Raw genomic sequence first — 72,089 nt, 5'->3', positions numbered from 1 at the left:
CTGAGTTTGAAAATAACAGTTTTGAGAAATTTTGCAATGATCAGGGAATATCACATGAATATTCTACGTCCAAAGCACCACAGCAAAATGGTGTAGTGGAAAGTAGTAAAGCGGCTTATGAAATGTGGTTTGATAAGAAGCCTACTGTCAAATACTTTCGAATTTTTGGCAGTAAGTGCTACATCTTGTGTGATCGAGAAAATTTGAGTAAATTCGACACCAAAAGTGATGAAGGGATATTTTTAGGATATGCGCTGAATAGTCGAGCATATCGGGTTCTCAACAAGAGGACTGGTTGAAATGGCCTAGCTATATGTCCTAGAGAGGGGGGGGGGGGGCGTAAATAGGACCATGCCAAATAAAAATTTTAATAGCAGAATTTTAATAAAAGAATGATAACACTTTAAATAAATCACAATATGGAAATGTAAAGCAAACTCAAATAACGAGATTGATACCAATGTTGTTCTAAGGACAACCTTGCACCATAAAAACCAAGGGTTTATGACAGGACAACCTTACTATAACAAATTGAATATCAAAAACTCAAACTGAAAGGAAATAAAGGAAATAGTAAGAAATAAATTCTAAACTATTACAACATTCCCATAATGCTTGAAATATTAAATATTACAACATTCACATCCACACATACATCCCACAAATTTGAATGATAAAAGATATAGAAATTAAATGAACATTTAAACCATAAGACACAAAGAATTATAGTGGTTCGCCTATGTGTACACCAACTGTTCAACAATAGCCACACAACTACTCCACTTATAATATCCTCACACAGGGGATATCAGCGTTCACTATCAAAATAGGTTTCACAGGTTCACCTAAAACCTTCACAATTATGTCTTTTTAACTTGGGCTTACACAATCCAAAAACCCACTTTCTGAGTTTTTTGGCTCTCCTTAGATAACCAACACAATGAGATTTTTCTAGCGAATCTCAAAAGAAAACCAAAAAGAATAGAAGATTTATACAAATGTAAAATACCTAGATTTCTCCTTTTATAGCAGCCCTGTAGAACCAATCGGAGTAGAAGTTCGAATATAGAAGTTCAATATCCAATACTCACTTTAAAATGGTTATAGGTTCTAGTTGATTTTAAATTAAACCAAATTGGGCGTAGCTCTATTTGATTTTGATTCCAAGAAGACAGAATACAACAATTCCTCTTTTCAAATAAGATTAGAATATAGGAACAAAATCAAATAAGAAAAGCTAACAAAAGAGAATATTAAATATGCACAATGTAGCTTAAAATTAGCACAAACTTATCTCAGAGTGGAGCCTTGAATTTTTTTGAATTGAGTTATGAAACTCTAAAATTCATGTTCAATTTATAGATGCAAAAATCTCGTTTACGACTGGTCTTGAGAACCCTTCGACTGGTCGTAGAACCAACGACATTTTAAAATTTTGAGCGTGATCTTAAAAAACTGTTCTACGACTAGTCTTAGGATTTCTACGACTGGTCTTAGACCACTACAATCGATCGTATCTGACCCAGGACTAGTCGTAGGAAACCAGGATTGATTGCTGTAGTTCGAGTTGTAGATCTAGGACTGGTCGAAGGACGAGTCGTGACCATTCCTACGATTGATCGAATAGTCTCTAGGACTGGTCATAGAATAATAAAAAAATTCTGAAAAATTACAACAACTTAGGACTGGTCGTGGAATTTCTTAGACTGGTCGAACCAATGTTAGGACTAGTCTTAGAATAGACCAAATTCATATAAAAAGATTCAGTTTGAATTATGTATATAAAATGACCTACCCTAAGGTCAATCTAAGGTCATTCATACCTGGGACATGAAGTATGAACATTGAAACTTCATTCTTTCAGATGAAGGTTGACCTTTGAACCTTATGAAGCTTGAGATCTCTACTTGATGTAGCTTGATCTTGAGATCTTCTACAGCTTGAAATTAAACTTCATCTTGAGTTACACTTGAGTCTTGAAATGCACTTGAGTCATGAACAAACACTCTTCTTATCGATGTAGCTCTGAACAATGATGCTTACAGAAGAGGACAAAATACATAACCTTGCATTTCTTGAAGTCGATCACCATACTTGACTTGAAGCATTGTGATGTCGTGTCTTGAACATATATATATATATATATATATATATTAACATACAAACACAAGACATAGATAGAGGTTTTGGCACAACAAAATTTAACAACCAAAGGAGCATGAGACCATAGCACTTATACTGGTGTAATTCAAGAATCCATTAATGTGATTATAGATGATCACTTGAATACACCTGTCTCAAGTTCAGAAAATGATGAAGTTCTTTTATTTGATAAACTAGACTCTTCATCTAGTCAAAATAACACTGAACTATGAATAGTTAAAGACCATCCATCTAATCAAATCCTTGGAAACCCTCTCACTGGTGTGCACACTCATAAAAACAACTAGAAGATATTTATAACTACGTGTGCTTTACATCTCAGATAGAACCGACTAACGTATAAGAAGCCCTTACTGACGAAAAATGGATTGTAGTAATGCAAGAAGAGCTCAATCAGTTTATTAGAAATGATGTTTAGTACTTAGTTTTAAGGCCAAAAGATAAACACATTATTGGAATAAAATGGATTTTCAAAAATAAGTCTGATGAACTTGGTAATATTATTAGAAACAAGGCTAGGCTGGTTGTACAAGGGTACACTCAAATTGAAGGCATTGATTATGATAAAACCTTTGCCCCAGTAGCTCATCTTGAATCAATCAGACTATTTATATCCATTGCATGCTTTAAAAAATTTAAAATATATTAAATGGATGTAAAGAATGCATTCTTAAACGGCGATTTACATGAAAAAGTGTATGTTGAACAACTTAAGGGTTTTGAAGATCCTAAACATGCTAATCATGTCTATCGCTTGAAAAAGGCACTCTATGGGTTGAAAGGAGCTCCTAGGGCATGGTACAAAAAGTTGACTAAGTTTCTACTAAGTTATAACTTTGTAATGGGAAGTGTTGATAAAAACACCTTTTTTAAAGAAACATAATGATCACATACTAATAGTTCAAATCTATGTTGATGACATTATCTATGGATCTACTTATACTAACATGATTGTTGAATTTGCAGATCTTATGAAATCTAAATTTGAAATGAGCATGGTTGGAGAACTAAACTAAACTATTTCCTAGGGGTTACAAGTTAAACAGCTCCCTGATGGTTTCTTTATCTCTCAAACTAAATATGCTATGAACTTAGTTGAAAAGTTCGGATTTGAGAGTGGAAAAAATTTTGATACTCTAATGAGTACTACTCTAAAAGTCTTTAAGGATTCAACAGGTAAGAGTGTGGATCCTAAGTTGCATCGCAGTATGATAGGTAGTTTACTTTATTTAACTGCGAGCTAACCTGATATTGCTTTTAGCATAGGAATTTGTGCTAGATATCAGTCAGACCCTGAAGAGTCACATCTAATTACTGTTAAGCGCATTTTGTGAAATGTCACTAGTTCAACTAATCTTGGTCTTTGGTATCCACATGATACTAGTGTGCAATTAGCTGGTTACTCGGATGTTGATTGGGTTGGTAACATTGATGATTGTAAATCAACCAGTGGTGGTTGTTTCTATGTCGAGAACTGTTTAGTTTCTTGGCTAAGTAAGAAATAAAGTTCCTTATCGCTCTCCACAGTTGAGGCTGAATATATTGTTGCGGGTAATGCATGTACTCAGCTTGTGTAGTTGAAGAGAATGCTAAGCAATTATGGATTTGTACAAGAATCTATGGTTTTATATTGTGACAATTCAAGTGTAATTTATATTTCTAAAAATCTAATTCAACATTCATGAACCAAGCATATTGACATTAGATATCACTATATTCACGAATTGGTGGAAGATAAGATAATTTCATTGGAATATATTTAGACTGAGAATCAACTTGCTGGCATATTCATAAAACCGCTCGATAAAAATAGGTTTGCGAAATTGAAATTTGATTTTGGTATGTGCAATATGAACTGATGATTTGTGCCTATTTGTATCATAATGTATATATTTATTATTTTAAAATTTTTAAAATTCAAATATAATCAAAATTGCATATTTTTTGTGGTGCACGACCAGTCGAGCACATACTTGACCAGTCGTGGCTCGACCGGTCGAGTATGTACTCGACTAGTCGTGAATCTTAGATTTGACCATTTATTTGGAGAAAAATACCTTTTTCTTCATTTGGTTCTTCTTCTCCAATAAGCCCTACCATGACCGGTCGAAGCCATCTTTGATTCCTCCATGGTTAGTGCATTATTTTCAATTTCCTTCTAGATTTGGGTTCTTTGCACTTCCATTTTCTTATTTGTGTTGTTTGTTTCAAGGTTTATGATTGTTTTGTGGGTTTTCTAGCTAAAAATATGATTTGCTATAAACCCTTCTTGCCCCTTTTGCAATCTTTATATTCCTTGATTTCTTTATTGCAATGGAGAGTAGAAACAAGAAGAAAGGATCTTGTGGTCCCTCTTCTTTTTGTTTCGCTCCTATCACGGTGCGCCATCTTCGGTCACTTGAAGAAGATCCTAAGTATGTGCGGGATATTCACTTACGCAACGTGATAGTGGAATAAACAGTTAATCCTGATCATTTGACACCATTTGGTATTATTCACCTCCTTCAATCTGTAAGATGGGATAACATTTTACATTGGGGCGGATCGACATACTGCTCCATTACGCAGGCTATTTTTGCTTGCATTAGTGACTTCTCTATTGAAAATCTAACGTTTATAATTACAACCAAAGAAGTTCCAATTGAAGTGGACTGTCACTTAATTTCTGGGTTAATGGATATACCAGTCAATGATGACGGTATTCCCATTCATATACTTGTATGAATCTGAAAATAGAATGCTCACTAGAGTTTTATGTAATATGGATGCGGAATGGAGTACTGGGAATGCGTTCGCTTCCAAGTTTATGTTACCCAGATATAGGGTTCTTCATTGAATTTTCATTTTAAATGTTTACCCTCGATTTGGTAACAAAACTGAGCTTACTACATTCATGGCTCATATTCTTCATTTTATTATTATAGGAGTCTTTATGTGTAATGTCTCGGAAAAATTTATACAAAGACCCGAGTACCACCTCAGACAGAAATCCCTAAAGACCGTATACTGTGAAAATTAGACGAAAATTAGTTAAGTACTAAACTAAATTAATTGGTGGATTAGCTTAAACCATTATCTATACAAACCGCAAGACCCAAAACCATAAAAATTGCTAACTCAACATTACTTGAAAACCTCGGGGAAATTCCAAAACCTAGTTGCTCTTGAGAGCATATTGAAACTTCGTATCAGACTTGGACCGCGCGTCGAAAGTCCGATAATAGTGAAACTATAGGGTTATGAACATCTTATTGGGCTTGACAATCATCGCGGGAATCGAACCCAAATAGTATCTAGAAATGCACAACTTGAGCCTTGAGCGAAGTGTGTGAGAAACGTGAATATCTTTAGAAAATGAACCCAAACTTAAGTGAATTGGACCATTTGTTTGTGAGTGAAATTAAAGACTTCAGACTGTCAGTTTCTGACCTAACTGCACCCATGGATTAGGGAAATTTCCCTGCATATATCTGCATACTTGTGGCCCTAATCGAGTGACAACAACCGTTGATCTGATATAGGTCCGTCACGGTTGATTGACATATCCAAATGCATTAAAATCATAACCTAGCCTAGATCTATTGTCAGGGGACTTACTCTATAGCATAGACAAGTAATGGACCTCCAGATAAGTCCCATTTGCCCGAAACAGACACCCTTTGGCTATAACCTAAGTATACCATGGCCATGGGGCCATTTAAACCAGTTATAAGCCTGTTTAAAGACCTTAAATCACCCCATTCCCATTCCATACGAATTTGCTCTAAACTCTAGGAGAGAGAAGATAGAAAAGAAGAGAAGAGTGAGGAGAAGGGAGAAAGCTTGGGAGATCGTGGCGGTGTTTCTCTCCCATGACTACACGCACTAGATCGCCTCCCTATTACGCTACACGACTCATTCCGATGATGATTTGGGCAAGAAATCTAAACCCTAACGCCGTAGTTAAGGTATAGAATAGTTGTTTATCAACCTAGCTAACGGATTGTCCTAATTTAGGTAACCATTCTTCTGTATACGGGAACGTAGGATTCGAACTGAGTTCAAAACGAGTAATCCAACGAAAGGTGCGGACTATAAACATTTAGGTTATGGTTTTCAAGGCTTTCAATGCTGGCAATGATTTATGTCTGACTTGATTACTGCCATATGATCTTAGTTACGATGTTTTCCATATATTATAATGTATGAACTATGTTGGACAAATATGCATTCCATATGTTTGTTGAAATATTTGAATGAACTTGAAATTATGATTTTGTGCTTGTCATGATATCTAATCTAAGATCCGTGTTTGTTATATGCGTTATAGCCTATGTTGCATAGGAAATTGCTATAGTTCATATCATAACTAATCTATTCTATGTATTTGGTAATGTATAGGCTAAGTGTCTAATAAAATGTCTGAATGAGAAATTGTTTGATGAATTGTATTTAATAATGGTGTTGAGATAGGATTCTCAATTACCTTAATTATATATATGATTTCCTTTATGTGACCTTAATTTCAACTACGCAAGTTATGGATGAATGGTACTGTTCGATAACATGTTTAATATGTTTGATAAAATGCTCAAATGAGTGTTGTACTTGGATCATTGTTAAATGCTTATATGATTGTCACATGTATCTACATGCTGCATTTGAGTATGATTGGGACTACAATGTAGTCTAGGTAATCAGTAACGGTTCTCGATTGAGTGGCCGAATTAGTCTCACCACAGTGGATACGTTCGATGAATCCAATCTGTACGACGATTGTTGACAGTGGTTAGGCCATTAATGGACCAACATAGAATGCAACACCAGTTTTGGGACAGAACCCTGCGTTTACATCGACGCCACACGTACCTCAGTCGGCTCCTCCTCTTGATAGGTTGGAGCAGATGATGTTTTTAATGCAGCAACACCAACAATTTTTTGCCACTATTGCGGGGGCCAATGCACAGAAAATGAATATGGTCCTGCCTGTACCACCTGTGTAGCCTACTAGAAATATGAATACCAGTGGCCTTTTTGAGCGCTTTCAGCGTTTTCGACCTCCCACCTTTATAGGCACTTACAAGCCCGAGGAAGCCAAATACTGGCTAGATCGAATCTCTAAGATGTTGAAGCCGCTGCACTGCACTGAGGCAGAGCAAGTTGAGCTGGTCACCTATATGTTCGAGAAGGAGGCTAGTCTATGGTGGGACAGCATCCTACGAATAGTTTCCTCAGGACACGTGTGGACGTGGGACGCATTTGAGACTCGCTTCCATGGAAAGTATTTCCCCCTCACTTACCGTAATGAAAAGGAGGGTGAATTTCTTTGCCTCTGTCAGGGAGGAATGACCGTGTCAGAATACGAGAATAGATTCACGGAGCTGCCTAGATATGCTCCACTGATCCTATCAGACGAGCCGATGAGAATGCGACGATTTTCAGAGGGTCTGAGGCCCGATATCCGTACGAAGATGTGTTGCGCTAGCATTCCCAATTATACTAAGCTAGTGAATATGTGCCTGCGAGCTGAGCAAGATAGAGACAGATTGTCTCGGACACGTATGCCCATGGGCCTGAGGCCTCGACCTGATTTGTTAAACTGACCGTTCCTCGATAAGAGGCCACATGCAGATTCGCTTCCTAGGCTTATGGCTCCACCGACCCAGCAGAGGCGATCAGATCTGTGGTGCACCTACTGTAAGAAGATGGGCCATACAGACACCTATTGTTTGACTACGATGAGGGGCAATAGTTTTACGCCGCCTCAGAAGATCAACCATCAGCTACCGCAAGCTATATCGCTCCACCTCTACGATCGACATCGCCAGCACAATAATTTTACCGACCACCTGTACCCCAAAATAGGTCGCCTCAACGACCTCTGACAGTGTAACGAAATCATCCACTTATAGCTAAAGCATCTGAGGCAGTAACTGTAGTGCCTTTAGCCTTTGAAGTCATGACCCACATTCAAGGTACACCTGTATTTCTATTAGTAGACATCGGGTCTACTAATGTTCTACAGTCAAGTGATTAGGGTTGAGTATTGCCCCTATGGTTGGGGTGAGAGTCCTTACCACGACAGGGACTTTCTCCGATGCTACTAAGTTTTGTAAAGATTGCCCGATAGACTTACAGAGCAGAACGGTGCTATTGACCTGATTGTCACCTCGCTGCATCATTACGACATCATCCTTGGCATGGATTAACTTATCGAAATGAAGGCAGAGATTGACTGTGATACCAGATTGGTGACAGCCCGTGGACCTGAGGGCACGACCTTTACTTTCCCAGTTCAGGTCAGTTGGCCTTACCGTATAAGTTGTTATACTTCTTTATTAGAGAATGTTGATGGTCCGACACTTGAGGAAACGACTGTAGTCTAAGATTTCATAGACGTGTTTAGAACAATACCTGGACTACCTCGTCAGCATGAGATCGACTTTACTATTGACCTTGTGCCTGGTGGGACACCCATTTCCTTACCAACATACCGCATGCCTCTGTGTGAAATGGAGGAATTGAGGAAATAGATAGATGATCTACTAGAATCAGGTTTCATTTGACCAAACATATCTCCTTGAGAGCAAGTGTATTGTTTGTAAAGAAGAAGGATAGATCATTGCAGTTGTGTATTGACTATCACAGACTGAATCACGTCACGGTCAAGAACAAGTATCCTCTACCCAGGATAGATGACCTGTTTGACCAGTTGAAAGGGGCACAATATTTCTCAAAAATTGACCTGCAGTCCGGGTATCATCAGTTGCACGTCAGGGATGAAGATGTGCAGAAAACAACATTAAGAACCAGTTTTGGACACTATGAATTCCTTGTGATGTCGTTTGGACTTACAAATGCACCGGCTGTGTTCATGGACCTCATGAACCGAGTGTTTTGGCCATATCTGTGCCGGTTCGTCATCGTATTTATAGCTGACATTTTGATATACTTCAAGAGCTAAAAGGATCACGAAGAGCACCTGCGAGCAATCTTTGATACTCTCACGAAGAATTAGTTGTTTGCTCAATACTGGAAATGCGACTTTTGGAAGGAAGAGGTCAATTTTCTGGGACACGTAGTGTCCAAGGAAGGTATCGCCGTAGACCTTGCCAAGGTGACTGTGGTACAGGACTGGGAACAGCCTGGTTCGGTTACAGAAGTAAGGAGTTTCCTCAACCTTGCAGGTTACTATCGCTGATTCATTAAAGACTTTTTCAAGATAGCCGGACCATTATCTCAACTCACTCAAAAGGATCTTAAGTTTTCTTAGAACGAGAAAGCAGAAGCAGCCTTTCAGGAATTAAAGGACAAGCTGATATCACACCCGTGCTAGTATTGCTAGAGCAAGGGGTCAGATATACTATATACACCGACGCATATCGTGTTGGTTTGAGTTGTGTTCTTATGCAAAAGGGCAGTTGAGGAAACACGAAGTAAACTACCCCATGCATGACTTGGAATTAGCGGCAGTCATCTTCGCATTAAAGCTCTGGAGACATTATCTCTACAGAGAAGAGTTCGAGCTCTTTTGCAATCACAAAGCCTCAAGTACATCTATACTTAGAGAGACTTGAATATGAGGCAACGATGTTTGATGGAAACCTTGAAAGACTTCAAGTTTGAGGTCTCTTACCATCTTGGTAAGGCTAACCTTGTGGCCGATGCGTTGAGCCGCAAGAAGATAATAGAATTTGTAGCTTCGCTAATGATAGAAGAGTGGAATATGGTAGAGTTTATGCGAGACTTCGAACAGAAGCTTACATTAGAGGAGCCGTTTGAGAGCGTCTCACACATCCACGTACAACCACTTATTGATGACCGAATCATCGTGGCTCAAAAAGAAGATGAATTGTTGGTGAAGATGAGAAAATAAGCAAGTGACAGTAAAGACTCCGAATGGAGGGTTGGCTTAGATGGAGGTTTGAGATATCGCAGCCGCCTGTGCATCCTGAATCTCCATGACTTGAGAAAGGAGGTCCTGGACGCCGCTCACAATTCAAGGATGGCAATGCATCCAAGCAGTATGAAGATGTATAGAGACATGAAGCATTCGTACTGGTGGGACAACATGAAGGCCCACATAGTAGATTATGTATCCCGTTGTCTCATGTGCCAGCAGGTTAAGGTCGAGCATTGCCGACCTCCTGGTTTACCTCAACCCATGCCCATAACTAAATGGAAATGAGACTTCATATCTATGGATTTCATTTCTGGGTTACCAAAGACAAAGAAGGGACATAACTCCATTTGCGTAATTGTGAACCGATTGACGAAATTGTCTCATTTCCTCCCAATTAGAGTTTCGAACTCAGCAGATGATTTAGCCAAGCTATAAATCAAGGAGATTGTACGACTACATGGAGTGCCTATGGAGATTGTGTCTGATCGAGACACACGATTCACGTCCATTTTCTAGACTCGAATCTAGGAAGTATTGGGAGATGAAACTGAAGTTCAGTACCACGTTCCACCCACAGACTGATGGACAGATGGAACAGATAAACTAGATATTAGAAGATATGTTGAGGGTGTGTGTGCTCGATTTTAACGACAGTTGAGATGACTATCTTTCCTATGCTAAGTTTGCTTATAACAACAGCTTCCAAGCAAGCATTGGCATGGCTGTTTATGAAGCCTTGTTTGGACGCCCATGTCGAACACCTTATTGTTGGGTAGAAGTTAGTGACAAGAGTTTGATTGACCCAGATTTAGTACAAGTGACCTCAGAGAAGATTGATATTATTAGACGCCAACTCCTTGCAGCACAAAGTAGACAGAAGAGCTACGCCGATACCAGACGGCGACAACTGGAATTCGAAGTTGGGGCCCATGTATTTCTTAAGGTTTCTCCCCATGAAGGGAGTCCTTCGATTTGGCAAGAAAGGAAAACTCACACTGCGATTTATTGGTCCATTCCAGATTCTAGACCGAATGGGTGTGGTGGCATATCACCTTACTTTACCCACGCCACTCGTAGGCGTGCACAACGTATTTCATGTGTCCATGCTGAAGAAATGCATTCCTAATCTTACTCACATTATCAAGTGGGAGCAGGTGCAGCTAAGTGAAGATGCTACCTATGTACTTTGACCAACACGTATTCTGGATACGAAGGAACAGGTGCTACGCAGCAAAGTTATTCCACTTGTGAAAGTATTGTGGATGCATCACACTGAGGAAGAGGTTACTTGGAAAACAGATGCCAAAGTCCATAAGAATTACCCTCAGATCCTCGAGGAGTACGAAAAGGTACTAATTTTGGGACAAAATTTTTCTTTAAGAGGGCACATTGAAACTTCGTATCGGACCTGGACCGCGCGTCGAAAGTTTGATGATCACGAAACTAAAGGGTTATGATCGTCTTATTGGGCATGACAACCATCATGGGAATCGAGCCCAAATAGTATCCAGAAACATACATCTTGAGCCATGAGCGAAGTGTGTGAGAAACACGAATATCTTTAGAAAATGAACCCAAACTTAAGTGAATTTGACCATTCGCTTACAGGCAAAATTAAAGACTTCAGACCATCAGTTTCTTACCCAACTACACCCATGGATTAGGGAAATTTCCCTGCACATATCTGTATACTTGTGGCCCTGATCGAGTGATAATGACCGTTGATCTGATACAGGTCCGTCACGGTTGATCGGCCTATCCAAACGTGTTAAAATCGTAACCTGGCCTAGATCTATTGTCAGGGGACTTACTCTATAGCATAGACAGGCAATGGACCTCCAAATGAGTCCTATTTGCCCGAAACAGACACCCTTTGGCTATAACCTAAGTATACCATGGCCATGGGGCCATTTAAACCAGTTATAAGCCTGTTTAAAGACCTTAAACCACCCCATTCCCATTCCATACGAATTTTTTCCAAACCCTAGGAGAGAGAAGAGAGAAAAGAAGAGAAAAGAGTGAGGAGAATAGAGAAAGCTTGGGAGATCGTGGCAGTGTTTCTCTCCCATGACTACACGCATTAGATCGCCTCTCTATTACGCTAAACGACTCGTTCCGATGATGATTTGGGTAAGAAATCCAAACCCTAACGCCATAGTTAAGGTATAGAATAGTTGTTTGTCAACTGAGTTAATGGATTTTCCTGATTTAGGAAACCGTTGTTCTGTATACGGGAACGTAAGATTCGAATCGTGTTTGAAACGAGTAATCCGACGAAAGGTGTGGACTATAAACATTTAGGTTATGGTTTTCAAGGCTTTCATTGTTGGCAATGATTTATGTCTGACTTGATTGCTGCCATATGATCTTAGTTACGATGTTTTCCATATATTATACATGTATGAACTATGTTGGACAAGTATACATTCCCTGTTTTTGTTAGAATGTTTGAATGAACTTGAAATTATGATTTTGTGCTTGTCATGATATCTAATCTAAGATCCGTGTTTGTTATATGTGTTATAACCTATGTTGCGTAGGAAATTGCTATAGTTCATGTCATAACTAATCTATTCTATGTATGTGGTAATGTGTAGGCTAAGTGTTTGATAAAATGTCTGAATGAGAAATTGTTTGATGAATTGTATTTAATAAGGGTGTTGAGATAGCATTCTCAATTACCTTAATTATATATATGATTTCCTTTATGTGACCTTAATTTCAACTATGTAACTTATGGATGAATTGTAATGTTCGGTAACATTTTCAATATGTTTGATAAAATGCTCAAATGAGTATTGTAGTTGGGTTGTTGTTAAATGCTTATATGATTGTCACATGTATCTACATCTACATTTGAGTATGATTGGGACTACAATGTAGTCCAGGTAATTAGTAATAGTTTTCGATTGGTGGCCGAATTAGTCTCGCCACATTGGATAGGTTCGATGAATCTGAACCGTACGACGATTGTCGATAGTGGTTACGCCACGTGGAGTGCTTATGCGCTCCATGTCGATTAATTCACCATGCGCTCGTACTAATCGAACTTGTCAAATAACCTGATTGACCTATTGTGTGTTTACTATGTATGGACACTACTGCTTGAATCTAAGGTACCACTTACCAATGTAAAACCCATTTCAACCATGGTACCACGATCCACTAAGACTCATGAGCTGGGCATGGTAGTATGAGACACAATGGTTGAGCTGTCGGTCTATGCTGGGCTGACGAGCCTCCCCGTAGTGTCTAGTGAGTAACGCAAACTTGTGAGTCGAATATGGTGGTATAAGACATTATATTCAAGTTGTCGGTCTATGCTGGGGTGATGAGCCTCCTCGTAGTGTCTAGTGAGTAAGGCAAACTTGTGAGTCGAATATGGTGGTATAGGACATTATATTCAAGTTGTCAGCCTACATTTAGGTGACGAGCTTCCCGTAGTGACCTCAAGTATAAACATTTGAATTTACCTATCCACTGCTTTCATTAGGTGTGATACCCTACAACTTGTCTATCGTATGTGATTAACTACGATTGACGACCCTAGATGGATCCCCACTTGGGTTAACGATATAAAGGGAGGTACCTTAGCTTTCTAAACCTGCTGTATGAATAAGCCTAATGAAGTATTTGGTTAACACGACCATGCACCGCATTGCATGTGCTTTAGCGAGGAAGAGCACATTTAGGGAGTTTGCCATGCTCGAATGGTTATTGAAGTCGCTGAGGGAGTGTTGGCAAGGGTATGTATCATTACTGCATATCATCCTTGCATTAACCAGAGTAGTTAGGAAATGCTTATTGTATTGCTTTATCATTATTACTTGATTGAATTGATAACATGTTAACCTTTGCCTGATAGTACCACTGAGTTAATCACTCACTCTCACTCTGGGATGGTGTTTTAAAACACCAAACAGATTCTGTTTTAGTTACAGATGACGATGAGGCTTACGCGACAGAGCCGAATTTCTTAGACGAGGAGGAGTTCTCCTACGTGCAGCTCTCGGGCGGGTCTATGTAGACCTAAAGCTGCATTGCCAGGATTACAGGGTTATGGAATAGTTGGACACTTTATGTTTTGCCATTTAGTAGATTTTAGAAATAATACATGTAAACATTCAGCCCAGTTACACACTTATATTCTGGAGGTTGTAAATCATTTACTTGTTCAAATATGTATGTTACAGTCTCCCGCTTGCTTAATTAAATTACCTTTGGAGTATGATATGTTATTTTGGTGTAATCCCACTTATGTTTAATGCACTAATATGGACAACATTTAAACATCATTACTATGTTGCATAAGTGATGCGTTGGATCTTGGGAATTGAGCTTTGCTCGACCCTCGAAATCCAGGGCGTTATAAGTTGGTATTAGAGCAAGATTTAGATTAAACTAGACCTAAGTTATGGTAACACGACGCATTCTGACGCATGTTGACTTAGGTGGGGGCAATAAAATGTAGAAATGATCGTATGATCTGAAGGTTTTGCTAACGGGTGAAATTGACTGTTGAAATGTGACCCGTACGCATCCGAGATCATGTGAAATGATCTCGATTCCTTTTTAGGACATCAATCGATGGGTTTAAGCTATAAATAGGTGAATTCCAAACTTGAAACATGCCAAAAGGCGTGAATATGCACGAGTTGGATCAAGAAAATACATCATGCGGGCGTAGGGGCCCAAAGCATAAATTCTAGTGGGACCTAGGGGGTCCCCCGCACATCTACAGCACCTCGAGATGGGTGGCCACCACCTCAGGGTGGAGCCACCAGCGGCACCTCTAGAGAGGCGCGATGGCACTTTCCAGACGGCAGCGCGCCGCCCTCACCTCTAGCAGGTCGCGGCGGGCCCGCAGTTTCGGCAGCCCACTGCCCTTCACACATACATGTGGGCCCTGTCCATGTGTGGGGCCACTCTATTTCTTCCCCTTTGCCTCATTTTTTCCCATTCAAACTTCCAAACCCTCCAAACCCCTCCAAAATCTAATTTTCTCTGTCAAATCTCCCTTCTATACACATCAAGCTTCTTCTTCTTCTACATTTCACTCTCACCTCCACCATTTTCCTCAAACCCACCTCTCACAACTCCCTACCTTCCCTATTCCTACCTATTTGAGCACAAAGCCTACATCTTTGTGTCTCATAACTCTCAAACTTCCTAAATCCACCCTATTCTCAAGCTTTTCCAACTCCAAGGCTCTTTTTAAGCTTATCACCGCCACGTTTTCCATTTCAACGCTCCTTTCCCTTATAGGAAAGAGAAGGGAGGCCCCGGATGAGGCCAAGCCTAGCCGCCCTACCCGTTCAAGGAAGAAGACGAGCGCTGAGGCTAGCGCAAACATCGATTGAGAGAGAAGGTCAAAACAAGATCTTGACTTGCGGATCCCCATCGAAAGATCTCTACCACCGACCATCGAACTTGGTAAGTTTTGTAACTGTAAAGTGATATTCGAGGCTCATGTGGATGAAAGGGTTTTTGGGTTGTACCCAGTGATGGACATGCTCCTGGAAAATGGATGGGGTCCCATATTTGAGGAAAATACTCATGTGAGTGAAGACTCCATGCGGGCCCTCTATGCTTATATACAGAACCCACTATTGGAGCCCCTTCAGTTTATTATCCCTTTGGCGAGAGGAGACCATAGTCAATGTAGATGTGGTGGCTCGTATCATGGGAATGGAGCGTGGAGTTGTATACGCCAGTGAGAAGAACCTCGCTATTGAACAAGAAAGAAATCACTGCACACATTTTCTTTGTAGCCAGCTTGAGCGGTGCAGGCGAGGAAATAGCCTTGCATAGACCAAAATGACAAATGATTTCCGCCTACTCTACCACATATTTATGTATAACGTATATTCTAGGTGGAGTAACCGCACGGAATGTACTCAGCTCATGGTGGATTTCTTATACAGAGCTGGTTAGGGAGACAAGATATGCCTGCCTACATTCATCTTATCTCAGATTGTGGGTACTGCACGATCTACACAGGGAGATGCCTCACTTCCCTTCGATTGACTTATTTGTAAGATCGCCCAAAATTTCAGCTTCTAACTCCATTTGGAGAATTATGCCCCGATCCATATCATCAGTGACACTATGCTCAACAATATGGGCATAGGCCCCAGGCAACAACAAGCAAGGCTTGATGAGTCTGGGGATGAAATTGAAGAAGAGAGTGAAGAGAAGAAGGCAGTGAAGAGGAAAGCCCTGAGGAAGCAAAGGATGAGGAAAGCAGTGAGGATGAGGAGGAGGCCCAAGGTTCAGATGGGGGACCTCCTACTGCTACTCGTGAGGACCGCTGTAATCAGGCTGCCTTAGAAGCCCGCATGGCTAGGATTGAGGAGAATCATGCCTATCTAAAATAGAAATTCAAGAAAATGTCTCGCACCTTGAAGGCCCTCCTGTGCTGTATGCAGGATAGGGGTGCGCCTCCACCTTCACCAGAGTCAGCAGACTAGTCCTGTGTTGTAGTTGTCATATGGTTTTCCTTGTTTCTTATTTTTCTTTGTGATAGCCTTGGTAGGCTCAGTTGGATGTTGGTGTGCTTAGTGTTTTAAGCTTTTGTTAGGTTAGCTTACATGCATTCTCTGTCATGATACATGTAATACTACATCTCATGTATTGTGACAATTTTGGCTAAATAAAATGCATGAAACTTCCTTTGTTATAACATGCGTGGAATGTTTAGAAAATTGAGTAAATTTGTTCTAAAATCTCACACATGTTGCACCCTATGTTGTATATAGGGAATGCCTCCTAAAAACACTCAGAACATTGCACGTCTCGCACTTGACGGTTCGATTGATGGGGCACCTCCCCTAAGTGATAGCCATACGGACCCTAGTTTGGGCCCAGATAGTGATACAATGCCGGAGTCACAGCCGGCCACTGGCCCCACCAATGGGCCAATACAGAATGCACCACCAGTTCTAGGACAGAACCCTGCGTCGTCATCGACACCACATGTACCTCAATCGGCTCCTCCTCCTGATAGGTTGGAGCAGATGATGTTTTTAATGCAGCAAAAATAATAGTTTTTGGCCATTGTTGCGGGGGCCATTGCCCAGAACATAAATATGGTCCCGCCCGCACTACCTATGTAGCCTGCTAGAAATATGAATACCAGTGACCTTTTTGAGTGCTTTCAGCATTTTCGACCTCCCACCTTTGCAGGCACTCACAGGCTCGAGGAAGCCAAATACAAGCAAGATCGCATCTTTAAGATGTTGAAGCTGCTGCACTGCACCAAGGCAGAGCAAGTTGAGCTGATCACCTATATGTTCGGGAAGGAGGCTAGTCTATGGTAGGACAGTGACCTACGAATAGTTCCCTCAGGACACGTGTGGACATGGGACACATTCGAGACTCGCTTCCATGGAAAGTATTTCTCCCTCACTTATTGTAATGAAAAGGAGGGTAAATTTCTTCACCTCCATCAAGGAGGAATGACCATGTCAGAATACGAGAACAGATTCACAGAGCTAGCCAGATATGCTCCATTGATCCTAACAGACGAGCCGATGAGAATGCGACGATTTTCAGAGGGTCTGAGGCTCGATATCCGCACGAAGATGTGTTACACTAGCCTTCCCAATTGTGCTGAGCAAGTGAACATGTCCCTACGAGCTGAGCAAGATGGAGACAAACTATCTTAGACACGTATGCTCATGGGCCCGAGGCCTCGACCTGATTTGCCGAACCAACCATTCCTCGGCAAGAGGCCACGTGCAGATTCACCTCCCAAGCTTATGGCTCCACCGACCCAGTAAAGGCGATCAGATCTATGGTGCACCTACTGTAAGAAGATGGGCCATATAGACACCTATTGTTTTACTAAGATGAGGGACAATGGTTTTACATCACCTCAAAAGATCAACCATTAGCTACCACAAGCTATATCAGCTTCACCTTTATGATCGGCACCGCCAGCACAACCATTTTACCGACCACCTGTACCTTGAAATAGGCTGCCTTAGCAACTTATGGCAGCGCAACCAAATCTTCCACAACAAGCGCATATACATGCACTTTCAACTGAAGCATCTGAGGCAACAACTGTAGTGCCTTTGGCCTTTGAAGTCATGACCCACATTCAAGGTACACCTGCATTTCTATTGGTGGACACCAGGTCTACTATTTCAATATTATCATGTTCTACAGTTAAGTGAATAGGGTTGAGTACTACCCCTATGGTTGGGGTGAGAGTCCTTACCACAACAGAGACTTTCTCCGATGCTACTAAGTTTTGTAAAGATTACCCGATAGACTTAAGGAGTAGAACGGTGTGCATTGACCTGATTGTCACCTTTCTGCATCATTATGACATCACCTCGACATGGATTGGCTCACTGAAATGAAGGTAGAGAGCCGCTGTGATACCAGATTGGTTACAGCCAGTGGACCTGAGGGCACGACCTTTACTTTTCCAGTTCAGGTCAGTTGGCCGTATCGTATAAGTTGTTACGCTTCCTTATTAGAGAATGTTGATGGTCCGACACTTGGGGACACGCCTGTAGTCCAAGATTTCATGGACGTGTTCAGAACAATACCTGGATTACCTCCTCCGCATGAGATCAATTTTACTATTGACCTTGTGCTTGGTGCGACACCTATTTCCTTACCAACATACCATATGCCTCCATGTGAAGTGGAGGAATGGAGGAGACAGATAAATGATCTGCTAGAATCAAGTTTCATTTGACCAAGCGTATCTCCTTGGGGAGCACCTGTATTGTTTGTAAAGAAGAAGGACGGATTGCTGTAGTTGTGTATTGACTATCGCAGACTGAATCACGTCACGGTCAAGAACAAGTATCCTCTGCCCATGATAGATAACCTGTTTGACCAGTTGAAAGGGGCACAGTATTTCTAAAAAATTGACCTGCAGTCCGGGTATCATCAGATGTGCGTAAGGGATGAAGACGTGTAAAAAACAGCATTCAGAACAAGTTTTGGGCACTATGAATTCCCTGTGATGTCATTTAGACTTACAAATGCACTAGCTGTGTTCATGGACCTCATGAACCGGGTGTTTCGGGCGTATCTATACTGGTTCATCAACGTATTTATAGATGACATTTTAATATACTCGAAGAGTTAAAAGGATCACGAAGAGCACCTGCGAGTAGTCTTCGATACTCTCAGAAAGAATTAGTTGTTTTCTCAGTACCAGAAATGCGACTTCTGGAAGGAAGATGTCAAGTTTCTGGGACATGTAGTGTCTAAGGAAGGTATCGCAGTAGACCTTGCCAAGGTGACCATGGTATAGGACTGGGAACAGCCCGATTTGGTTACAGAAGTAAGGAGTTTCCTCAGCCTTGCAGGCTACTATCGTCGATTCATTAAAGACTTTTCCAAGATAGCCAGACCATTGTCTCAACTCACTCGAAAGGATCTTAAGTTTTCCTCGAACGAGATAGCAGAAGCAACCTTTCAAGAATTAAAGGACAAGCTGACATCCGCACCCGTGCTGGTATTTTCAGAGCAAGGGGTCAGATATACTATATACACTGACGTATCTCGTGTTGGTTTGGGTTGTGTTCTTATGCAAAAGGGCAGTGTGATCGCCTATGCATCGCTGCAGTTGAGAAAACACGAAGTAAACTACCCCACACATGACCTGGAATTAGTGGTAGTCATCTTCGCCTTAAAGCTCTGGAACATTACCTCTACGGAGAGGAGTTCAAGCTCTTTTCCAATCACAAAAGCCTCAAGTACATCTTTACTTAGAGAGACTTGAATATGGGGCAACAACGTTGGATGGAAACCTTGAAAGACTTTAAGTTTGAGGTCTCCTACCATCTTGGCAAGGCTAACCTTATGGCCGATGTGTTGAGCTGCAAGAAGACAATAGAATTTGTAGCATCATTGATGATAGAAGAGTAGAATATGGTAGAGTTTGTGTGAGACTTTGAACAGAAGCTTACAGTAGAGGAGCTATTCGAGAGCATCGCACACATCCACGTACAACCACTTATTGATGACCAAATCATTATGGCTAAAAAAGAACATGAACTATTGGTGAAGATGAGAAAACGAGCAAGTGACAGTGAAGACTCCGAATGGAGAGTTGGCTTAGATGGAGGTTTGAGATATCATAGCCGCCTGTGCGTCCCAAATCTCCATGACTTGATAAAGGAGGCCCTGGACACCGCTCACATTTCAAGCATGACAATGCATCTGAGCAGTATGAAGATGTATAGAGACATGAAGCGTTCATACTGGTGGAACAACATGATGGCCCATATAGCAGATTATGTATCTCGTTGTCTCATATGCCAGCAGGTCAAGGCCGAGCATCGCCGACCTCCTGGTTTACTTCAGCCCATGCCCATAGCTGAATGGAAATGGGACTTTATATTTACGGATTTCATTTTTGGGTTACCGAAGACAAAGAAGGGACATGACTCCATTTGGGTGATTGTGGACCGATTGACGAAATTGACTCATTTCCTCCCAATTAGAGTTTCGAACTCAACAGATGATTTAGCCAAGCTGTACATCAAGGAGATTGTACGGCTACATGGAGTGCCTATGGAGATTGTGTCGGATTGAGACACACGATTCACGTCCATTTTCTAGACTCGAATCCAGGAAGCAATGAGAGTGAAACTGAAGTTCAGTACTGCGTTTCACCCACAGACTGATGGGCAAACGGAACAGATAAACCGGATATTAAAAAATATTTTGAGAGCGTGTGTGCTTGATTTTAATGACAGTTGGGATGACTGTCTTCCCTATGCTGAGTTCGCTTATAACGACAGCTTCCAAGCGAGCATTGGCATAACTCCTTATGAAGCCTTATATGGAAGCGCATGTCGAGTACCTTATTGTTGGGCAAAAGTCAGCGAGAAGAGATTGATTGACCCAAATTTAGTACAAGCGACCTCAGAGAAGATAGATATTATTAAACACTGTCTCCTTACAGCACAAAGTAGATTGAAGAGCTATGCCGATACTAAACGGTGACAGCTGAAATTCGAAGTTGGGGACCATGTATTTCTTAAGGTTTCCCTCATGAAGGGAGTCCTTCGATTTAGCAAGAAAGGAAAACTCACACCGCGATTTATTGGTCCATTCCAGATTCTAGACCGAGTTGGTGTGGCAGCATACCACCTTGCTTTGTCCACGCCACTCGCCAGCGTGCACAACGTATTTCACGTGTCCATGTTGAAGAAATACATTCCTAATCCCACTCACATTACCAAGTGGGAGAAGGTGTAGCTAAGTAAAGATTCTACCTATGTACTGCGACCAACACGTATTCTGGATAGGAAGGAACAGGTGCTATGTAGCAAAGTTATTCCACTTGTGAAAGTATTGTGGACACACCACACTGAGGAAGCGGCTACTTGGAAAAAAGAAGCCAAAGTCCATAAGAACTACCCTTATATCCTCAAGAAGTACGAAAAGGTACTAATTTCGGGGATAAAATTTTTCATTAAGGGGGGTAGATTATAACGTCACAGAAAAATCCGTACAAACATCCAAGTACCACCTCATGAAGAAATCCCTAAAGACTGTATACTGTGAAAATTAGATGAAAATTAATTAAGTACTAAATTAAATTAATCGGTAGATTAGCTTGAACCACTATCTATAAAAATTGTAAGACCAAAAACTATTAAAATTACTAACTCAACATTACTTGAAAACCTTGGGGAAATCCCAAAACCTAGTTGCTCTCGGGAGCACATTGAAACTCCATATCGGACCTGGACCGCGTGTCGAAAGTCCGATGACCGTGAAACTATAGGGTTATGACCGTCTTATTGGGCTTGACAACCATCGTGGGAATCGAGCCCAAATAGTATCCATAAGCACACAACTTGAGCCTTGAGCAAAGTGTGTGAGAAACGCGAATATCTTTAGAAAATGAACCCAAACTTAAGTGAATTGGACCATTCTCTTGCGGTCAAAATTAAACATTTCATACTATCAGTTTCTGACCCAACTGCACCCATGGATCAGGAAAATTTCCCTGCACATATATGTATACTTGTGGCCCTGATCTAGTGACAATTCTAGGAGAGAGAAGAGAGAAAAGAAGAGAAGAGTGAGGAGAAGGGAGAAAGCTTGGGAGATTGTGGTGGTGTTTCTCTCCCACGACTACACACATTAGATCGTCTCTCTATTACGCTAAACTACTCGTTCTGATGATGATTTGGGTAAGAAATCCAAACCCTAACGCCGTAGTTAAGGTATAGAATAGTTGTTTGTTAACCTAGTTAATGGATTTTCCTGATTTAGGTAACTGTTGTTCTGTATACGGGAATGTAGGATTCGAATCGAGTTTGAAATGAGTAATCCGACGAAAGGTGCGGACTATAAACATTTAGGTTATGGTTTTCAAGGCTTTCAATGTCGGCAATGATTTATGTCTGACTTGATTGCTGCCATATGATCTTAGTTACGACATTTTTCATATTATACATGTATGAACTATGTTGGACAAATATGCATTCCATGTGTTTGTTGAAATGTTTGAATGAACTTGAAATTATGATTTTGTGCTTGTCATGATATCTAATCTAAGATCCGTGTTTGTTATATGCGTTATAGCCTATGTTGCGTAGGAAATTGCTATAGTTCATGTCATAACTAATCTAGTCTATGTATTTAGTAATGTGTATGCTAAGTGTTTGATAAAATGTTTGAATGAGAAATTGTTTGATGAATTGTATTTAATAAGGGTGTTGAGATAGCATTCTCAATTACCTTAATTATATGTATAATTTCCTTTATATTACCTTAATTTCAACTATGTAAGTTATGGATGAATTGTAATGTTTGGTAACATGTTTAATATGTTTGATAAAATGCTCAAACGAGTATTGTACTTGTATCATTGTTAAATGTTAATATGATTGTCACATGTATCTACATGCTGCATTTGAGTATGATTGGGACTACAATGTAGTCCAGGTAATTGGTAATAGTTTTCGATTGGTGGCCGAATTAGTCTTGCCACATTGGATACGTATGATGAATCTGAGCCGTACGACGATTGTCGACAGTGGTTAGGCCATGTGGAGTGCTTATGCGCTCCATGTCGATTAATTCACCATGCGCTCGTACTAATCGAACTTGTCAAATAACCTGATTGACCTATTGTGTGTTTACTATGTATGAACACTACTGCTTGAATCTAAGGTACCACTTACCAATGTAAAATCCATTTCAACCATGGTACCATGATCCGCTAAGACTCATGAGCAAGGCATAGTGGTATGGGACACCGTGGTCGAGCTGTCGGCCTACGATGGGGTGACGAGCCTCCCGTAGTGTCCAGTGAGCAACCCAAACTCGTGAGTCAAATATGGTGGTATGAGACATTGTATTCGAGCTGTCAGCCTACGTTTAGGTGACGAGCCTCCCGTAGTGACCTCAAGTATAAACACTTGAATTTACTTATCCACTGCTTTCATTAGGGGTGATGCCTTACAACTTTCCTATCATATGTGATTAACTAGGATTGACGACCCTAGATGGATCCCTGCTTGGGTTAACAATATAAAGGGAGGTACCTTAACTTTCCAAACCTGCTGTATGAATAAGCCTAATTAAGTACTTGGTTAACACGACCATGCACCGCATTGCATGTACTTTGGCAAGGAAGCGCATGTTTAGGGAGTTTGTCATACATGAATGGTTGATGAAGTCACTGAGGGAGTGTTGGCAAGGGCATACATCATTACTGCATATCATCCCTGCATTAACTAGAGTAGTTAGAAAATGCTTGTTATATTGCTTTTACATCACTGCTTGATTGAATTGGTAACATGTTAACCTTTACCTTATACTACCATTGAGTTGATCACTCACTCCCACTCTGGGATGGTGTTTTAAAATACCAACTGGACTTTGTTTTAGTTGTAGATGATGATGAGGCTTACGCGACCGAGCTGAATTTCTTAGACGGGGAGTTCTCCTACATGCCGCTCTTAGGCGGGTCTGTGTAGACCTAGAGCCGCGTTGCCAGGATTACAGGGTTATGGAATAGTTAGACACTTTATGTTTTGTCATTTCGTAGATTTTAAAAATAATACATGTAAACATTTAGCCCAGTTACACACTTATACTCTGGAGGTTGTAATTCGCTTACTTGTTCAAATATGCATGTTATAGTCTTCCGCTTGCTTAATCAAATTACCTTTGGAGTATGATATGCCATTTTAGTGTAATCCCACTCATGTTTAATACACTAATATGGACAACATTTAAACTTCATTATCTATGTTGCATAAGTGATGTGCTGAATTTTGGGAGTTGAGCTTTGCTCGACCCTCGAAATCCGGGGCGTTACATTGTGTGTCTTCCATCGCTTATCTGTTATATCATGATTCAGTTTCGTCTCCATCTAGGTTACAATGACATACCCTTTGCTTATCTTATGACTGTATTATCCACCCATAGTCTTGTGGCAATGCCTGTTGGAGAAGCTTCCATTAACCATCTACCATTCAACAATTCAAACATAAATAAGATAAATTAGAGGTTGGCTCCAGGCCAAGTTGATGTAGGTGCTGGAGGAGCAGCAGAAGCAACTGAAGAAGAAGATGCTTTGCCTCTAGATGATGTCAATATGGATGACATTTTTTATGAGATTGAATCTGACTCTACGGCTGATCCTGATTATCAGCCTTGTGATTTTAATTTACGTTTACGATCTCTTGAGGAGAAGGTTGAAGGTATGCATGTGTCCCAAGAAATGCAATTTAAATATATGTGCAAATATCTTAGGTGCATTAACAAGGGACTTCATCAAATTGATCCTTCCATACCTGCTCCTTCTGGTTTGAATTAGTTTTTAATATCTGATATGTAATAACTTTCATACTTAGATTTCTCTTATCTTTATTTGCTTGGACATGTTTTCTTGTTATTGTGGACATGTTTGAATGGTTATCTTGCCCATATTTATGTTATTCTGAACTTCCTTCTTCTCTCATTACTCATTACTCTTATTTCTTTCATCTTCATTTATAAGTTCTTTCCTTTGTCATATTGTGACAAAAGGGGGCGGGGGAGAATTTGTGTTGATATGCCTATTTCATAATGATATTGGATTCTATAAAATGTGGAGTGGAGAAGAGAAGTGTTGCAAAAAAAAATTTCCTCTTGGGGCGAGTATTGGTTTGCTATTTTGACTGGTGCATGATTCTTTATTGTGCATATTATACATATTTTAATGTATTTTGTTTTGTCACAAATTTGACAAAGGGGGAGATTGTGAATGCTATCTTATCTAGCCCTTAGATTTGTCAAATTCTGTAGTGCCAAAACCTCTTAGAATCTGTATATTGTGTAGCTCAACTGTATATCATCCTTACCTATATTCAAGTACAAGAACAAAAGACTCTACATCAAGAACTTCAAGTACAAGAATAAGAGATTCAAGTACAACATCAAGTGTTAGATCAAGTTTTCAAGTTTTAACTATATCAAGACAATGTGCTTTACTTAAAGAATTCAAACTTAAGTAATCATCTCAAGTTGAAACTCAAAGTTACAAGGTCACTACTTCAAGCTCATCTTCGAATATATAATGACAAGCTGCAAGTACTTCAAGATAAACTATCAACCAAAGCGAACGATGTTTCAATATTCAATTTTCACCTATAAGGTATGAATGACCCTAGATTGACCATAGGTTAGGTCATATTGATTACATTCTTATTTTCGGTCGTGATATAATTTTATAGACTTTTTCTCGACTAGTCCTAGCTTATCTTTGACTAGTCCAAGTACTGGCTTAACCAGTCTATTAATACTCTTGACCGGTCCAAGGTTTGTTGTGAATTTCAGAATTTTTGTTGGACCCTCGACCAGTCCTGGAGACTGCTCGACTAGTCGAGTGAACAGTGCTCGACCAATCGAGTAGGCTCGACTCAAAGTCTAGCAACCTTTCTGGGTCCCACTTGACCAGTCGAGCTAGCCACTCGACCAGTTGAGGATCTATCTTATCTTATCATGCCCAAAATTTTGAATTCTTGTTAGTCCTTCGACCAGTTGCCTCTGGGTCAGTCGAGTGAACAGTTTTTTCACCTATAAATAGAGCACGAATTTCAGAGTTTAGTAAGTCATTTAAGCAAAATCAAGACACCACTCTGAGAGATAAGTTTGTGATATTCTTAAGCTTTATTGTGCTCATTTAATAATATCTTTTAATTAGCTTTTCGCATTTGATTTTGAATTCTCTATTCCAATCTTAATTGAAGAAGGGATTTAAGTTTTCCCCTTTCTTAAGATCAAAATCAAATCAAGCTAGCCCAGGTTGTTTTAATCTAAAAATCATTTAGAACTTAGAACCCTTTCATAAGTGAGTTTGGACATTGAACATCTACTTTGAATTGGTTCTACTGAGCTTCATCAAAGGAGAATATCCAGATAAGTATATTTACATATTCGTAAATCTCTTTTTGGTTTTTGAGGTTGTGCCAAGAAAAATCTTTTTTTTTTGTTTGTCTAAGGTGATCCAGAAAATCTCAAACTGTGGAGTTTTTGAATTGTATAAGCCCACTTAGAAGACACAATTGTGAAGGTTTTAGGTGAACCTTGAAAAACCTGTTTCATAGTGAAAGCCAATATCCCGAGGGAGAGGATATTGGGAGTGGAGTACTTGTACGACTGTTTTTAATAGTTGGTGTACACACAAGCGAACCACTATAATTTCTGGTGTTGTGGTGGTTGGTTGATTGTGGCTTTGTGGTGAATGTTGTAATTTCTCTTTAAGCCTTTGCGGAGAATGTTATAATTTATTGTATGCAATTGTAAGAATGCTGTAATAGCTTAGTTTGTTTTTTTTGCTATTTTTATTTTCCTTTGTATTGGTTTGGGATTTTGATACATAGACCGTTTTAAAAATTAGGTTGTCCTACCATAAGCCATTGGTTTTTGGTGTAAGGTTGTCCTTAGAACAACATCTGTATCAACCTCTCAATACTTATGCATTTGAGGTTACTATTTATTTATGCTTTGTGGGATTGATAAGTGCTATCTTTATTTATTTCTTTCTAATTCTGCATTTAAATTTTAATTTGACATAGTCGTATTCACCGCCTCCCCCTCCCCCTCCCCCCCCCCCCTCTAGGACTCTTAGCTCGACCTTTTCAAAAGGAGTTCATCATTGATGGACTATGAGTAGCTAACATAGAAAAGAGAGCATTAGGTGGGGCCCACTCGGGAAAATGTGCCTATGGGTCTAGGTGGGTCCCACATGCATGATCAATGAATAAGAATGGTGTGGCCAATATCTTATGATCCAGACATCGGATGGACGTACAAGATGCGGCGATGAAACCACGACATTGATGCGGTCGCAATGGCATATAATCGATCTGGGTCGGGTCTACATGATGAGATATAAGGATGACCGCAAATGAAGTCTACAGGTTACGGGTCACCAAGATTCGACCAGTAAGACCGAGGGACCTATAGGAACGAAATGGATACTTAGGTAGGATCTTACATAAGTGGCAAGCATTCCCATAGACAAGTCTAAAGGGAGACATTCCAATAGGGGTTTTAAATGCAGTACGGTAAGCCCATAAAGCATCGGTCAATCGGATTGACCAATCCTTTCGATCAGGGTTAACCATTTTTTTAAAAATGTGTTTGATCTCCCTATTGGAAGTCTTAACTTGCCCACTCATTTGTGGGTAGTATGGAGTGCTCACCTTGTGAGAGATACCACATTTCTTCATTAGGTTCGCAAATGGCCTATTACAAAAATGTGAGCCCCCATCACTAATAACGGCTCGAGGTGTTTCGAACTGGGAAATGATGTTCTCTTTTAAAAACTTAATGACCATTTGATGCTCATTGTTCCAGCATGGAATCGCTTCGACCCATTTAGTGACATAGTCTACGACGAACAAAATATATAAATTTTCAAAAGATTCGGGGAATGGTCCCATGAAATCAATGCCCTAGCAATCAAATGCTTTAGTGATCAAAATGGGGTTTAGAGGCATCATATTTCGACAAGACAATGCTCCCAAATATTGACAACGCTCATAAGCTTTGTAAAACTCATGAGTGTCTTTGAACATAATGGGCCAGTAAAAGCCACACCGCAGAATCTTGGCTGTGGTCTTTTTTGCAAAAAAAATGACCACCACATGCCTGAGAGTGATAGAAACAGATGACACTTTGATGTTCGTTGTCTGACACACATCTCCTTAAGATTTGGTCTGGGTAATATTTAAATAAATATGAATAATCCCAAAAAAACTTATAACCTTAGCGAAGAATTTCTTCTTATCTTGCACAGTCCAATGTGTTAGCGTGAAACATGTAGCAAGATAATTAGCAATATCAGCAAACTAAGGTGAATGGGAGACTTTGAACAATTGTTCGTCAGAGAAGATATCATTTATATGTATCGTCTCAAGGGAATCAGAGAGATCAAGGTGGGAAAGATGGTCAGCTACTACGTTCTCTACTCCCTTTTTATCTTTTATTTCCAATTTAAATTCATGGAGTAGGAGGATCCATCTTATCAAGTGGGGCTTAGCATTATTCTTAGAAAGAAGATACTTGAGCGTCGCATGATCTGTGTAAATGACGATCTTGGATCCGATCAAGTATGACCTAAATTTGTACAAATGAACACTACGACTAAGAGTTCCTTCTCTGTAGTTAAATAATTCACTTGGATGGGATTTAGGGTTTTACTTGCATAGTGTATAACATAGGGCTTCTTGTCTTTTCTCTATCCTAGGACCGCCCCAAGATCATAGTTAGACATGTCACACATAAGTTCAAAAGGAAGGCTCCAATCAGGTGGCTATATGATATGTGCAGTGGTTAACATGCCCTTGAGCTTAGTAAAAGCTTCCTAGCATTGCTCAATCCACTTGAATGGTGCATCCTTTTGAAGTAGATTATATAAACGACGACAGAGGTGACTAAAGTCCTTTATGAAGCTCCTGTAAAAACTCACGTGTCCTAAGAAGGATCGCACGCATCGTATGTTCTTAGGTGAAGGTAGGTTAGAGATAAGATTAATTTTACCCTTATCTACCTCAATTCCCTTGGACGAGATGATATGTCCAAGGACAATTCCCTTACGAACCATGAAATGACACTTCTCCCAATTAAGTACTAAATTCTTTTCTTCACATCTTTTCAACTTACATTTAAGATTCTTTAAGCAATCACTGAAAGATGGACCAAAGACAGAGAAGTCATCCATGAAGACCTTTAGATATTGTCTCATCATGTTAGAAAAATACTCATTATACATCGTTGAAAAGTGGGGAGGGCATTACACAGTTCGAATGACATCCTTCAGTAAGAAAATATGCCAAAGGGACATGTGAATGTGGCGTTTTCCTGATCTTCAGGGGCTATCTTATCTGGTTGTAGCCCGAATACCTGTTAAGGAAATAATAGTACGAGTGACCAGCTAGCCTTTTCAAGATTTGATTAATGAAGGGCAAAGGGAAGTCCTCCCTCCTCGTGATGGTATTCAATTTCGGGTAGTCAATGCACATTTTTCAACCAGTAGTAACTCTAGTTGGCATGAGTTCAATATTGACATTAGCTATGATGGTGATTCCGAGCTTCTTAGGAAACACCTGAGTTGGACTCACCCATTGGATATTGGATATTGGGTATATGATACCTACATCCAATAGTTTAAGAACCTCAGCCTTAACCACTTCCTTCATGTTTGAATTTCGTCTACGTTGTGATTGCCGAGAGGTCTTCGAATTATCCTCAAGATAAATGCGGAGAGTACAAATCGAAGGGTCAATTCCCTTGAGGTCCCCAATCAACCATCCAAGGGCTCCTTTATGCTCAATGATAGTAGAGATGTGCATACTCTCTTGTTCTTGCTCAAGGTGGGAAGAAATCACCACTGGATATGTCTTATCTTAACCTAAATAGACATATTTCAAATTAGAGGGTAAAGGTTTTAGGTCAAGCTTCAGTGCCTTGAGGTTAGACGGTAGAGGCACTACATTGGTTTGAGGCAACTCTTTAAATTGTGCCCTCAATCAGTTAACTTCAAGTACTTGTACATTATCAAGCATGACACTCGTCTCCTTAATCATATCGTCATCTAAATCATGAGAGTGGGCCAAGCACGTCTCTAGAGGGTCAGAGGATAAGGTCAGAAGTTTTCTATCTTCCACGAAAGAATCAATGAGGTTAATATCATGGAAATCGTCTTCATCCTCTAACTGTTTGCCTGTTTTGAAAAAAATATTCAACTCTAATGTCATATTCCTAAAAGACATACTCATGACTCCATTCCTGCAATTAGTGATTCCATTTGATATTGTAAGGAATGGGCGACCAAGAATGATAGGAATTTGGGTGCTTATGTCCACGATGGGTTGAGTATTTTCGACGATAAAATCTACTAGGTAATAGAATCTGTCAACCTAGATCAACACATCCTTGATTAACCCTCTCGGTACACAAACTGAGTGGTCGGCAAGTTGTAATGTAGTTCGGGTGAGTTTCAATTCACCCAAACCTAGTTGTTCGTAGACCGAATAAGGAATCAGATTTACACTCGCTCCTAAGTCAAGAAGTGCATGCTTAATCCGGTAGTTACCAATTACAAAAGCGACGGTTGGGATACCGGGATCTTTGTATTTCTATGGCACATCTTGCTTTAGGATGACACTCACTTTTTCAGTTAATATGATTTTCTTTTGAATATTTTATCGTCTTTTGGTTGTACATAAGTCTTTTAGGAATTTAGCATATGAAGGTATTTGTTTAACTGCCTCCAGTAGAGGGATGTTGACCTTCACTTGTTTCAACACCTCTAGAATGTCCTGAGAGTTAGAGGTTTTGGTGCAACCAACTGTTAGAGAAATGAGGCAATCGGCTTGCCTTGAAGTTCCGGTTCTAATTCTTGTGGAGCAATGCTAGGTCTATCATTGTTGTCTTCTTCCGGGTCCTTAGGCTTTTCAACCCAAACCGGAATAGTTTTGTCAATGGTCTTCCCACTCTTAAAAGTAGTGATAGATTTAGCTTGCTCCATCTGATTTGAAGAGCTTGGGTCACTTATCTTATATTGCGGTTTGGGATTGGGGAGAGATTAAGTAGGAAGTATCCCCTTTCCTCCAATTGTTAAGTGTGAATCTATCCTTCAAATAGATGACGCAAGCGTTCCCAATGCTGATATGATATCTTAGTTGAGTAGCTCTTGGTCTCGAATATGTTTTTGAACCGGATCCTCTTGAGGTTTCACTTAATTTGGAATTTGATTAAAGAAACCTGGAGGGGTAGCAGTTTGTCCATTCCTCCAACTGAAGTTTGGATGATTTCTTTAATTAGGATTGTATATATTGGAGGTAGGTCCATTGAAAGGTCTTTGGTAATTATTCATGGCATTGGATTACTTATTAAACACCTCTTGAAAGGCAGGTATTATTGGACAATTTTCAGTTGTGTGAACGTTACAAGCACAAATACCGCAAACAGTTTCCTTAACCTTTTCCTTCTTTAGTTCCATGGTTTCGGATTTCCTTATGAGATTTGACACTTTATCATTAATATCATCATCCTCTTTTAAAAGGTACAATCCGCCCCTCTCCTTTGATTGAGTGGGCCTAGATGTCACGCCCCGAACTCGGGAACCGGGCTCACAAAATTCCCGATCGCCGAATCCGGCGCTGACAGCCTCCGTAGAACCCCATTCTCGGACCCCGGCACCCATTCACCAGGTTCCGATCCTAGGAAACTACAAGGAGGGTTTCAAATAATCAGTCTGAATCATAATGAGCATAACAAAAAGCATAACCCACAACAATAACCACAAGAACACCACCACAAAATCCACTATGATCAAAAGCTTTTTAGTACAATGCGGCTGAAAGGGGAAAATACAATGTAATAAAAGAAACAAAACTCCAGAAGCTCGGATGCACGCTCCAACTACAGCGAGACTATGGCTGCGACTGCGTCCTGGCGTCACCTGCACGCATCAATCGTGCATAAGCTTATAGAAAGCTTAGAGGGTGGTGTGAGTGTGTGCACAATACAAACGTGCTCAAAATGCAAGGTCAGAGTGATGCGGAATCACGGTGATGAGCACATGAATACAATCAGCCGTACCAAGTCTATGCGGTGTAAGATATGAATGTTATCGGCCATAACACAGCCATGCGATGCGAGATGCAATTCAAGCATGCTAATCCTCATCATATATCAGTACAGTTCTCATTCTGAAAAATCACTGGGGTTCAGTACACTCCAAGTGGCACTGCCGCTCTCCTAGCCGCACAGTCCAAGTGAGCGTAAGAAACCTCACTATCCGCCTGGCCAATAGTCTGCCAATACCTATCCGGCATGTCGATAGCGGACCCATTCATGAGCTGGTCAAACTCAGCCTAGTATTGCCCCCTACCCTCGGGCGAGTAAGGCCACACCCTTTTCCAACCGACCACGACACAGTGGGAGACGCGGCCTCCTGGTATTCGGCCCTCATGCGTTCATACATCCACTCGGTCTCGACGTTGGAGTCATCCTCCGGTACCATCGGGTTTAGGGATTTTCACCCAGAGATATCTATGGCGCCCGTATGCTAAAACTAAATATTTTCAGTATCCAATCCTGTCATCCACGATGTGTGTGTGGAGGCTATGGCCCTGATGTCGCTAGGGCATACAGTAACTACAATCACACAAATGCAAGTGCATGAATCATACTATCAATCATGCAATAGCCCCGTATATACCATGCACTTATATGAGGCAACTCCGCCTATCAGGGAGCCCATAAACAGCCTATCCAAAGGTATATGCTATGATCGGTCATTCCTCACATCGGCATACATATGGTTCGAATGATCATGAATCATGCATCTATACTAAACATGTTATGTGGTGATGGGCTCTGATCAACATGAAGATGAGCCCAAACAGCTGATATACTATAGACATGGGCCTATTAATGGGCCTTAGGGAGGATCGTAATGCGGACATTTAACCAACATTAACCTTACAATGTGGACATCAAACCATCATTGCTCCCAAGGTACTGCCGCTATAAGAGTCGACACATAAATCATGGTATGGGCCTCATGCACATCCCATTGGGCCTCTAAATCAAATAGGCCTCATGCATGGGTCTCGTAAACATATATCAAGGTAGGCTTCATTGACGGCCACCAATGCATCCACGTGGGCCTAGTCACATGGGCCTTACATATATCACAATGGGCCTCATAAAATGGGCCTTGACCCATGGGCCTCCACAATGGGCTTTAAATTATCTCCAACACAGTTGGACAGTTGGATGAAACACATACATCATGATGGAGCTCACACTAACAGAGGGCGTGGTTTATAATACATACGTAGGTGGGTTCTAAGTAGGACTCACCATAACGCTTATTCTCCACCCAACCTAAGGCCCAATATCATGTTTATTTTCTACCCAACTTCGGGCCCAACATAATGTTTATTTTCCACCCAACTGTTCATAAGGTTATGTGGACCAGGGTAGAGCCCACAGTAGTTTTTATTTGTCATCCAATCTATTCATAAGGTCACGTGGGCCTGGATAGGCCCACTGTAATATTTATTTTTCATACAACCGGTTGATGGGGTCGTGTGGACCAAGGGCCCACTGAACTGTTTATTTTTCATGCAACCTATCCACAGGGCCACGTGGTGAAGGGGCCCACCGTAATGTTTATTGTCATCTAACCTGTTGACAGGTTACGTGGGCAGGGAGCCCACTGTAATATATAAATATATATATATATATATATATATATATATATATATATATATATATATATATATATATATATATATATTTGGGTTAGCTTGTTAGTACACACCAATGTTAGTACACACACTCCATGTTAGCCAATTATGTGGGTCCCATCTGGCTAACGGTCCAGTTCAAGTTTCAGAACCATCCAAAACTCAGGTAGGCCCCGCCAAACGATTTTATATGTTTTGGCATGTCTTCACATGATTTTAAATGATGTGGCCCACCGGAGTTCCATATACAGCTAACTTTTAGGGTGGACGGCGGAACTGTGGGAACCCAACAAATGCACGGTTTGGATGGCCTAAACGCGTCAACGTGGGGCCCACAGCTGGGCCGTGAGCCCAGCCCGACCGTCCGTCCGTCCGCCCGCGGCTGGCGTGATGGCAGCTGCGTTGCTGCCTCTTATTTTTTGTTTTTTTTTTTTTTGAAAATTTGATTTTATTCGGATTTTAATAGACGGGGCCCACATACGCAAGATCCACTACAGCCCTGGGTCCCTATGGGTTGATACAAGCCCATATAGTCCAATATCGGGCTATTTTTGATATGCAGGAGCCTTAGGAAGTAAACCAAAAGTAGGAACACTGTTTCCTATAGTACGGCCCGCCAGAAAATGGGATCATCTCATTTTTCGGTTCAACGCCTTAAGTGACCTGAGGAAGAGAATGGACGGTTTGGATTGTATAAAAACATCAAGGTGGGGCCTGCATGAGTGGCCCACATCTCCCTTCCTTTTTTTTTTATTTATTTATAAAGTCCACTGTTGCAACGTCCAGCGTCCAGGGACGCTGGACGGTTTATATATTCACAAAATTGTGGTGGGTCCCATGTGGATGTGGCCCACCAATATATATATATACATATACATTTAATATTTATCTTATATTGTATATATATATAAATACATATTATATTATATATTATATACATATATTATATAAAATATAACATACATATATATATATATATATATATATATATATATATATATATACATATAAAAAGATGCATTGGACCCATCCCAACAGTGGAGGGTGCGGATCATCACCTATAATAAAGTGGGCCACACCGTCTGATGTAGATGGACGGGGGAGATGTAACACATATCGGTGGGATCCACACCTTTACAAAGAAAGAATGAGAGAGAGATAGAAAGAGAGATACACGGTGAGATAGAGGAACCCCGCCACTATGGGCCCTCTTGATTAAATCACATACATCCAAATGGGTCCCACCAACAAGTGGGCCCTAAAATTTAAATTAATGGAAAAATCACCCACCTTATCTTCCTTCTCCTTGCTCCCTTGGACTCCTTAGCTCCTTACCTTCACTTTTAATGGAGGTTGATGAAAGATGAATGGTTGAGATTGGAGATGAGAGGGTGGGCCACACTTGAAGTTGAGAGGGAGTGTTGGATGAGTGAAATTTCTCATGGGATTTGGAAAAGTTGCTAGAGAATGAGAGGGAGAGATAGAAATAATGGGTGGAGGGATGGGTGGAGTGATGGTTGTAAGAAAGGAGTGATGAGGGGTATGGTTTAGTTTGAAATTGGTGGAGAAGAGGGATGGTTGAGGTTGAAAATGAGAAAAAGAGGAATGGTGAGGTGGAAAGATGGTGGACTTTTGAAAAAAGAGGGAATGGGTGAAGTACTTTGAGGTATGGTTGCATTTATGGTTAATTAGTGGGACTAATTGTGTAGAGATTCCCTCGAAATCCGCAACGCGCGGTGTTTCTTCGGAATAAACGCTGATCGGCATCTTCTTACCTGGGTATCGGTTTGGTGCGCAAGTCACGGCGTTGGAACCGCGGCGACGACGCGATTACTAAGACATAAGTTTCGGATCGAGCCGACGTCGGTGTGCGGGACCTGGCTTAGGATCGTGCGCAAACACCGAATACGGTGCGAAGGTTGCCGGAATTTGACCGGAAGGACCGCGGAAGCTAACGGAACAGTACGGATTAGGACACGGGTCTTACACTAGAAGTGGTGCTTGATTTCGGGTAAGTGTCCCATGATTATGTGTTTTTAGCAAGTCTATCCAAGTAGTCCCACACATCATCGACATTTTTATTCATGAATTCCCCATTGCACATTGTCGCAACCAATTGGTGCATGGAAGATGTTAATCCATCATAGAAAAAGTGTGTAATGAGCCAAGTTTCAAAACCATGTTGTGGGTATAAACTGACAAGATCCTTGAACTGCTCCCAACATTGAAAGAATGTTTCATCCTCCTTTTGGACGAAGTTCATAATTGACTTTCTAAGGGTGTTCGTTTTATGATGTGGAAAAAATTTCTTTATGCACTCCCTTATCATGTCATTCCATGTACCAATATATCTGGGACGTAGTAAATGCAACCATATCTTAGCTTTCTCTTTCAAAGAAAAGGGAAAGAGTTTTAGTCTGACTGTGTCCTCAAACACGTTTGGAAAATATAAAGTGGTTATGATCTCATCAAACTCTTATAAGTGCAAATATGGACTTTCAGATTCAAGTCCATGGAATTTTGGAAGGAGTTGAATCACCCCTAGCTTGATATCCATGTGTCCTGTATTTTTTTAAAAAAACCATGCGTGAGGGCATACTCACCCCCGCCAATTGTAAATAATCTCGCAAAGTACGAGGTGGGGGTATTTGATGCACCTCATTCTCATGTTGGACTTCCTCAGCCCTAGGTTGAGGTTATCTTCCTGGTTGATTAACTGGTTGATTTGCAGTCATCACTTCAATTAACTTCGAGGAGTGGTGTCTAATCCTGTGATGGATAGATAACCCCTCAACCAATCATCCTTCACTCAAAAGATGTTGAGTGTTGTCACGGACCCACTTGGGCATGAAACACTCTTAGCTCTCAATTTCAGATTCTAACTTAAACCTAAAAGAGAAAGGAAATAAAAGTCTAGAAATAAAAAGAGAGAGGGAGTTGGAAAGAAGTTACCAAATTAGAAGTTCCTAATTAAAATCCTGCAAAACAAAAAAATCAAGTCAATTTCTAAAAATACAAATTCTAAAATTAGAAAGTTCCTAAAAATAAAAATAGAAAGTAAGTTAGTTTCTAAAAATAAAAGAAATCGTAGAATTAGAAAGTTTCTAAAAATAGAAAACAAACCCTAATATGAAAATAGAAAATAGAAAAACCCTAATCTTAACCTAATCCTAAAACTAGCTAATCTCAGAAAAATGCAACCGTTAATCCCTGGCAACAGTGCCAAAAACTTGTTCACAACCCCAAGTATAGGGTTGTGATGTACTAATAATCTCGGTGAGACTGAGGTTGAATCCACAGGGACTATTGTGAGTATTCTGAAAGTAACTAAAACTAGAACTAGAAAAAGATGAAAACCTAAATATGGACGTATAAAGAGTAATTATGAGAGATTTAATGAAAACCTTAAGAAATTCAAAGGTGGGAAACTAGGGTTTCTAAGGATCCACTTGTAGAGATCAGTGAGATCTATGCTTGATTCAAGTCACACAATTGGAATCGGAGTCCAATCCTATCCAAATGGAAGATATCTCAGTAAAATCAAATCTAAACTTCCTTTGACCTAGTTCTCAATAGATGAGAGGTATGAGAACTGGAAGTAATTCCAATCACAAAACCATGCCCATGAGACGAGGCAAACAACAGGATTTACCAATCCCACAATCAATCATAAGGGAATCATGAAGTTTAGAAGGATTCCATCACCCAACCATGCCCATGGGATGATGGTGAGCAATGAGATTTCTTAATTTCATAATCTTAATGCATAAAAAGAACATACTTAAAGCTATCGCAGATCTATTGTAATTTAAGTCACAACAAACTATTAAAAACTAAAAGTATTTCTTAAATATCAAACTAGAATCAAAGATAGTTCAACTTAAACATGAATAAAAGTAATAGAAAACATCTCATCATGCTACAAGCTTAACCTCTTAGCCCTAGCTAAGAGGCTTAGCCAACCGTAAACATGATTGAACTAGAATCTCTTAATAAAAGCATAAAAACAACTAAGGGAAGAAAAAATCTTAGCGACGGCTTCTCCACGCTTATGCTCTACTCCTTAAACCCTAGATGGTGATCAGGAAAATTTGTGTAACTCTCGACTGGTCGTGGGACACACTCAACTGGTTGAGCCAGACATAAATTTAGTTGTTTTAATCACTAGAGTTCGGGTCGAGGAACCTCGACTAGTCGAGTGGTGTCCAGGACTGGTCGTGCGTAGCCTGGATTTATTGAGCAGAGGCTAAGACTGGTCAAGGATTACGCAATTTCAGTTCAAAACTTCGATTTTCTTCATTCTTGACTTAATTTTCTTAGATCTTCAGTGTGTGCATTCTTCATTCCTGATTTCATCAAATCCAATCTTGGCTTTGGTGATTCTTGAGTGTTAAATTCATGCTTTTAACATCCTTTTCAATCTAAGCTCTTGAATTCACCTTGCAACACAAATATGATTAAAATAGAACATTAAGCATTATCATGCTCATAAAACCAAGTAATAAATGGGGTCTAATATGTAATATTTGACCCTCAACAAATATGGACTAAGACTAATTAACAAAATGATTGAGAACATAAGAGAGAGCATGGAGTATATAAATGGGTCACCATCAAGACTTCGTATTTGGAATTATATACTCCAACGTTTGAATGTTGGATCATAAAAAATATGAAAGTTAGATGTGTGTGTTGGGTTTTGGACTGTGGAATCACACAGAGATGGATCTAGGATAGCAATCCAAGAGCACCAAGCAAATACAAGAGAACACAAAGATTTAACATGGAAAACCATTTTGGGAAAAAACCATGGCACAAAGCGACAAATCTTCACTATGAAAGTGGAAATTATAAAGAGGAAGGACTTACCAGACTTAAGCAATCCTCAAATCTCTCCCTTGCTCCACCTTTTTAGAAAGCCTTGAACCCTTTTAGAAAGCCTTAGAATACCTCCCAATCCTGTTTACACGCATATATATAGTTTTAGAAAGAATCATAAACGAAATCGGAAACAAATCCCACACTTTCGCAATTTTACGAAAAAATTTGCGCAGAATCTTATTAGATTTAAGACATCAAATACAATAATCTCCACCATGTCTTCAATCTTCAAACATGTAGCTTCTTGTCGTATTATCTTATTTCTGCCTCACATCATAGCTTCATCAATGCTTCTTGTGCACTCTTTATCTTCTTTTTACGCTATCGCCAAACCTAGAGAAGTTGTACATAAGTTGAACTTCTCAGTAGGAACAACCTTGGTGAGCATGTCTGATGGATTCACGCTGGTGTGAATCTTCTCCAGATTCATGCCTCCTTCTTCAAGCACCTGTCGGATAAAGTAGTGATGAACATCAATGTGTTTAGCTAAATTAATAGCGCTCTCGCTATCACAATTAACCAACATGACCTCCTACTGAAGCCCCAATCGATTTATCATGCTTCTTAACCAGACACCTTAAATGCTTGTATCACTGCCATTTATTTTGCTTCGGTCGTGGAAAGAGCCACCACAGACTGAAGCTTCGACATCCAACTAGTTGCTCCACCAGTTAGTATAAACGAGTAACCTGAAGTCAACTTTTTAGAATCCACACTGTCTGCGTAGTCTGAATCCACATACCCTACCAACTTTGCTCATGTCTTCTCAAAAGTTAAGATGTAGTCTTTTGTACTTCGAATGTATCGAAGTAGTCATTTCACCAATTCTCAATGTTGCTTGCCGGGGTTTGACATATATTTACTTATAACATCGATTGCCTGTGAAATATCTGGTCTCGTATAGACATGACCTACATTAAACTGTCAACCGTATTCGAATAAGGCACATGAGACATAACCTATTTTTCCTCATTTGATTTAAGATATTGTTTTAAGGTAAGTTTGAAGTGAGCTGCGTGGGGAACGCTCACCGGCTTTGCCTAGTCCATCACATACTTGATGAGTACCTTTTCAAGGTATTCTACCCGTGATAACCAAAGCCTGCTCCTCTTCCTATCACTATAAATATCTATGCCGAGAACCCTCTTTATAGCCCCCAAATCTTTCATCTCGAATGTACCTGATAACTGACTCTTTAGCAGGTTGATTTCAGATATATCATGACAGGTAATCAACATATCATTAACATACAATACTAGGATGATGAATTTTCCATCACTCAATGTTTAGTAATAGACACAGTGATCATATTCACTCCGAGGAAATTTCTGACTCAACATAAAAGAATCAAATCTTTTATACCACTGCTTAGGCGACTGTTTCAGGCCGTACAACGACCTCATTAACTTGCAAACCTTTTTCTCTGCCTTTTTAACTTCGTAACCCTCTGCTTGCTTCATATAGATCTGCTTTTCTAACTTCCCGTGCAGGAATACAATCTAGAATACAGTCTTGACCTCCATCTATTCCAGCTTGAGATCGTATTAGGCAACTGAAAAGGCCGAGCTATACGTCCTAGAGGAGAGGGGTGAATATGACTGCCAAATTAAAAAATAAATGTAGAATTGAAAGAAAGATATCACAATCAAATAATAAAGAAGCACAAGTAAACCTCAAATGTACTAGTCTTGAGAGGTTAATACAAACTTAGTTCTAAGGACAACCTAACACCAAAAACTAAAGGCATATGGCAGGACAACCTTACTAGAACGTTTGTAAGTATCAAAACCCCAAAGCAATAAAGAGGCAAAGGAAATAGCAAATAAATAAACTAAGTTATTATAACATTCCCATAAGTGCATAAAATAAATTACTCCATTTACACACATAAGCACATTCAATCACTACGCCAAAATCACGAATTTACGACGAACCAAATCTGTTGTAAAACCAAATAAACGACGGATTTCATCTGTCGCTGTTTACTGGGTCGTTTTTTTTTCGACAGATAAAATCCGTCGTTTAATCTGCGATGGATATGGTTCGTCGCATAGTAGCGATGAATAAGATCTGTTGCAAAAAATAAAAAAACGTTTCAAAAATTCAAAAAAACCGTCGTCATTAAAATTATTAGCGATGGATAAGGTCTGTCGCTAATATGAGGAGAGCGACAGACTGAAATCCGTCGTTGATTTTCAACTTGTTCAGAAATTATCGACGGATTTGATCCGTCACTAAAATATCCATAAAGTAAAAAAAAAAAAGTATCGTCAGATTTATTATTATTATTATTATTTTGAATCTTACACCTGATAGTCATTTAAAAAATAATTCAAATGATTGTTTAATAAGAATCCTATTCATTAAACCAAAAAGTTCAATCATAATGAAAATAAAAATTCCCTGCCAAAGCATTATATGATACCTCATATGAAAAATACATGAACATTAATGAAATCCACTAAATATGATATCTCATATAACAACATATACCCATTGACTTGCAAAAGCCTGCAACTCCCTAATAGAATCTAATATATACTTGCATGCTTCTAGGAGATGGGAGCTTTTGATGGGTACATTTCTTTCTTCTAGCTTGAATCCACAGCTTTGTCTACTATGGGAACATATTCATCAAACTCTGAGAACCATACCCTTCCAAATTAGAGAAGCATGTCAAAAACTACTGCTAGACACATTGTCACGGTATTTCTAAAAGACAGAACATTAATTAATTAAATACAAATAGAAGAAAAGCCTCATTGAGAGTACATGAATCTTTGAAGTGGTTTTTGTATCGATAAAAGACCGCTGTCCTATACAGCAGCCTAAAACCAGGGCCAGCATTGATGATAAACATTCAGCACAATGTCTGTACAAGAGCAAGTCCAATGTTATAGGCAAGCACTATCTAGATGCACATTTCCATTAACAACTCGAATTCCTATTTAATTTCTGGTCTGAACCAAATAATGATTACGCCCCATCTCGTCCATTTCAATCCCGCACAGATCCATTTCTGTCCCAGTTTCAGTCCCCAATCAGTCAGGTGACTCATTTCCGGTCAAACCAAAAACGATAAGACTGGACAGCACCAACTTGTATCGGACATCATTTAAAACCATGTTAACAGGTGGGTGATGTAAGGGTGTAGGGCTAGAAAAACTCTGTACATAAGAAGAATGAAAAAGGTGCAGAAAATAAGAGGTAGAGCAGAATTGCGACATCAAACTTCCATTTAAGCTTTTTAACAAGCTCAGCTCACCCATTATAGATGCAACCTACTAAGTCTGAGAGCCTTAAAGAATCATGAATTTTGTAAGAAACAAATGCAAGCAGAAGGATACAGATGCACCAGATTGTGTGATTGAATACCAAAAGAAAAATTGGAGAAAGCAATGCCAAAGCAAAGCCAAACCTGATATCTTTAGCTATCACAGTGTTTCCATCTTCAACGCCAAGATGGCGTAGTACCACTTCATCTAACCAGCCATCACGGTATGCATGCTGAAATAACAAAATGCATGAAATCAAGCCCTGCAAAATTAGCATGCTGTAATGAAATATTACCATAACAGGTATGCTACAAGTGGAAGACACAAGACATGGAACCCATAGCATGCAATTTTCCAGGGAAAAGGCAATGATCCCTCCTGCCCTCTCAATCCCTTGAAAAGATTCACACAGGTTACAAGGAAGCTAGCACTTACAAAACATGACAAAATCAATAAAAACAATTTCATGATGGAGTTCCACATTAACTAGAGATAATTTGATTTCACTGCTAACAACAGGGATGGATGTTTCATATGATAAACAGACCATCGAAGCCACTAACCAATAGTTTGCACGGCGTATCCGTTCTCATAGATTACATTTGTTATCTATCATGAAGCTTCATAATGATTGGACAGAGATCTATCCTAACTTTCCATACAGTTTACAAAAACTTAATAGGGAAAAAAAGGGATACATTAGCTTCTGGATTTAGGATCCTTAAATCTTCTTTTCATGTCAGTATCACATTAGCTTAAGCTTCACCACATTTAGTCCTAAATACAGATTTGACTGGCTGCATTTTTCTGAATAGAATCAACAGCAATGCCAAAGGTAGAACTCATAAATTATCATACCATCTCTGAACTAAAACTTAGGAGGCAGATAAAAAAGACCCACATGAATCTACAGTGCCATACTTTGAAATAAATATCCAAGAAATTACGAGTGGACAAAACTAAAAAAATCATCTTAAAGAGTCCTGTGAATCAATGCCATCTGCCTTAATAGAGAAACCATCTCTAGCATTAAGCCACCATACTCACTAAGTGACCTGGCCAAATAAGCAAGTTACCTTCCTCAAGTCAAGACAAAGCCAAATGTGACAAGTAACAGATAATCCGTATGCCATTGACTCCGGAAGGACACACACACACACACACACACACACACACACACACACACTGTGATCTGTTTCCCAAATCTGCTCCGACCACTAGGTGGGTGACGCATTTTTTGTTTATGACTAAAAAACCAGCCCCATCAGTGCTTCAGGTGGACCACACAATTGGAAACAGTGTACTGGGAAACACCCACCCTCCAAACTATTTCCCTTGGTGTGACCCACTTGAATTATGAATGGGCCTGATTTTTTAGCCGCAAGCTTAAATTTGGTATGGCATCTAATGGTTTGAGTGGATTTCACATACCCATTATGGTAAGCCTTTGTAAAAAAATAAAATAAAATAAAATAAAAAATCAATGGTGGACGTCTTCCCAATTGTTTCCTTTGGTGTGGCCCACCTGAACATAGGTTGGCCTGATATCCTTAGGCCTAACATGGGCACAAGGCCGAAAATAAAGCAGATCCAAATCTTAGGTGAACTATATGGTAAGAAGCATGGGTGATGACTGTCATAAACATTTTATGAGCCACAAAAGTTTTGGACTCAGCTGATATTTGTTTAACCCTTTATCTAATTGTGTGGCCTTATCAGCTGGTTGGATGTCAAATAAACGCTACAGAGGACATTAGGAAGTTTTTAACAGTGGGGAATTCAATCACAGTTTTTCCTTTCAGTAGTCCACTAGATAATTAGATCTACTTTACTTTTCGTCTCATGCCCTAAAATGATATTAAAAAACGGATGTACAAGTGGATGCACACCCCCACGGTAAGGGCCCCACCATCTTGGGTGAGACTTGGGCATCACCAAATCCTTACTCCCACCAAAAGTAGGAAGTGGACTAAGCGGTTACCGGTAATATGTTAATGGGTGTGGGACTAACCATAAGCCTATCTTTGTCTTGATGTATTTGTTGTATATACGCGTCATCCATTAGTTTTCCAAGCTCGTTTCAGAGAGTAATAAAAAAAAAATGAAGCATATCCAAATCTCAAGTAAACCACACCATTGCAAAATAGAGTTCATCCCATCATTAAAATATTTTGAGACCCTACTGAAATTTTTATTTGCCATCTACATGATTTTAAGCACATGAGAAAAGCCTGCATCAATTGTAAATATCTTGAAAATACCTTGCAACATGTATGTATCTTGGAGCTGAGCAAGTTACGAACATAGACTTTGAATAGTCTGAAAAGGAAAAGAAAAGACATGAAAACCATCATCCTGAATAAAACCATGGTGAAGGTAAAGGACAAATTTTGTTAGCAATATTATAAAGATGGAAATGGGCATGGAGCTGGTTATCACAATTTACCACCTCTTTAGATGTTTGTGTATGAAGTAACAAAATGAAGGGTCCATTTGTATATCTGTTCTGAATTGGTCACTAAGCTAAGCTGGTTATCACAATTTTTGGAATCACTTCCATCAATTGATGACCATAGCTATCAATATCATTTGTTGGGCCATTTTGGTTTGCCAGTGAATGATGTTTCTGAAATATTCCACAAAAAAATGACATAATTCGTACAAGCCACTTCCTAAGTCCAAAAATAAATCTTAATTTCAAAACAAAATAGGATCTCCCAAATAACGAAGATTAATCAAATACAAAGGAACATGGTAATGTGAACACCTAATTGGGGATAAGATTGCAGGAGGCATTTCCATATCCAACAGATAACTATATCCATCCTTTCTATACCTTTAGTCATATAATATTACAAAAGCTGTACTGTTGTGAAAAACCAAAAGTGAGAAGGATGGATGTATTCATTAGTCAGAACAGGTGTAGATAGCAGGTCCCAAGATTAATCATGGTAGAACCATAGGGCATGGTAGAGACTAGAGAGTCAAAAAACATTGACTTCAAATGAACTTCAAGGATCAGAATAGATGATTTCCTTCTTTTAATATATAATATTAAAAAAAAAAAAAAACAACTAAAGAAATCTTACAAGCCAAACCTAAATATTTCTCTCTTCTGATTCAAATTCCCAACACAACCAAACCAGTAATAAGTGAAAAGGTATTCCAGGTTACCTGAATAGCGGTTTCATTCTTACAATCATCATTGTCAATTACAATCCTGAAAAAACAAAAAAGAAATTAGATAAATTAAAAGAAAAAATCCAATACCAAAACAAAAGCCAAAACAAAAGAAAATAGGGAAAACCACAAAACCCAAGCTGGTTTCGGGGGTAAAAAACCAGGCATGCTTAAAAGATAAAATTCCCAAAAATTACAAAAAGCACTGAAAAAATCATAAAAAAGACGAAAGAAAAACAGAAACAGAGAAGATACAAAAGACCCTTTGTAAGTAATCTATACAACACTTCTATTCCTTGATTGAAGACAAAAATAACCAAATTTAGGCCTCCTTCAAAAGCTAAAACATCTATAATTAACAACATCATGCAGCAAAAAAATAAAGTATGTGTTCCATCCACAATACCAAAACAAAAGCCACCACTCAGTTTGTGGCATTGCATGGACAGTTAAAAGAAAATGGCTGGTACTTAAACACAATGGCCCACATACGTCTAATCAACATGCTTTCCAGTATGTGTTCCATCCACAATAAAGTAAAAGATATCTATACTACAAATTCTAGGACCCTGCTGAAAGCTTTTCAAACTAATCCTACAACACTGAATTTGTTCATAAAGTAAAAAAATATCTATACTACAACCATAATACGAGCATATTTAGTAAAAGAAAGAAACAACAAATCTGTAGCAGTTAACTCACAACTTTAATTATTTCCAATTGGGGTTCAGCCCATTTATAGGCTTGTGCTGATTTTCTGATGCTTGAAACAATATTATGAATTAAGCTAATATTCCTATATTGGTACCAGCAGTTTAGAAAACCAACCGGAGAAATTATAACAACTTACCCCATATTCTGATATTGGAATTCCTTGTTGAGCATGTAGTAAATGTGCTTCCTCCATGTTGTGGCCCAACTCACAAGCTTCCCCCACCTTTTAAATTATTCGCCCTTCATTTTCAAGAACAGTTTAATTTATCAACTCAGCCCATTAAAAAATATTCCCACCCCTAAATATTGTCATCGAGAATTAAATGGTAGGAGAAATAGAAAGAAAGCTTCCATTCTAAAACTTCAAGTGATTGTGCCAAAAAAAGAAAAAGAGAAGAGGGGGGGGGGGGGGGGGAAACACACCTTGTAGAGATGTCGGTTCCTGTAGGAGAAATCAGGCCTTCAACCCTTTCACCAGGAAGCACCAACAAGCATGCATGTATTTTATCCATATGTTCATCTATATGCGCACTGTACACATGACAATCTAGTTGCATATGCATACAAGTGACTAACATGTGTTAAATTTGGTCTGGTGATTATAATTCATGGTCCATCAGGCAGGTTGCACTTAATACATAGCTTTTCCTAAATGAAGAATTTAAGAAATATCCAATCGATCAAGCTATTCTCTCATTTAACCCAAAATAAATAAATTCAACAAATTAAAAATAAATAAATCCAGATTCAATGAAAAGAATCTGAAAAGCAATATTCCATTCATTAATGCAAGAACAAATAAAAATCATAATAAAATTAAAACATAAAAAAACCATTTCAGGTTCAATCAAGTGAATGTAAAAAATCACAATTTTTGCATTCAAAAAAAAAAAAAGAAAAAGAAAAAGAAAAAGAAAAAGAAAAGGATGTGACTTTTGCAATCCTTCAAAATAGCATAGTTGTACATATGCTATCCAATGTTTCTTAAATGGTGCATTTAGCATTCATGTATGTTAGTCAAGACCATCCAGATGTTTGGAGGGTAGCACATACCTTGCACATGATTGGAGGGCAGAGTTGCGTTCCCAAAATCATCACATACAACAAATGTATATGAACTTTCACATTCTGCATTTTTTCCCACCGGAGTTGCGTTTGCAAAATATTCAATACATGCAAAAGGTGAGTCACATACCATGAAACCTGTTATAGAAATTGACCCAATCTACTCATTGGGTAGGCTATAAGTCAAAATCAATGGCCAGCTAATGGACGTCTAGCTAATCACATGACTAAATGTAATTGTCCTGCCGACATGGTAAGTGCATAACCACAAGTGTACCCAAATCATAAGAGTAATATCATCATCACATATCTATTAATTAAATCATTTAAGTACAATGCTGAAAGGGAAATACATATATGAAACAAGAACTCCAAAGCTCTAGCACAGGCTCCTGCCTTAATACTGTTGCGACATAACGTCACCTGCACGCAACGGTCATGCATAAGCTTATAAGAAGCTTCGAGGGTGGTGTATGTGTGTGCAGTGTATGTGCCAAGCATATAAATATCAGAGTAAACAAAACTATTGACAAGTCCATAATTACCATCGACCTTATCTAGAGAATGCAATGCAGATCGGCCACATAATGTAGAGTCATAGTAAGGAAAATGTCATATACTAAGGATGCAATGCAATATGCAATTCCTGACGAGTCCATAAATACCATCAGCCTTATCTAAGTTGTGTGATGCAGAAACATAATAAACCAAATGTCCTATGCTGAGGATTCAATGCAATATACGGTGCAAAATGTCCACACCCCAAGTATAGGGTTGTGATGCAGTAATAAACTCGGTAAGACCGAGGTCGAATCCATAAGGACTGAAACTTGTACATAATCTGAAAATAACTCGAACTAGAACTAGACTAAGATGAAATCTAAATCAAGTGAGTATGAGGGAATAATGGTGAAATATTAATGTAAAACTTATAAATTTAAAGGTGAAAAACTAGGGTGCTAAGGATCCACTTGTAGCAATTAGCAATGATTCAAGGACACAACTGGAATTAGAGTCATATCCTATCCAGTTGGTAAGAAGAGATTTGTCAGATCTCTGAACTTCTCATGAGTCTAATCATCAATAGATAAGAATGGTGAAGATTTGGAAGTGATTCCGTCACCTAAGCATGCCCAGGAGACTATGGCAAACAACAGCAATTTACCAATCTCACAGCCAATCATGAGAGAATTGTGAAAGTTAGGAAGGGTTCCATCACCTAACCATGCCCATGAGATGATGGTGAACAACACGATTCCCAAGTTCATAATCTCAATACATGAAAAGAGAATATCTCGAGCTATCGTAGATCTATTGTAATTTAAGTCACAACAAACCATTAAAACTAAAAACATTCTTTATAATCAAACTAGCATCCATGAGAGTTCAATAAACATAAATCAAAGCAAAGCTAACACCCCAATCACGCTACAAGCTTCACCTCTTAGCCCTAACTAAGAGGTTTAGCCGAGCATAGACATGGCAAGGCTAAACATCTTAAATAAAAACATAAAACTCAAAGAAAAACAAACTCTAATCTCTCTCTCTCTTTCTTTCTCGGCCTTCACGACTGCCCGTTCCTTCAATGCCTCCACAGCTGCCTGATCTAGGTCCCACGTCCAAGGATTGGATCCCTCTCTCTCTGTCTCTCACGTCTCTTTCTTTTATAGCTGATGGAGGTCGATGGTTGCATGTAAAGCAGGAGTCGGTGGAGAATTTCCGCACAAGAGACATGCATAGATAGATGGAGTCGGTGGAGAAAATCATGGTGACTTCCTTACGCAGCAACCATCAGAAATAGGAAACCGGTAGTCCTTTCCGGAATCTGATCCGGACAGGCGTCTTGGGAGTGGTTGGCCATCCCATAGGTGTAATTTGGATGGTCCAGATGCCCGGGACGATCCTCGCCATGCTCCTCAAACGGCCCACAAGCTTCCATTTCACTTGGACACAAGAAACAGAGCCAGCGCTTCTTGCATTGGCTGTCGGTGGGGCCCACTCCTTTAGGTGTCTAAGAAATCCACTCCATCCATTAATCTTGCTACGACATCTTAGCCTAGAAGTATAAATTCTGGGAGAAGCTTTGTAGTGGATGCAGAGTTCTTGAGGTTTTTCTTTAGCTGCACATGTGATGTTCTCCCTCTATCCGTGTACGCACACGTGTAAATTAATGTGTGGAGCCTTCATGGTCCTCGTCAGGCCATCGTTCATCTTCAAATGGATGGTGTGGATCAGCCATTAGGATGCATCTTGATGGCCTACTGAGATCATCCGGATCTCCTTGCTACAAAAAGAGAAAATGACTATTTCCATTTTTAAAGGAGATCGGGTCAAAGTTGGTTTGACCCGATATGTAGTCCAGTGCATGTCTGGTGCGCTCTTGTGCACCATGCACTCTCAACACAAGTCGGATCCATGGTGACGATTCTGAAAGATCTACTTCGACCATTTGGTTTGTCATCTCATAAAATGGGGTGAGACCAACTTCGAAGCGTATGCAGATCTCAGGTGGGCCCCAAATCACAAATTCATGAGCTGTTCTATCCATTGGGCCACTTTCACAAGGGTCCCATCGCTGAAATTTGACGTGTACGGTTAATTTATGGTCCTCATGCCATATATGAAATTTCAAGCTGAACGGATGGTGGAAACCCTGTGATTTTGCATTCTGGACAATTTTCAGGCCCGTTTAACGCGAGTGGCGTGATTTTCTCAGATCTCTGGTGTGTAAATTCTTCGATCTCGGTCCCCTGGGGTCCGTACCTTGCCTTCGTGACTTTTAGAGCATTAAATCCATGCTTTTAGCACCCTTTTTTAGTCCAAGCCTGTAAATTCACCCTGCAGTACAAACATGATTAAAATAGGCTATTAAACAGTATCATGTTCGTAAACCCAGGTAATAACTGGAGTCTAATATGCAATATTTGACCCTCAACACAATCCCAACCAGCATTTTGCTAGTCTTGAGTAAATTATGCAAAAAAATAAGTTAAGAATTACAGGATAAATTTTTTATAAACTCGATTAATCTTTGAGAAACAATCCAAATCCTAGAAATCTAAGATTCATGAATATTGGGCATTATTTTCTCTTGGCCTCAAGCGCACAGTAAACTTCATAGTCAAGTTCAAAGTATTAATCCATCAATTAGAAAAATTCTAAACATTGAGTTCCATAGGTGTATAGTGTAATCTCGGCTTACCATCATTAAGAGATCCAATTGTCAATTTCCATGATACATTGATGATCAAATGAGCATTCAGGACAACCAAAACCTAAACTAGAACTTACCTTATAGTTCTTTTTTTTTTCATTCTTCCAGCTTTTGATTTTTCCATTAACAGGGAGGGGAATCAAATCCGCACCTATAGGGAGCAAACCTATGGTGAAGATCGTACACCCAACCCTTTCCTGATGACAACTGTTTTTTAGCTGGGTATTCTTTTTCTTTCATTCATTCATTCTTTTTTCTCTCTTTTTTTCAAAAACTTCTTTTTCTTTTTCTATATTCTTCATATTGAACAAGATGGACAAATTCCCCAGGTTGGTTCCTTCCATGCTTAATGATCACCAAATTACAATTCAATATCGAACTAAAACCTTAATGTGCAAGCGAGATGTGTCCTATGAATTCATGACTCAATCAATGTTTAAAACTTCTAATCATGGATTAACTATTCGAACGTACTGTGAAATCTAACAGATAACTGAATCCAAGAGTCATAAATTACCAACATCACTTATCTTGAAATTCTAAGTGCCCTAGATGGCCATCAAAATCACTTCGGGTTCACAAGAAATTCTAAAAAAAATTTAAAAAAATCACAATTTTTGCTCAAGACCAAGAAAACACTGATTAGGTAACCTAATCTCCCACCCCTAACTTAAAATCTACATTGTCCTCAATGTAAAAGATATATGAGCATGCAATGCACATGGGACAATAAAAGTAAATGAAACATGATGGGAAGATAGTACTTGAATGAAGGAATCGAGAGAGATTTTTTAAGAGATCGCAGTGTGAGAGCAGGTCAGCACAAGAGTGAAAACACGAAAGCAAACTAACCAAATGGCATAAAACTGTCTAACCTAAACAATATAAAGAAAACTACTCTAGTCCTATGAAAGCAGGGAAAAACTACTCGATCATGCCACAAGTTTCCTCTTTCGACCAATATCTTGATAAGTTTCTCAGTAAGTTTCTCAACAGGATCATCCAAAAGCCTTTTTTGCAATAGGCTTGGATGCCCTGGAGCATGACTTTCCAGAGAAATTTATGTACCTCATAAGAAATTTTTTTGTTGAATTGCTTGAGCTATCCAAAGTATATACGATTCACCTGTGATAGAAGATGTTTCAATGTTAGTATCCCATGGTGAATCAGAGACTACAAAGTCTCAATACATTCCGAAGTGTTAGACTTCAGTTCCATTGTCAGCTCCTCCTCTAATGGTAGACTGAGGATATGGGGAGGGAGAGGCTTCAGAGTAAGGGTTCTCTCGGTCCGTGACAACTACCGAGATGTTGTCTTACAAGGCATTCACTATGTCTCTTATCATGGGATCGTTTGAACTAGTAAAGTGTGCCAAGCAATCATCCAAAGCACAGGGGAATTTAGCTGAGAGTAACTCATTCTTCATATTGAAGTTTGTGATGTGTTGCCCGAGGAATCCATCATCTTTAAAAGTAAATAAATGTTGCTTCATCCCTGCATAGACGGATTGAGGGTCAGTAGATGAAGTATTGATGTGCGAACTCTGTTCATTGATACTATTCAGAAGAGGCATTGAATCGTCAAAACATGACAGTTCAGCTGGTGGCCTCAACTGGGTGGTTTCAAATTCCAGAGTCATATTGAGTAACTCATCCATCTCCCAAATCATATCATCATGCAATTTAAGGGAATCGTCTAAACATGTCTCACAAGAGATAGAAGGGTCAGTTGTAAGGAGCTCATCTACTTTTAAATCAGACATGTCAGGTGAGTGGAGTAGCTCATTATGACCGCTCCCTTCATGTACTTCTTGATCGTTGACCTGGATCAAACTTGAGATTAATTCCAGGGGAACTGGGGCTGCACATTCATGATCATCATCCCAATATTCATCACATTCTAGTTCAATGTAGTGCACATTTGGGATGAGATCACTTTCTTCACATTCTATTCCCAGATTGAGTTGAGGTTCACATAAACCAACCTCTTCCTCATCATTGAAATCTAGTGTGTCCTATGAGTGAAGTGTGTCATCATCATTATATTTGAATGACACCCATGTCTCTTCACCATTCTTTTGAACGGTCATTGAAATCGACTCATCGGGAAATTGAACCGTATGCTCATTAATGGAATTAAACTCCTCATTCCAAATTCTAGAGTTCTCCACAATCGCATCATGTGTGAACTCTCTTGTTGAATATCTTTTATAATTTTTTGTAGTCGTTGGAGTGTATTTTGGTGGCTGAGCTCTAGAATTTGGAAGAAATTTTGAATTGAATTCTCTTGAATTATTTCTGGTTGGATCTCAAATGCAGGGGATCCAAGAGAATAATCATTATAACATGTTGTTGGTTCATCTTCTCAATCTTAATGTTTCCACTGGTTATAGTCATACAGATCATACGTGGGAGAATATGATGGTTGATAATAATCCTCATTCCCATAATTATGATCGCGTACGGACTTATTAACCGATGGATCATAACGTTCTAATTGGTTCTTAATGTCGGTTCTCGATGGAGAAAAATCTTGAGGTACAAGTTGAATTCCACATCCCTTAGGCATTCTCCAATATCTCTTATCCATCTCAGCAAATACACATACCCACGCTTCCATGGTAGAACCCTAACTCTGAGTCTTATCCTAGAATAAAAGAAAATACCTACAACAATATATGGAACGTAAGCAGAGGAGAAGTTAGAAGGATGTTACCAAATTAGAAGTTCATATGTTAAGATCCTACAAAAGAAAACAAAAGAAGTTAGTTTCTAGAAAATAAGATCTAATCTAAAGAATAGAGAAAGTAAAGAAATTAGGACGAAGTTACCACTTTAAAAGATCTATCAAAATCCTATAAAGCAGGAAAGAAGGTTAGTTTTTAAAAATCAAATAGAACAAAAAATATAAAACTAAAGTTAGTAAAAATCTTAAACTAATTCTAAAACCAATTAATTTCAGAAAATTGTAGCCGTCAGTCCCCGGCAACGGCGCCAAAAAATTGTTCACACCCCAAGTATAGGGTTGTGATGTAGTAATAAACTCGACAAGACCGAGGTCGAATCCACAGGGACTGAAACCTGTACGTAATCTGAAATAACTTGAACTAGAACTAGACTAAGATGAAATCTAAGTCAAGTGAGTATGAGGGAATAATAGTGAAATATTAATCTAAGACTTGTAAATATGAAGGTGGAAAACTAGGGTGCCAAGGATCCACTTGTAGCAATTGGGAAGCTACCTAGCAATGATTCAAGGGCACAACTAGAATTAGAGTCCTATCCTATCCAGTTGGTAAGAATAGATTAGTTAGATCTCTGAACTTCTCATGGGTCTAATCATCAATAGATAAGAATGACAAAGATTTGGAAGTGATTCCGTCACCTAAGCATGCCCAGGACACTATGGCAAACAACAGCAATTTACTAATCTCACAGCCAATCATGAGAGAATTGTGAAAGTTAGGAAGGGTTCCATCACCCAACCATGCCCATGAGACGATGGTGAACAACACGGTTCCCAAGTTCACAATCTCAATACATGAAAAGAGAATATCTCAAGCTATCGCAGATCTATTTAAATTTAAGTCACAACAAACCATTAAAACTAAAAACATTCCTTATAATTGAACTAGCATCTATAAGAGTTCAATAAACATAAATCAAAGTAAGGCTAACACTCCAATCACGCTACAAGCTTCACCTCTTAGCCCTTATAACTAAGAGGTTTAGCCGAGCATAGACATGGCAAGGCTAAACATCTTAAATAAAAACATAAAACTCAAAGAAAAACAAACTCTAATCTATCTCTCTTTCTTTCTCGGCCTTCACGGCTGCCCGTTCCTTCGATGCCTCCACTGCTACCTGATCTAGGATCCCACGTCCAAGGATTGGATCCCTCTCTATCTCTCTCACGTCTCTTTCTTTTATAGTTGATGGAGGTCGATGGCTGCATGTAAAGCAGGAGTCAGTGGAGAATTTCTGCACAAGAGAAGTGCGTAGATAGATGGAGTCGGTGGAGAAAACCATGGTGACTTCCTTGTGTAACAACCATCAAAAACAAGAAACCGGGAGTCCTTTCTGGAATCTAATCTGGACAGGTGTCTTGGGAGTGGTCAGTTGTCCCATGGGCGTAATTCGGACAGTCTAGATGCCCAGGACGATCCTCTCCATGCTCCTCAAATGGCCTACAAGTTTCCCTTTCACTCGGACATAAGAAACAGAGCCAGCGCTTCTTGTGTTGGCCGGGGCCCACTCCTTTAGGTGTCTGAGAAATCCACTCTGTCCATTAATCTTTCTACGACATCTTAGCCCAGAAGCATAAATTTCGGGAGAAGCTTTATAGTGGATGCAGAGTTCTTGAGGTTTTCCTTCAGCTGCACACGTGCTGTTCTCCCTTCATCCGTGTACGCACATGTGTAAATCAATGTGTGGAGCCTTCATGGTCCTCGTCAGGCCATCGTTCCTCTTCGAATGAATGGTGTGGATCAGCCATCAGGATGCATCTTGATGGCCTACTGAGATCATCCGGATCTCTTTGCTACGAATAGAGAAAACGACTATTTCCATTTTTGAAGGAGATCGGGTCAAAGTTGGTTTGACCCAATCTGTAGTCCAGTGCACGTCTGGTGTGCTCTTGTGCACCTTGCACTCTTAATTCAGGTGGGACCCATGGTGACGATTTTGAAAGATCTACTCCGACCATCTGCTTTGTCACCTCATAAAATGGGGTGAGACCAACTTCAAAGCATATACAGATCTCAGGTGGGCCCCAAATCTCAGATTCATGGGCTGTTCTGTCCGTTGGGCCACTTCCACAAAGATCCAATGGCTGAAATTTGACGTGTACATTTAATTTATGGTCCTCAGGGCATATATGAAGTTTTGACCTAAACGGATGGTGGAAACCCTGTGATCTTGCATTCTGGACAATTCTCGGGCCCGTTTAACGTGAGTGGCGTGATTTTCTCGGATCTCTGGTGTGTAAATTCTTCGATCTCGGTCCCCTGGGGTCCATCCCTTGCCTTGGTGACTTTTAGAGTGTTAAATTCATGCTTTTAGTACCCTTTTTCAGTCCAAGCCTGAAAATTCACCTTGCAGTATAAACACGATTAAAATGGGCCATTAAACAGCATCATGTTCGTAAAACGAGGTAATAATTGGAGTCTAATATTTAATATTTGACCCTCAACACAAAAGAGATAACCAAGCTGGAATGTGAAGTCAGGATGGTAGTATGTGGTATCGCAAGTTGTGGGATCCATCACCAAGAACTTCTATCCAAACCAGTCTCATACCTAAATTTGGATAGCTAGGCTGAAGGTGGTAAACTCCTGATCTCAAGTTGGTCACGTACTCAACTGAAATCATGAAAATTGTGAGGGTACATATAATGATCTAGTTGCCCACCACCAGCCTGAGTCAATAGTGAATGAATGAATGAATGAGTCAAATGCAAACTTCTACTCAGCAAGTCCACGTATGACCACCACAGCGCTTCCAATGTAGGACAAGGTTCTGCCTCACTGTATGCACAATAGCCTACCAACTACTGGTAGCTCACCCAGGCCCTTAGGCCTCGCCCACAATAGCCTACCAACAAATGGGGTACAAAGGTAGGATACATTTCTCGTGGTGAGTCAAGTGGGTATACAATGAGGTGAGTTCACAGGGTGAGCTAAAAGGGCGAACAATTAGGCTTCCTCAACCTCTTATCATGAATAAATTGTGCTTCCTTATGAAGCTCAATACATACACAAAGTGGGCTTAGTAGAGTTCATACATCTAAGACGATGTGTCCTCTTAAACGGATTGGGTAGCTCACTCAACACTTAAGTGGGCCTTAGGTATGGTCACTAAACTTAGGCAGAACATGAATCTAGGTGGGCCACATTCCATATGGAAGACCCGATATGAATACAAGATGGGCTCCAAGGTTTGGATAGTCCTATAGGATATGGTGGAGAGCATCATTATCAAATGGGGCCCAACGGCTTGGGATAACCCAATAAGGATAGGTTGGAAATGGACTTAACGATAGGCCTTAGGGAGGTTTACAATGTGGACATTTAACCACCATTGCTTCTAAGGTGCGGCCCATTTGGGATATGGAATTTAGCTTATAGTGGGGGCCCACAACCCTAATACTATCTAGAAAGTGGATGGACAACGTATGCACATCACTCACACATGGTGGGCCTCACAAGGTAGCCCCTAACATAGACATAAAACATATACATCACTATGGGCCTCTCAAGGCAGCCCATGGCCTAGGGAATGTATGGATATGATACATATAATCATATAAATCAAGGTGGGCTTCTCCCGACAAAGGGGCCCATGGCCCTGAAACAATGAGTGGGTCGCGTGTGCAACATATACATTATGGTGGGCCTTACAAGGCAGCCCATAATCTAGTAAAATGGATGGGCAGTGTGTGTAACATATACATCAAGGTGGGCCTCATAGGCCAGCCCTATGGCCTAAAAAATAGATGGACAGTGTGCTTACAACACACACATCAAGGTGGGCCTCACAGGCTTGCTCCATGGTGAGACATCCTAGCCCAACACACACTTCATGGTGGGCCTGCATAAGGCAACCCACGGTTGGGCACATACATAGGGTGGGCCTCTCAATGCAATGGGGCCCATGACCCTAAGAAAATGAATGGACAGTGTGTGTGACTCACATACATCATGGTGTTGGGGGCCCCACACGATATCAATGGGCCCCATAATGATGGGCAGTAAGGGGTACAACATACATTGCCTGGTGGACTGCCTGCTGGATGGCCAGCCCACCAGTGGATAGGCTAGCTGGGTGGCCCACTGATGGATGGCCTAAACGAAATACATACCTTTGGTGGGCCTACACATTATAAAAGGGCCCCACTAAATGGACAACATGTGTATATAACACATGCATCAGGTTGGGCTCAACCGGCTGGACATCTAGCTCATCTGGGCCTGCTGCATGACTAGCACTTGGACGGCCTATATGACACAAATAGAAGGTGAGCCTTACCTATATACAGTCCACTTAAGAATGGGCCACGTCCAGGTGGGCCTGGAATAAAGGGACGGTGTGGATAAACACCACAACAGGCCCAATTGCTGTTGGACGCTGTTCCAACAGGCAGTGGGTCTGTCGGATTTCAAGGCCATCCCCATGTGCAGTGTGGGCCCAATATAACATCACGATGGGTCCCATAGGGACATGGGCCACTAGGAAATGGGCCAACCCATTTATCCACCCCAGCCAAGTGGGCCGGCTGGGTAAAACACATGGGTCAAATGGGCCAGCGGCCAATAGTTTTTTGCATGCTAGCTCATCTTAGTCGAGGCCTTAAAATGATCTAGAAACTGGATGGACGGCCTGGATCAATACATATAACATAGTGGTGGGCCTCACACCTAATAGTGGGCCCCAACGTATGGACAACATGGATGTGAAATAATGCAGGAAGGGCCAGCGGCCAGCAGCTTTCTGCATGATGGCCCATTTTGGGTCCAGGCCCTAAAATGATCTGAAAAACTAGATGGACGGTGTAGATATAAGGCACATATGTGCAGGTGGGGTCAACGTGGGGGTGACCCACCAGCTGAGGAATAAGCTGGTATTTGTGTTCTCCTACATCCAGGCCTGCTAGACGGTCTGGACAGCAACCGTCCAGCAGCTCCTGGCTGGTCACCGCCCACCTGGCCTTGCTGGATTTGGCCACTGATGCAGATGGACAGTGTAGATATAGAGTACATCAAGGTGGGGTCCATGCATGTGGCCCACCAGCGTTTGGATCAATATGATATTTATGTTTTCCTCCACGTCAGGGCCTGCTGCTGGACACCAACCTGTTTAGCAGAATGTGGTCCGCCTGCCCCACTTTCTAGATGATTAGGGGATGGGCGGTGAGGATGGAAAGCATACATCAAGGTGACATCCACAGAGTGGGGCCACACGGCCCTGGGATCAAGCTAGTATGGGTGTTCTCCATACAAACTGGCCTGTGTGGCCGCTAGACATCCGGTAACATGGACAGCAAGGGCCTCCTTGCTGCTGGATGGTTTGGATCCTCCACACCTCATCAGGTGGGCCACAAAAATGGGAGAGAGAGAGAGAGAGAGAGAGAGAGAGAGAGAGAGAGACGTGTGTGTGAGGGAGGAGCACTGCCACTATGAGCTCCTCTCCAAGCCTTGCAAGACATACATCAAATGGGTCCCACCACATGTGGGCCTACAAATCATAAAATCAATGGTGGAAATCCCTTTCCAACCCACAAAATCAAGGTCTAGATGACCTACTTACAATCAGAAAAATAAACATCATGATGGGGTCCATGGAGAATGGCCCCATCATGGGATGAACATATGAATTATGGTGGGCCATTAACCACACCTAGGGTCCAAAGTGAGATCCATACCATTAATCGGTAGGCCCCAGTTGGCCCATCATCAAAATCACAAATCTAGTCTTATAAACACCCACCATTGGATCTTCTTCAGAATGCTTAGCTCATAGGCTTCTTCTTTGATAGAGGTTGATGAAGATTGAAGGGTTGGGATGAGAGATTAGGGATAGGAAGTGGGCCACACACTTGAGTTCTTGCTTTCCTTAGAGCTTGGACGTCCCTCTCTTTGGTTGCTTGGAAATGGTAGAGAGAATGAGAGGGAATGGGGATGTGATGGGATGAAAAGGGTTAGGTTATGTATGAGAGGGATGGGTGTGTGTGTAAGAGAGAGTTGACTTTGGGGATGGCTTGTGTAAGAGAGATGGGATGGAGTGATGGGTGGAGTGATGGGTTGAGTGATGGGTTGTACTTGACTTGTACTTAATTAATTGATGTGATAAATTGGGTAGAGATTCTCTTAGGATTCGCAATGCGCAGTGTTTTCTCAAAATATACGCGGGCCCACTACTCCTACCCTGGGTATCACATCAGTTTACAAGAATCGACATTGGAACCGCAGCGACAGTGCACTCACTAGGGTACAAGTCTCAAGTTGAGTCAACTCAGATCTATGGGATGCGACTAAGAGTCGCGCGCAAATGCTGTCTACAGGTTGTGGGTTGCCAGGATTTGATAAGAAGGATCGCAGGAGTCTAATGAATGATATGGACTAGGATACGGGCCTTACAGCTCTTCCCTTCTAATAAAATTTTTATCCTCGAAATTTACACTACCATGCAACTAGACATAACTCATAAGGGAAGAAGAAACATGACATCATATATAATTCAGAAACAACATATAAAACACAACATATACATAATCATCAAAGAGATTGAGCGTGCTGTGACTAATGTCAGGCACGTTCCTGATATGAAGAAAAGTCTAATTTCTCTCGGTGCACTTGAGGTTATAGGGTTCAAGTTCACTGGTATTGATGGTGTCCTTAAAGTCTTAAAAGGGGCACTCGTAGTTATGAGAGCGTAATGGTATGAAAACCTTTACAGGTTAATCGGAAGCACTTCAAAGGATGGAGTGGTAGCGAATGTTACAAATTCTACGTCTACACGTATGCGCATGCTCGTCTGGTTCACATGAGCGAGCGAGGTATGAAGGTACTATCTGATCGTTATTTAATTCCATCTTTTAAAATTTTTGATTTACATATATGCGAGCATTGTATATATGGTAAACAATCTATATTATTTTTTAAAACTAAAAAACATGTCTGTAAGGGAGTGCTTGATTATCTGTACTCTGACGTATGGGGGCCATTACCAGAGATTTTCATTAAAGGGTCGTCATGGTTTGTTTCATTCATTACGACTACTCTAGGAAAGTTTAGGTTTACTTCATAAAACGTAAATCTAAAGTTTTCACCATATTCAAACAATGGAAGGCAGTGGTGGAAAAACATTCAGGGTGAAAAATAAATGTTTTAAGGACTGATAATGATGGAGAATTTACTTGTACTGAATTTAATAAATATTGTAAAGATGAAGGGATCATTAAGCACAACACAGTGCGCCACATGCCCGAATAAAATGGTGTGGCTAAGCGAATGAATCGGACTCTCTTGGAGAGGGCTCGATGCATGTTAAGTAATGCTGCGTTGGGCAAGGACTTATGGACTGAGGCCGTTAACATGACTTGTTATTTGGTGAACTGGTCTCCTTCTACGACAATTGAATGTAAAATCTTAGAGGAAGTATGGACTGGTCATAAGGTTGACACATATTTGTGCATATTTAGTTGTGAAGCTTACTCTCATATACCGTCAGTTGAGAGAGATAAGCTAGACAATAGATCTAAAAATTATATTTTTATTGACTATAGTGTTGGTGTGAAAGGTTACAGGTTATTTGATAAGGTCACATGCAAGGTCATCAGTAGTCATGACGTCAAATTCGATGAAAGCTCTTTATTCCGCAAGAATGATCAAAAGGAGTAAGAGGAACCAGAAAGGTTGATCGTAAATGTTCAGATTGACACAGATGATACTCAGGCAGAGACAGATGCACAAACAGAGGCACAGAAGCAAGTAGAGCAGCCACCTGTGAGAAAGAACCCACCACGTAATCGCAAGTTACTGACAAGACACAAAGACGACTTTAATATTTCATATGCCCTCATTACAGATAAGGGGGACCCATCTACTATTTAAGAGGATCTTGATGAGCTTGATGTAGAAAGTGGAATGCAGCTATGGATGATGAAATGGACTCGTTGAACAAAAACCACATACGGGAGCTGGTGGAGCTTCTAATGGGCCGAAAAGCAATCGGATGCAAGTGCTTATTCAAAAGGAAACATGATAGATACAAAGTGAGGCTGGTAGCAAAGGGGTATGCTCAGAGAGAAGGAATCAACTTCACAGAGATATTCATGCCGGTGGTTAAGCAGGTGTCTATCAGATTCATGTTGATGTTGGTTACCCAATACGATCTCGAGCTAGAACAAACGGATATTAAGATTTCATTCCTGCACAGGGAGTGGGAAGAGCATATTTATATGAAGCAACGAGAGGGCTACGAAACTAAAGGGGTAGAGAATAAAGTTTGCAGGTTAATGAGGTCATTATATGGCTTGAAACAGTCGCTTAGGCAGTGGTATAGAAAATTTGATTCTTTTATGTTGAGTCAAAAATTTACTCAGAGTGAATACGATCACTGTGTCTATTATAAGACACTTAGTGATGGCAGATTCATCATCCTAGTATTGTATGTTGATGATATGTTGATCAATAATCATTATATGTTTGAAATAAATGTACTGAAAACCTAGTTATCAGGAAAATTCGAGATGAAAGATCAGGGGTTGCAAAAATGGTTCTCGGCATAGATATTCATAGAGACAAAAAGAGGAGCAGACTTTGGTTATCACAGATAGAATACCTTGAAAAGGTGTTGATCAAATATGGGATGGACCAGGCATAGCCAGTGAGCGTTCCTCACGCGGTTCACTTTAAACTTTCCTCACAATAATGTTCTAAATCAAATGAGAAAAAATAGGTTATGTCTCATGTGCCTTATTCGAATGTGGTTGGCAGTTTAATGTATGTCATAGTTTGTACGAGACCAGATATTTCACAGGTAGTCAGTGTTGTGAACAGATACATATCAAACCCTGACAAGCAACATTGGGAAGAGTGAAATGGCTACTTCGATACATTCGAGGTATAAAAGACTACATCTTAACTTTTGAGAAGACAAGTGTAAAATTAGTAATGTATGTGGATTCAAACTACACAGGCAGTGTGGATTCCAGAAAGTCTACTTCATGATACTCGTTTGTATTAGCAGGTAGAGCAATTATTTGGATGTCAAAGCTTCAATCCGTGGTGGCTCTTTCCATGAACAAAGGAGAATATATGCCAGTGATGGAAGCATTTAAGGAAGGTGTTTGGTTAAGAGGCATGATAAATCAGTTAGGACTTCAGCAGGAGGCCGTGTCGGTTAATTATAATAGCGAGAACGCTATTAATTTGGCTAAAAATTCTATTTATCACTCTCGTACTAAACACATTGATGTTCATTACCATTTTATCCGACAGACACTTGAGAAAAAAGGCATAACACTAGAGAAGATTCACACCAGAGCAAATCTAAGAGACATGCTCACCAAGATTATTTCTATAGAGAAGTTCAAGTTCTGTATAACTTCTCTGGACTTGGCGATGGCATAAAAGAAGGACAGAATGTGCACGAGAAGCATTGATTGAATGTATGATGTGATGCAGAGATAAGAGAAGAGGGCAAGAAGATACATGTTTGAAGATTGAAGACGTGGTAGAGATTGTTGTTAAATAAATACCTTAAATCTTGGGGTCTGAGATCCTCGACTAGTCGAGGGACTGGCTCGACTAGTCAAAGGTTCCATCAATTAGTCAAAGCCTTATTGCGAATAGTTGAGAGTTACGCAGATGGTGCTCGGTTTATGCACGGACTGCTTAAATTTTAGGTGGTTTCTAGGGATGTGCATAAGTGGGAGTTCTCATCTATAAATAGGAGTCCTTAAGACTATTTTAAGATATTCTAAGGCTTTCTAAAGGTATTCCAAGGGTTTTTAAAAGGGTTATAGGGTTTTCAAAGGGTGAAGCAAGGGTAAGATTCAAGGTTGTTCGAATTGGGTGAGTCTTTTTGTAATTTCTATTTTCATAGTGAAGATCTGTCGTTTTGTACAGTGGTCTTTTCCTGAAAGTGTTTTCCACGTTAAATCTTTGTGTTCTCTTGTGTGTGCTTGGTGCTCTTGGATTACTATCATAGATCCATCTTTGTGTGATTTTGCAGAGAAAATCCCAACAAGCACTTGGGGTTGTCAACGCTTGGGTTCGAAAAAAAAGTTATCCCAATGCATCACAGGAAGTATGAATTCTATTCTATGATCTCTTGGACTTAAATAAGAAAAAGTTCACCCCATCCACACTAAATTCAACTAACCACAAAAATATAATAATAAGCAGATTATAATAGATGAAGATTTAGAAATAGAGATAGTTCAACAAATTAGTAGGAAAGAAGGTGAGGAGAATGCCGGATTAAAAACTTTGGACAAAGAACAATTGAAACTTGCCTTGAAGATAAGTATGGAAGAGGCAGATGCATCTAGATATCGATGTCCTCCAAGACAAATTAGGTCGAGGCAAGGCCAAGCACAGGAAGTAAGAAGAGCAATAAAACATCAAAGTTTCTTTCTAGGCTCTCCTCATTCTATAAGATGTTGGGAACTCCCTATAGATCGGCTCATAAAGAATGGTTGAAAATTTTAGCTAAATCTATACATGAACATGATGGTAAATTTTCACCACCTTCTGATTCAGAAGAATTAAACTATTATCTAAGAGAAGATAGCACTTCCAGATATATAAGCATATTGCATGTTGTTGATGAAACTAGAAACGCATCAAGTGGATGGGACAACGAAAGCAATGTTGATGGATCGGGTTCAGATGAAGGTGATAACTCTCTTATCTACCGTCCGGGAAGACACTCCTCATATGGACCATATTAATAAGTTGTTGACAAATGTTGAGTGGGTTTAAGGTTTTACAGTAATAAATATTCTTTTATTGTTACTTTTTGCTTGTAATAACTTGTTATGTATTGTCACTGCACTTACCTTTGTTCTAACAATCTTTATTTTATCATTTTAATGATTTTATTGTGTTTTTTAAAATAATATTAAATTATATATATTTATATATATATATATATATATATATATATATATATATATATATATATATATATATATTGATATAACTCGAGTCAAATAGCTCGCTTGACCTAACTTGATCTCATCTTAACTCGGCTTGAACCAGTGAGCCAAGGCGAGTTAGAGGGTGAGCTCAAAGACCGAGTCGAGCTGATCTCGAACTTGGGTTATGGTGGGGCGAGTTAAGCTGAGCTTGACCTATCTCGATTTGAACTCTAGTTGTGTTCAACTCTAGATGGCTTCATCTAGAAATGGTGTGTTAACTCTCTGTACGGCAATGTTCACGATATATAGAACTTAAATAGCTGTAGTGTCTTTTCTAAAAGGACACTTTTATGCCTCCTCAAAACATCCATACCCCCATGCACATACAACAATCATATTTATCATGAATGAATGTCATTTCTTGTACTAGTTATTTTTATTTTTTAAAAAATCTAAATAACAAAAAAAAATATTCTTACATGAAAACACATATAATTACCTCTCAGATCATAATCCGCCTAGTTGTGACCATGTGTACAAGATGTGGCACTAATATCATGTGTACAATATTATGTCATACGCACTCAACCAACGATATGTCTAAAACCTTAAACAATGTGGGTTAAGCATCTAGATAGATCTTAGTTCACTCTCTAAAGATATCGTGGGTCATATGCAAACGTGGGAAGTGCGAACTACAAAGTGTACCTAATAAAGCATAAAAAAGCACCCAAACAGCTTACATTATATGCGCATGCATAGACAATGAGCATTTTTAGTAATATTTATGTAAATAATATATTTATTTACTTTTTTAAAATAAATATTTTATTTTTAAAATTTATTTTTCTTCTAAAAACACAACAATTTGTCATAATTTAAAAATTAAAACCAATAACAAGAACATATGGGATATCAATATAAACATGTGCTTATCTAAATATATCTTGTGAATTTGAACTTTTATTTTAATGTATATGTATCAAATTTTTATCAGGTACTTAGTGATTGATTAGTTTTAAACTAAGGACTTTATATGATTCATCGAATACAAAAACACATATTTATTTATATGTAACTTGAAAATGTAAAAGTTCATACATTTATAGTCTTATGCAGATCTTAATTTCATGAGTATCTTAAAGATAATCCTAATATCTTCACAAGTAGTTTCACTTTTCTACTCACATAGATAAATCTATCAAAAATGATTACGTTTCATTCCAACAAAAGCTTCTTATAAATCTATTAAGAGTTAGTACCTAATCTATTATAGAATGTAAAATCAAACACTAAACTTCTAAGAATGAGACATAAAGTTTTCTAATATATGCTTTAGTCACTCACTTGACTTGTTTATCCATTTGAACCTACCTTATATTTAAAAACTTAGTTAAGGTTATTATTGAGAGTGAAAGTCATGTTTTTATGAATCTCAGTTACATCTCTTTTGGTTCTCCATATTTGATCTTTTGATAAATCTTTTATTAATGATTATAATAAGATCATGACATACTTAATATATTCTATCGTGATTACTCCATCCTTGAGAAAACTTTTAACAGAGTTATGCCTTAGGCCTATATTTTTGAACTTAACATTGTTAGTTTTATTCATGACATGACAAATAGTAGCCTAGATGTGGTTGGAGTAGGTCTTGGCCAATATGAGAGTTCCATCAATAAATATCTAAGCCATCCCTCTTCTTTATAAGTGGTACCAAGTGTTACAAACTCACTTTTCATAGTAAAGTGAAATATACACATTTGTTTATTCGATACCTAAGATATTGCTCATCTTCCAAGAGTGAATATCCAGTCACTTGTAAATTTTAATTTTAGGTAGCATCAATTTATCCTTCAAATATAGTAGGATAAGATTTATAATGTAGTCCATGGTATAATATTTCTTTCAGATAACTCAGAACCCTGAAAGCTGCATCCCCAATATTTTTGTCCTACATTACCAGTATACCTACTTTGTATTCCTACTGTAAATGTTATATTGGGTCTAATGAAATTTATTGTATATATCAAATTCCTAATAATTATAATATATTCTTGTTGTGCTTTGTATTTATTAGTAGTTTTAATCAATTTAATACTTTGGATAAAATGAAGTACGATTACAATGATTAAAACTTCTTTAATACTTTTTTAGGTAATGAAATTGTGTTAAGGCTATTCCATCATCAAGACTATAAATCTTAATCTCTAATTTTACATCAGCTTTACTCATATCTTTTATATCGAAGTAAGTACTTAAACTTTTAATTTTTTTCACACTATCCACATTTGGTCTAAATATTAACATATCATCTAAATACAAGAAGATGATGATTTGACATTTGTTTTATTTACACTTATCTACTTGGTTTATTCTAAAATCATTAGATTGCACTACTTTGTTGAACTTCTCATACAATTGCTTAGGAGTTTTTTTTTTTTTTTTTTTAACCTATAGAGATAATTAACCAGTTTACATACTTTTTTCTCTTACCCAAGTTAAATAAATCCTTTAGATTGCTTTACTTCTCATACCATTACTTAGGAGCTTGCTTGAGGCCATAAAGATTTAATCAGTTTACGCGCTCTCTTCTCTTGCCCAAGTTAAATAAATCATTTATATTGCTCCATATAAACTTCTTCATCGAGATCATCATTTTAGAATTTAGTTTTAACAATCATTAAATTTGATTACTTTACGATGATTTGTAGCGAGAATAATAATATCCTAATAGTAGATATATAAGCAATAAGAGCATATGTATAAAGAAAATCAATACTTTCATTTTTATCTAAAGCCTTTGATCATTAGCCAAGCTTTAAACTTATTTATGATTCCATTATTATTAACTTTTCTTTAAAAATTTACTTACATCCTGTAAATTTTTAACCAAGTGGAAGATCAACAAAACACAAAGTGTTATGGGGAATATGGAATCCAATTCACCTTTAATTACTTTCCTTTAAAATTGTGCATTAAGAGATTAAAGAGCTTTATTAGGTATTAAATGATCACCTTCAATATTTAGTAGTAAAGAGATCTCTATTAATTCATTTCTATCCTTTTTTACAAGAAAAAGAAATCTAGGCCAAAATATATTTTTCCTTATTCTTTTCGAAATTCTTAGTTCATTTCCTTCTGAATGAATTTTCGATATATTGAAAATGATACTTGAATTTTTTATTTATTAGTCTACCTCATTTCCATCAATCTAACCTTTTCTACTATTTTTTCTATAGTCTTTTTATACTATATTTTCAAAAATATAACACCTTTAGCTTATATAATTAGGATTTTGTCAATAAAAATACATTCTTTTAGAACTAAAAATCTATATACCGAGCTATGGATGCCATAACTTAAAAGTCATACTTGATTCCTTTAAAACTTAACTTTAGTGTCTTAGAATCAATTATCCTAACTTCTATTATGTTTCCTCGTACTTTGAAGTATTAATGAAGACTCGATTTTTCTTTTTTTTTTTTACAGTAACAAGACATTCAATATTTTTTATTTTTTTTGGTAGAATAATATTTAGAATATAGCTTGTGGTTAATAAAGATTCTCTCCACAAATAAGTGGTAATTCATAATTTAATATCATATATAAATGATCATCTTAACTATGAACATATTTTTACATTCTACTAAGCCATTTTATTGAGGCGTATATGACGTTGTAAATTCATAAATTGTATCATTCAATATGTAGAAATTATTGAATTCATTGTAGATCTACTCACCTCTTTTAATACTTCTAAAGGCTTTAATCTTTAAATTCAATTGATTTTTCACTTCAACCTTATATAACTTAAGCATTTCAAAGGCTACATCTTTAGATTCAATTAAGTAAACATAAAAAATTTAGTAAAATCTTTAATAAATGTGATAAAATATATATATTTATTATGAGTTAAGGTGTCATTCAAATCATAGAATCAAAATGAATTAATTCTAAGGGGTTGTTATTTCTAATGCCACTTGAAAATATTTTTTATTTAAATGGGAGCACACATCACATTTCTCTTTTAGTTCAATTTCATGCTTTAGTATAAATTCTAGGCTCATCATTTTTTAAATTGAATGATAATTAACATAATCTAGCTTAATACGTCACAGTTAGAGGTGTACACGAGTCGAGTCGAGCCGAGCTTTGCCCAGCTCGTGCTTGACTCGAACAGCTTGAGTCTCAGCTCGTGCATAGCCTTCGAGCTTGGAACAACAACTCGTGCTCGGCTTGGCCTGTAGCTCAGTCCAGTTCAAGCCGAGTTTTTGAGTCGAGCTAGTCGGATGGGTTCGTCCGGCCAGTGGTCGCTGGTTGAATGTATTCCACTACTCGGACGGACGCTACTTGTCGGAAAAAATGGAGAGAGTGGAGGAGATGACTCACTTTGGAAGAGGAGATCATCTGGACAAATGCTGGAAAAAGGAATGTTGCCGGGCGGTGGAGAACGGTGAGAGTATTAGGCGAACGGACGACCGATTTGGGCGAAAGGGAGGGAGAAATGGGTTAAGGTCGCGCGATTTAGGCGAAAGGAGGGAGAAATGGGTTATGGTTGCTGGGTTGTGCGAAATGGGTAGGATCGGGTGAATGAGGGTTTTTTTTTTTTAAAGCCCCTTATATATTCACTTTAAACTCGATCCGAATTCGAGTCTGAGCCAAGTCGAGCCGAGTGGAGCTCAATATTGAGTCGAGCCGAGTCGATCTAGGTCCAGCTTGGACTCGACTCGAAATATTCTGAGCTCCCAAAAAATGGCTCGACTTAGTTCGAACAGAGTTTCAATCTGAGTCGAGTCGAGCGAGTTACCGAGCTAACTCTGCTCGTGTACAGCTCTAGTCACAATGATATAGAATCCATAATATAAATAAAAATATTACTAGTATTATTATTTAGCTTAATTATACTGTTAGATGAATATATATATATATATATATATATATATATACACACACACACACACACACACACAACGTGAAAAATGGAAAAAAAGGATGAATTTCAAGATGGTTCTGGACCGTCTCTAAAATTGCTTGGTTTAAAGACACTGTAGAGACGGTCGTAAATCGTCTCTAAAATTTTAGACCGCCCCTGACCATCCTTAATATTGTCTTAAATAATTGAACGACCAAAAATCATTTAAGACGGTCGTTGACCGTCTTATATGCGGTCATCTGAGACAGTCATTGGCTGTCCGCATTAGTGACGGTCCTTGACCGTCTTATATGCAGTCATCTGAGACGGTCATTGGCCGTCTTTTACTTATAATCTGAGACTGTTAAAGGCCGCCTCTATTAGAGACGGTCCTTAACCGTCTTATAGCCTCGTCAAAGACCATCTCTATTAGAGACGGTCCTAAACAGTCTCTATTAGAGACTGTCAAAGACCGTCTTTATTAGAGACAGTCCTAGACTATCTCTATTAGAGACAGTCCTAAACCGTCTCTAATGCTCAGATCCAGCACCAAGCTCAAAAAACTTATGAATTTCGAAAAAAAAAATAGTTGAGAAGCTTAGAAAAATAATTAACAATGTTTAAGAAAATTTTAAATTTTGAAAAAAAAAACTGTAATTTTATAAAAATCTAGATTTTCAAAAAAAAAATTAAGAACTTTGAATAATGTTGATAATTTTGAAAAAAAAATTGATAAAAAAATGATATTTTGAAAAAGAAAATTTAAAAAATTAAATAAAATTGTGTAAAAATTAACAAATTGAAAAAAATATATATTTTTTAAAAAAGAAAACTAGATTTTGCATTTTGACAAGAAAAATTGAAAAGTTATATAACAAAAGTGAGATTAAAAAATGATATTTTGAAAAAGAAAATTTAAAAAATTAAACAAAATTATGAAAAAATTGACAAATTGTAAAAAAAATATTTTTTAAAAACGAAAACTAGATTTTTTTTATTTTGACAAGAAAAATTGAAAAGTTGGATAACAAAAGTGAGATTTTGATGATGTGTTGTATATCCTTGCCGCCCCTATGTTTTTCCAACCCATTTTTGGGCCCGGTATAAAAAATTGTATAGATTTAAATCTTAAGTGGACCACACCACTAGAAAGTATGATAATATAGTACCTTGCCATTAAAAATTATAAAGAGCCCATCGTAAGGTTTTATTAATGTTTATTTGCAATCCAACTTGTTGATAATGTAAAGAAGATCTAGATGAAGGTAAACTACAAAGATCAAATTGATGCAAAACTTTTGTGGCCTTTAAAAGGTTTTTAATAGTTATTCATTATTGTTTTGATTGGTATGGCCTACCTGAGATTATTGAGTTCTTGTGATTTGAAATCACATCCTAAAATATGATGGAAAAATATATGGACAGTGTCGATATACATAAATTATATCAAGGTGGGCCCTACACGATTAGAGTAACACCCATGAAGGAGTTACCTAAATAGTGAAATGGTACTATAAGGTCACCTCATGGGAACTTCCCATGAGGTTAATCTGTGTGCGCCCCACCATGATGTGTGTAGAACATCAACACCATACATTTGATGTGTGCCCTTTAAGTCCAAAAATCAGTCATATACGAAACTCAGGTGGGCCATAGCATCTAAAACTGTGTAAAGACATCCTTAAAACATATAAAAGCATTTAGTGGGGCCCACATGAGTTTTGGATGTGTATGAAACTTGGTCTGACTCCTCATCCAAGTGGGACACACATAATGAATGGGCTGGATTTATGAACCGCATCTAGGTGGGCCCAATAAATGATTATGAATGTTTTAATGGGAGGGTAACCCTCTCAACTATAGTATGTGGTGTGGCCCACCCAAGTCATGGATTGACTTTATTTTTAAGCTCGTGGCCCACCATGGAATGGTGCATCTGATTAACGGGGTAGATCTAAAGTTCAAGTGGACCCACCATAGAAAAGAGTGGGATAGTGACACCCACTATTAAAACCTTCTTAGGGCTCGTCGCGATGTTTATTTGAGATCCAATCTGTTTATAAGTTAATATAGGCATAGATACGATTGAAACTTGGTCTGATTCCTCATCCAAGTGGGACACATATAATGAGTGGGTTGGATATTTGAATCACATTTAGGCAGGCCCAATATATGATTATGAATGTTTTAAGGAAACCCTTCTCTACTACATTTAGGTGAGTTACTCATTACTCTTACCAAAGTAAACTCTATGGGGTCCACTGTTATTTATTTATTTTATGCACTCCATTTATCCATGTTAACAAATAATTTGAGGTCTAAAGAACAAAAAGGAAGCATATCCAAAGCTTGAGTGGACCAAACCACAGGAAATAGTGTGATTGAACCTCTACCATTTAAAATTTCTTGGAGGCCATAGAAGTTTGGGATCAAGCTGATATTTGTGTTTTTTATTCATTCATATATTTTTGATATTATGAACAACCTTTAACCGTTTTTGGACAATCTAATCAGTCCAGATTGAAGAGTAATAACTTCAGATGTTTAAATCAAAATTCACTCAAATTATTGATTAATCTTGTTTGCCCAATATCTTTCTTATATGTAGCATGATCGGGGCGAGTAACTAGTCAAATTGAGAGTAATGATCAGTAAAATAGAGTGAGTGGACCAGACATGTAAAATGGGTTAAATATTATAGTCAAAATTGTGACCCAACTTATTGACACCCTGAGATTTTAAGAATTAATGTTAGTAAGTTTTGTAGGGCCCATCATGATGTGTATCGAACATCAACACCGTGCATTTGATAGAAGTTTTGGATCAAGCTGATGTTTGTGTTTTCCCTTCATTCATATCTTTTTGATATTATGAACATGTTGGATGGCAAATAAACATTACTGTGGGCCCAAGGAAGGTATCAATGGTGGAAATCATTATTCCACACTATTTTGTGTGGCATGGTCCACTTGAGTTTTGGATTTACCGAAAATTTGGGATCAACACACACCGTTCATCCATTTTTTGAGATCATTTTACAGAATTATCTAAAAATTGAATCATATTCAAAGATTAAATGGACCACACCACAAATAAGGGGAACAGATTGGCTACTCCCCATACACCATCCATTGGCTGGTGGTTGGTGCTGTGTGGGCCCCACCATGATGCATGGCCCCACGACCATTTTTTATATTACTTTAGAACCAGTTGGATTTCAAATAAACATTACGATGGGCCTTAGGATAGTTTCAACGGTGGGAATCACCCTCCCATTGTTTTCTGTGGTGGGGTCCACTACAGATTTTTATCTGTCTCATTCTTTGGCTCATGACTTAAAATGATATCTCAAAATGGACGGACGGTGTCAATATAACAAATATATAAAATATTATATATA

General features: G+C 39.0%; 1 protein-coding gene and 1 non-coding gene across 4 annotated transcripts; one reads left to right on the top strand and one right to left on the bottom strand.

Annotated features, from left to right (window-relative positions):
* The first annotated feature begins 35,972 nt into the window (after nt 1-35,972).
* LOC131247542 (small nucleolar RNA R71) lies at nt 35,973-36,079 on the top strand. Its single transcript, XR_009171825.1, has one exon. It is a non-coding gene; the product is annotated as a small nucleolar RNA R71 (small nucleolar RNA).
* A 5,420-nt stretch (nt 36,080-41,499) lies between these two features.
* On the bottom strand, nt 41,500-46,743 carry LOC131245872 (uncharacterized). 3 transcript variants are annotated; one of them, XM_058245619.1, is made up of 4 exons: nt 46,272-46,743; nt 45,985-46,088; nt 44,216-44,273; nt 41,500-42,186 (listed from the first exon to the last, which is right to left on the bottom strand). In XM_058245619.1, exons 2-4 carry the CDS (start codon nt 46,017-46,019, stop codon nt 41,941-41,943), a joined length of 339 nt encoding a protein of 112 aa, XP_058101602.1. In that variant the 5' UTR covers nt 46,020-46,088; nt 46,272-46,743; the 3' UTR covers nt 41,500-41,940. The 3 variants fall into 3 exon arrangements, with proteins under 3 accessions (XP_058101602.1, XP_058101603.1, XP_058101604.1); XM_058245620.1 differs by lacking the exon at nt 46,272-46,743 and adding an exon at nt 45,129-45,174 and having other exon boundaries at nt 45,985-46,227; XM_058245621.1 differs by lacking the exons at nt 45,985-46,088; nt 46,272-46,743 and adding exons at nt 45,129-45,174; nt 45,837-45,891.
* Nucleotides 46,744-72,089: the final 25,346 nt, after the last annotated feature.

Source organism: Magnolia sinica, chromosome 5 (genome assembly GCF_029962835.1).
Source record: "Magnolia sinica isolate HGM2019 chromosome 5, MsV1, whole genome shotgun sequence".
Taxonomy (NCBI): Eukaryota; Viridiplantae; Streptophyta; class Magnoliopsida; order Magnoliales; family Magnoliaceae; genus Magnolia; species Magnolia sinica.
Note: the sequence above shows the minus strand (reverse complement) of the source record. Positions and strands in the feature narration are given on the sequence as shown.

Coding starts and splice junctions, on each gene's coding strand:
- LOC131245872 (XM_058245619.1), bottom strand. CDS start 46,019: ATGCTCAACAAGGAATTCCAATATCAGAATATGGG. Junction 44,274..45,984: donor TTCCAATATCAGAATATGGG/GTAAGTTGTTAT, acceptor TTTCCTTTTCAG/ACTATTCAAAGTCTATGTTC. Junction 42,187..44,215: donor AGATACATACATGTTGCAAG/GTATTTTCAAGA, acceptor TTGTTATTTCAG/CATGCATACCGTGATGGCTG.